This window comes from Coregonus clupeaformis, chromosome 5 (assembly GCF_020615455.1).
Source record: "Coregonus clupeaformis isolate EN_2021a chromosome 5, ASM2061545v1, whole genome shotgun sequence".
Classification (NCBI taxonomy): domain Eukaryota; kingdom Metazoa; phylum Chordata; class Actinopteri; order Salmoniformes; family Salmonidae; genus Coregonus; species Coregonus clupeaformis.
This window is the reverse complement of record NC_059196.1, coordinates 13,938,730-14,010,818: the sequence shown is the minus strand read 5'-3', so window position 1 is coordinate 14,010,818 and position 72,089 is coordinate 13,938,730. Positions and strand designations below refer to the sequence as shown.

The 72,089-nt window shown below is 41.8% G+C and overlaps 2 protein-coding genes across 4 annotated transcripts; one reads left to right on the top strand and one right to left on the bottom strand.

Moving 5' to 3' along the window:
* Positions 1-987: 987 nt before the first annotated feature.
* On the top strand, positions 988-9,814 carry LOC121562395 (protein YIF1B-like). Of its 3 annotated transcripts, none has more exons than XM_041874693.1 (8): positions 988-1,128; positions 7,112-7,338; positions 7,443-7,547; positions 7,723-7,801; positions 7,909-7,966; positions 8,080-8,235; positions 8,409-8,502; positions 8,631-9,814. In XM_041874693.1, exons 1-8 carry the CDS (start codon positions 1,086-1,088, stop codon positions 8,784-8,786), a joined length of 918 nt encoding a protein of 305 aa, XP_041730627.1. In that variant the 5' UTR covers positions 988-1,085; the 3' UTR covers positions 8,787-9,814. The 3 variants fall into 3 exon arrangements, with proteins under 3 accessions (XP_041730627.1, XP_041730625.1, XP_041730628.1); XM_041874691.1 differs by having other exon boundaries at positions 988-1,137; XM_041874694.1 differs by having other exon boundaries at positions 988-1,157.
* Positions 9,815-51,539: 41,725 nt separating this feature from the next.
* Positions 51,540-54,515, bottom strand: LOC121562386 (mRNA decay activator protein ZFP36L1). Its single transcript, XM_041874680.2, has 2 exons — positions 54,373-54,515; positions 51,540-53,998 (listed from the first exon to the last, which is right to left on the bottom strand). Exons 1-2 carry the CDS (start codon positions 54,424-54,426, stop codon positions 52,850-52,852), a joined length of 1,203 nt encoding a protein of 400 aa, XP_041730614.1. The 5' UTR covers positions 54,427-54,515; the 3' UTR covers positions 51,540-52,849.
* Between the last annotated feature and the right edge of the window lie 17,574 nt (positions 54,516-72,089).

Here is a 72,089-nt window from a genome sequence, read left to right as displayed (position 1 = left end):
ATTTTTAATTCACATTAACCCCTCCTACAGAATATGCTTCGGCTAGATTTTGAGTGATGAAAAAAACATATTTTGAGTGGCAAAGACTCCAGTGGTCATGCATTATTCATAGATTCACCAAACATCTTTTATTATTCTGTTTCATTATTCCTGGTAGATACTACTGGTTATAATTGCAGACAGACCCCAGAGAATGGGATGGTGCAATATTGAATTAGTCATATTTTGATAAGGTGCATGCATGGGGATGTCCACGTCACCCAGAGATATGCCCATGCTGTAGAGATACACCTAGCGGACTGAAACTTCACTGTTGTAGGCATAATACAGCTGGTGCTATCTAGACTTGCGCTGGCAAACAAATCCATTACATTACCTACCTAAATGTGAAGTAAACTAAACTGAGGAGTAATAGAGAATGGAGACTTTTAACTTGAAAACGTGCAGGATACCTCATTATGGTCTACATTACTTCTGGGTTTTTTTTTATACTGTGTTATGCTTGTTTGCGTAGCACTCATCACAGGCCGTTTGGTGTACGTTTTTTTGTTGGTGAGATGAAACTCAAGAAACTCTGAAAGGTATTATTGTAGCCTATAATGTTGGTCCTTAATCATAACATATGCTTGTATGTTCACAGATGAAATGTCACGTTTACGTTTCATGTCTCACACATGGCTTTTCTTAGGATCATAACAATTTATGTATGGATTTTTTATGATCCTAACAATATGTATGTTCAACCTTTTGGCAGGTATTTGGCTCCATATAGGAGCTTCCGATAACTCCGATGGCATATGAACTCTCAAGAGACAAGAACACCATTGCTCATTATAAACCGATTCACTTTCCCACTCTATATCAGAACCTGATTGGAATCTAAATATGCATTAATTAATTAATTATAGTGGATTATTTCGATTGGTCCACATTTGACCTGGAACGCCACGTCTTTTCTTTCTACGATACTATCATTGGCCAGTTGACTCATGGGTGTGGCTGTGTACTAATTTTGTAGGAAGCATATTAGATTGTTTCATGTCACCGTTTTTATAGACGATATCCCAAATTACCTGTAATAATTGATGGACATGGATTACACAGCAACCCAAAGTGGGTTCAGACAGCGTAAGTTACGTACGTTGATCAAAGTATTGGTAAGACGTCTTGCTTTTTTACCTAGAAATCTAGCTAACGTATGCTAACCGGCATGCTAATAGGTAGCTAGCAAGCTAACCCACTCCATGGCTGCTCTTCAAACCAAGGCTAACCTAACTACCTGGCAAATGTAGCTAGCTAACTTGTTTTCTGTCATATGCGGTGTTTTATCAATCATAACAGCTAACTTCTTGCTAATTTAGCTAGCTAACACCATGTTGCACAAGACTGAGCTAGCTAGCTCGCTGTTAGCCACATTAGATAACATCACCAGATAGCTTTTCATATTCCATGTAGACAGAGAACCTGAAACATGTCTGATCAGCAGCGGGCTACATTATTCAGGTTTACGTTAGAAGGTCGCACTATTCGCTCTTTAGAGTTAGTTACGTTTTTAAGCCTTTACGTACTGCCCGTATTGCATTGCTTCTAAATTGGGACATGGTACTGTGCCTCTGGTTATGTTAGCTAACGTTAGGTTCTTGTTGGTCTCTGCCCAGTGTCCAATCAGAACTTGTCCCCAAGACCGCGCTACAGAAAGTATTCATACATTACAATTTCCATTTGAGTAATTTAGCACCCCTTGATTTGTTCCACGTTTTGTTTTGTTACATACTGATTCCACTGAATTCAAAATGGATTAAAGATATTATTTTTGTTCCACCCATTTACACACAATACCCCATAATGACAAAGTGAAAACAGGTTTTTAGACATTTTTTCTAATTTATTGAAAATGAAGTACAGAAATATTTCATTGACGTAAGTATTCACACCCCTGAGTCAATACTTTGTAGAATCACATTTGGCTGTGATAACAACTGTGAGTCTTTTGGGGTAAGTCTCTAAGAGCTTTTCACATCTGGATTGTACAATATTTGCCCATTATTCTTTTTTTTTTATTCTTCAAACTCTGTCAAGTTGAAAGACATTTTCAGGTCTTGCAGTAGATTTTCAAGCCGATTCAAATCAAAACTATAACTAGGCCATTCAATGTCCTCTTGGTAAGCGACTCCAGAGTATATTTGGCCTTGTGTTTTAGGTTATTGTCCTGCTGAAAGGTGAATTTGTCTCCCAGTGTTTGTTGGAAAGCAGATTGAACCAGGTTTTCCTCTAGGATTTTGCCTGTGCTTATAGCTGTATTCCGTTACTTTTAATCCCCCAAAACTCCCTAGTCCTTGCCGATGACAAGCATACCAATAACATGATGCATCCACCAGTATGCTTGAAAATATGAAGAGTGGTACTCAGTGATGTGTTGTGTTGGATTTGCTCCAAACATAACGCTTTGGATTCAGGAAAAAAAGTTTTTTGCGGTATTACGTAAGTGCCCTGTTGCAAACAGGATGCATATTTTTAAATATTTTATTCTGTATAGGCTTCCTTCTTTTTATACTGTCATTTAGGATAGTATTGTGGACTAACTACAATGTTGTTGGTCCATCCTCAGTTTTCTCATATCACAACCATATAACTGTTGTGGTCCTCTGTAGCTCAATTGGTAGAGCATGGCGCTTGTAACGCCAGGGTAGTGGGTTCGATCCCCGGGACCACCCATACGTAAACATTTATGCACATATGACTGTAAGTCGCTTTGGATAAAAGCGTCTGCTAAATGGCTTATTATTATTATTATTATTATTATTATTATTATTATTATTATTATATTATTTTTAAATCACCATTGGCCTCATGGTGAAATCCCTGAGAAGTTTCCTTCCTCTCCGGAAACTGAGTTAGAAAGGATGCCTGTATCTTTGTAGTGACTGGATGTATTGATACATCATCCAAAGCCTAATTAATAACTTCACCATGCTCAAAGGGATATTCAGCGTCTGCTTTTGTCATTTTTACACATCTACCAATCTGCGCTCTTTTTTACAAGGCATTAACAAACCTCCCTGGTCTTTGTGGTTATATCTGTGCTTGAAATGCACTACTAGATTGAGGAACCTTACAGATAATTGTATGTGTTGGGTACAGAGATAGAATAGTTATTCAAAAATCATGTTAACCACTATTATTGAATAGGGAATGAGTCCATGCAACTTATGTGATTTGTTAAGCACCTTTTTACTCCTGAACTTATTTAGGCTTGCCGTAACAAAGGGGTTGAATGCTTATTGACTCTAGATATTTCATTTTTTTAAAAATAAATTTCTGAAAATGTCTACAAACAAATTTTCACTTTGACATTATGGGGTATTGTGTGTAGATCAGTGACACAAAATCACAATTTAATAAACGTTTAATTCAGGCTGTAACACAACAAAATGTGGGAATAGTAAAGGGGTGGGAATACTTTCTGAAGGCACTGTACTTGCTAAAATTACTGGCACCGCTGTGGTAAGCCCAACAATAGCCTACTACTGGGTGTCCCAATTTGGCAGCATCTTGTGCAATTAAACTTGGGATTTGTAGGACCTGATGGCTGACTTCCTGGACTAGGTAGTACTAGTGACTGAGTTGGCGATTCATTCTGCTCAATAATACTATATACAGTGGGGAAAAAAAGTATTTAGTCAGCCACCAATTGTGCAAGTTCTCCCACTTAAAAAGATGAGAGAGGCCTGTAATTTTCATCATAGGTACACGTCAACTATGACAGACAAATTGAGAAAAAAAAATCCAGAATATTACATTGTAGGATTTTTAATGAATTCATTTGCAAATTATGGTGGAAAATAAGTATTTGGTCACCTACAAACAAGTAAGATTTCTGGCTCTCACAGACCTGTAACTTCTTTAAGAGGCTCCTCTGTCCTCCACTCGTTACCTGTATTAATGGCACCTGTTTGAACTTGTTATCAGTATAAAAGACACCTGTCCACAACCTCAAACAGTCACACTCCAAACTCCACTATGGCCAAGACCAAAGAGCTGTCAAAGGACACCAGAAACAAAATTGTAGACCTGCACCAGACTGGGAAGACTGAATCTGCAATAGGTAAGCAGCTTGGTTTGAAGAAATCAACTGTGGGAGCAATTATTAGGAAATGGAAGACATACAAGACCACTGATAATCTCCCTCGATCTGGGGCTCCACACAAGATCTCACCCCGTGGGGTCAAAATGATCACAAGAACGGTGAGCAAAAATCCCAGAACCACACAGGGGGACCTAGTGAATTACCTGCAGAGAGCTGGGACCAAAGTAACAAAGCCTACCATCAGTAACACACTATGCCGCCAGGGACTCAAATCCTGCAGTGCCAGACGTGTCCCCCTGCTTAAGCCAGTACATGTCCAGGCCCGTCTGAAGTTTGCTAGAGTGCATTTGGATGATCCAGAAGAGGATTGGGAGAATGTCATATGGTCAGATGAAACCAAAATATAACTTTTTGGTAAAAACTCAACTTGTCGTGTTTGGAGGACAAAGAATGCTGAGTTGCATCCAAAGAACACCATACCTACTGTGAAGCATGGGGGTGGAAACATCATCACCAGGACGACTGATCCGTGTAAAGGAAAGAATGAATGGGGCCATGTATCGTGAGATTTTGAGTGAAAACCTCCTTCCATCAGCAAGGGCATTGAAGATGAAACGTGGCTGGGTCTTTCAGCATGACAATGATCCCAAACACACCGCCCGGGCAACGAAGGAGTGGCTTCGTAAGAAGCATTTCAAGGTCCTGGAGTGGCCTAGCCAGTCTCCAGATCTCAACCCCATAGAAAATCTTTGGAGGGAGTTGAAAGTCCGTGTTGCCCAGCGACAGCCCCAAAACATCACTGCTCTAGAGGAGATCTGCATGGAGGAATGGGCCAAAATACCAGCAACAGTGTGTGAAAACCTTGTGAAAACGTTTGACCTGTGTCATTGCCAACAAAGGGTATATAACAAAGTATTGAGAAACTTTTGTTATTGACCAAATACTTATTTTCTACCATAATTTGCAAATAAATTCATTAAAAATCCTACAATGTGATTTTCTGCATTTTTTTTTCTAATTTTGTCTGTCATAGTTGACGTGTACCTATGATGAAAATTACAGGCCTCTCTCATCTTTTTAAGTGGGAGAACTTGCACAATTGGTGGCTGACTAAATACTTTTTTTCCCCACTGTATAGCAAGTTGTTTGATGCAATGGAGATTAATGGGCATAGACTCTATGCTCTATGATAGAGCCCCCAATCTCTCAAGAATCCAAGGTAGCCATGAGCCAGGGGGATCGGTTGGGCTCACTTGGGCCGACGATGTCTCATAGTGATTTTCTTTGAAGGTCTATGTCCCTAGAGTTGGAAAATGTATGATACTAGTGCAGCAATGATAGCTTTCTGTATGTTATCACTCTCTTTCATCACTCCAGCCCATTCATTTTGCCCATAGGGATTTTACCCTATGACAAACAATGTCAGTATACAGCAAGTTGTTGTTCACTTATACCCTTTAATCATATATCATTGGAAAGCATAGATTCACAGCTATCCATCAGACACATTTTCGGAATGTTCAGGCCAACAGAACTTTGACCTTTGACATCTAGGGTACATATCAGAATTTCCTGTATAAATGGCTTTAAGAAGGTAACCCTGATACATTTTAAACTTTGTTTGGTACGTGCTTCTGAAAGGTCTTGAAATTACCTTTCAAATGATATACAATATAACCATCTTTAAAAGCACCAGCTACAACTCATTTTGTATATTGTCTCATTAACGTTAGAATGTTGGAAGCATAGCCATAAAATTCCATGTAATGGGAAAGATATGTTTTTGGATTGTAACTTTGGTGATAGAGGCACCAAATTGCGCAAACACACAGCTATAACAGGGGTTTACAAAGATTTGTAGATACAGGGCCATCATAGAATTCACACATTAACCCCACAGAAGCCTTTTTCCAATATGACCGCCAAACAACTCAATGAGGTCTTATTGGACAATTTCGCATGACCATACCCGTATGAAATATAATTGCAATATGACGAAAAATGTTCATAGTGATGTAGAATATGTCGCTCTGGATAAGAGCGTCTGCTAAATGACTAAAATGTAAATGTAGAATAAACAACCACATGAGCCAGGTGTGCCAGATACAGTATATAAAGATGTTCAATTATTCAAAGAATTGTGGTAAGAATGTCCCCAGAAAGCTTTGCAATATTTCATCTTCAAACATGTAAAATGGATATGTACATGTGAATAGTCATGGATATGAGCAGATTAAAATGAAATACAATGTTATCTAAGTACAGGGATCATCATCTAGATTCAGCATCATCTACATTTTCTTGAGCGGATGGTCAGGGTGCCTTTGGAACTAACTTTCATATAAGAGATAAATCCTTGGTTCGGTTAGTATCGATAATTTTCGGTTTATCGACCCAGCTCTACAGTAGACCACAAGTGAAGATCTATAAATGTGTCTTAGTGTGACTGTTGTTTGAAGTTTCATTGGTCCATTTTGAAATAGAGCCTACTTGTCCTGGCTGACTTCTAGCCAGATATCTCTCTCTGAGAAAGAGGTTCCTAATCTCAAGGGATCTCGTTGTTAAGTATTAATAATAAGATTAGTCTACAGTGCAGGCCAATGAATGTCTGTGAAAGAAGGACAAAGCATAAATTGATAAGAAGAGGCTGGGGTGCCTTAAGGGTGTCCTTCTGCTTAGTGCGTGATGATGTGACCATTCTGCCCTCGGGATAAAACACACCCAGAATTGATGACTGAGAGCAGGGTTTATCTTACACATGGAGTGAAGAGACCCCATTATTGGCACTGTCTGCTTAGGCCAGGCTATTTGTTGCTATGTGTCAATGTGCACTGCATAGCTCCTTCTTTTGCAGCTCAATTTTGTCTGTCCATCAAATGCTTTGGAAGATTGCCGTTTGTCACCTTACAACTTCACATAACATCACAGCTATTAACGATGCATGCATGTGTTACGCAGTACTTGCAGTCTGTATCCCCCACTCCACTGACCAGGATGTGGTTTCATCCTCCTCTTGCGTGACAGATCCCAAAATGAGGATGAGGAACACGTCAATGGACGGGACTGACCCCAGCCAGCTGTTTGACGACACCAGTGCAGCGCCGGGGGTGCAGCCCGCTGGTTTCCCGGGCCAGGGTGTTGGGGCGATAGGCTACCCCGGCCAGACCCTCCTCTCAGACCCCATGTCCAACTTGGCCATGGCCTACGGGAGCAGCCTGGCCAGCCAGGGCAAAGACTTGGTAGACAAAAATGTAAGACTCATGGTACTGATGGTAAATAGTTGTTAGTAAGTAGCAACATGAGTGCCATTTAAGTAGGGCTAAATCGTCTTGGTTTTGCTTCGTTTACTCTACAGCTGGATCGTTTCCTCCCCATCTCCAAGCTGAAGTATTACTTTGCTGTGGACACAGTTTACGTGGGCAAGAAACTCGGCCTGCTAGTCTTCCCCTACATGCACCAGGTACTGCTGACATGTCACCCTGTGTTACTATGGGAACCATCTGGTCACCATCTGTAGGTATTGCTTGTGTCCGTGTCGGACTCAGCTACCAAGCTGATACTGATCTTATGCCCTAGGATGACACTCATTGATTGTGGGACTAAAGAAGATGTATGTTTTTGTTTGTTTTGTTTAGAACTGGGAAGTGAACTACCAACAGGACACCCCAGTGGCTCCACGCTTTGATATCAACGCTCCTGACTTGTACATTCCAGGTAAAGGAGATTTGGTCAAGTCTACCACCCTGACTGAACCAAACTAATAAGACCTGTAACTAGCCTGTTATTGTTTTTGTATAACATTGTTTTATATTCTTTTGCAGCAATGGGTTTTATCACATACATCCTGGTGGCTGGGTTAGCACTCGGAACACAGAACAGGTAAAGGTGGCCAACTTCCACTCACTTTTTTGCACCTTTCGTCCCAGTTTTCTGTATAAAGAGTATCCTGAAACTTGTATCTACCCTAACCTCAACCTCCCCTCTGTCTCTAGGTTTACCCCTGAGATCCTGGGCATGCAGGCTAGCTCGGCCCTGGTGTGGCTCATCATGGAGGTGCTGGCTGTCCTCCTCAGTCTCTACCTGGTCACAGTCAACACAGACCTCACCACCATCGACCTTGTGGCCTTCTCCGGATACAAATATGTGGGGTACGGATGGTCTCTCGCTCTCTCTGACATGATTAGTATGACATTGCGGTTTGTGGTTCTGGATTTTCCTGTCTTTCAACATTGTTGTCGTCTGATTTTTTTTTACAAGTTGAAAGACATAATGGCACATCAACTACTCGGATGAATTGTGAAGGATTCCCTTGTGTGTGCAGGATGATTGTAGGGGTCGGGGCAGGGTTACTATTTGGTCGAACGGGGTATTACCTAACGCTGCTGTGGTGCTGTATATCCATCTTCGTCTTCATGGTGAGTAGCAGGAATAGCTGACTTTAGAATATCATTTACTCCGTTCAATGTCCCCTGCCAGTGCCTTGACTATGCTCATATGTTCACAAGCTTGATTTAGGCTCCCTCTGTCTTGGTCCTCTCTTCAGATCCGCACGTTGAGACTAAAGCTCCTGTCTGATGCAGCAGCCCAAGGCGTGTTGGTCCACGGGGCCAGGAACCAGCTGAGGATGTACCTGACCATGTCCATCGCAGCCGCCCAGCCCATATTCATGTACTGGTTGACCTATCACCTGGTCAGGTAAGACCACGAGCTGACCAGGAGTGTTTCATCTGACATGACACTACCTCTCTATGGAAAGATAAGACGGTTCACTGACCATCACCTCTCCCCACCATTTGCTGCGGAGGTGCGGCGGAGGTGCGGGACACTTGCACGGATCAATAAAAACACACAAATGGCATTGTAGAATCAGCATTGCCAAGTCTCACAGTACAAGTGGAACAGTAGTGTTGACCTGTTGACCTATAGTTTTTTATGTAATTGTCTAAAAAGGATAATTGAGTGCCTTGTCATGTTTTGTATACTGTAATTAGTTAGTTAATTATGTTTTCTAAACATTTGTGAACATATGGTTGTATATTTTGCAATCTAGCTTGGGTCCTCAATCTCAAAAGCTTTGACTAAGCCAAGGATGGAAGAACAGTTAAGGCTAATTTATAGCCTACATAAGTATGCAACGCAATAACGCAATTAGCTACACAAAATGGCTGTCCTGCAGAATTGCATTGCAGAATTTGCCATTTCGCGTGGCTAATTGCGTTCTTGCATTACATACTTACGTTGACTAAAAGGCTTTAGCATAATTTGCCTGTTCCGTCCAGTGAACACAAAAAAAGCACTCTCAATGTCCTTTATTCATAGGATGATGTATTTAAACAGATTTGTGGATGTGTGTTTGTAAATAGGAAAAATGCTTTTTGTACATGTCTGATCTCTTGGTGACACAAACTGAAGCCCAAACAAAGGCTTTCTATCATGTAACAAAGTCAGTAAATAATCTTAAATTACAGCTGATGCTTTTTTTTAAACAAGCTTGACAAAAATACATGAGCATATGACAATGTAATTGATATTCATGTTTCAAACTGGAAAAGGAAATATACAACGGTTTAGATGTTACAATTACTAGCTTCCATTTGAAATGTAGGCTAAAATGGTGTTGCTTTGCCATGCTTTAATTGCTTTTATGAATAATTGATATACAGAAATGGAATAACATGGATCCTCTTATGCTCTACAACCTGATAAATAAACTGAAACTGGAGTACACATTTGTTATGGCTTTTTTTATTTAACTGTTATGAAGCTGAATATGTCTCATGTCCAATATCATTAACACACACTCAAACTTTGATTTCCATTGATCCAACAATTATTTCCAACAGGAAATATGCGTTTATGGACTATGGTTAGTTTGTATCTATATAAGATTAACACCTTAGCCCTTTTCCCTCTCTGCCCCAAGTTAGGATGATATGATAATCAATAAGGACATCTTGACATTAGCAGATGTATTTTACAGATGTTCCTGTCAATCTTGATCCAACACTTGAGAGTCGGTATAAGAGTTGCAAAATTAGCATTCCAAACCAGATGCCTCCTACTCTGCCCCCACTGTCACATGGCACAATCAGATAACAGAAGCCATGGTTTACACCTTGCATTAACATGTGGTTGTTGTCGTGGATTGCTATCTGATCAAGATTTGTTTTGTCTACACATGGTAATAAAATGTGTATCTTATCTGCCACTGCGTACTTATTGTGCCCAGATGCCATGGTCTCTCCCTGTATGCAAATTAATTCAACCTGCCTTGGACCTCCCGTTATGACACAAGCTATATAAATTGACAGAAAACTGCAAACTTTTAGTTTTATACTCATCATTACAGCCTACTTTTGTTATCCAACGATTTAAGACTGGCTGTAATAGGCTACTATCCCAATAACCTCGACGTGTCCACAGCCGTACAAATAAATATTCAGAGAAACTCTCCCATCCCTAAAAAAGTCACTGCACAAACAAGCTGAATATCTGGATGTGTGTACAAAATACAATTATTTCACAGTATAAATAGAAATGACACTTAGACCCTAATGCATACAGTAAAAACCGAAACAAGTTAAGTTACAGAGTAGGCTACAAAGTGCATCTCAGAATGGCGTAACGCATTATCCAAACAGATCTGGACAGGGTTGTTCTTTACCATGGATGTTGTCTTTATGTTATTGTAATCTTGTATTGTAAATAACCTTTAGTATGGGCCTAAACAGCACCAAATGAAAAAAGTGACATGCTGGGAGTACATCTGTGGTTTAGTTTCTTCCTAATAATTGATCAGTGATAAATCGCTAATGAAACCTGAATATGATAACCTATAGAGGGGTGGTCAAATTATGAAAATGCTTGGATAAAAGCGGCAATCAATAAAAGGAGCACGCATGTAAAGCAAATGGCTTCATAAAGGAATAAAGTGTAAATCTAAGTAGCCTAAATAGTCATTTGTATCGAAACCTAGATTATATTGGACAGTGGCCTCGTTCATGCTTACAGAAAGCTATGCGCCTTTACGGAGTCAGTTTGGACATCTTCTTCACTTTATTGATAGCTGGAAAATGCTCAAAGATTCACAGAATATAATATGATAGAATATAATACAATTGAAAAGGATTGCATTATAATACCAATGTATTATTTTCATATATGATAGGCATATAGCAACTGAAATAGACTATTCACCACCCACCCACCGTTGATTCTAGCTAGATCTAAAGGTACAGGTGGAAAATTAGGCCTGTACATTACACTTTGCTATATACTTGTCAGGCACTGTGCTTTTCTGCTGCGACCCAAACATTGTCGTTGGAGTATTATTGTTTCGTATATATTGTATTTTTTAACATTGTGTTATATTTAAATGATTGTGCTACTTTAGGATAATAATCTATGATTGCAAATTGGTGTACAATTTAGTCTATGAACGCGAGAAACCAATAAAACCTACTACTACTACATGGGTTTCTGACCATGTTTTGAGAAAGACTAATCTACATATTTCAGGTGATCTCCGTATAAAACTATTATTTGGTATTATGTTTACTTTGCCATTCAACCACTCAATTCAAGCTGTAAAATGAGATCAGTTATGCCTCTCATAAAGATGGCTGTAGGTAGTCTGATTGGGTAGAGACAATATGGAAGAAAAACACAGTTGTGGTATTGCTTCTCCGATAAATATTATTCTCTACATGTCTGTATACAGAAACTCTCCATAGACAACCAAAGATAATTTATCCATTTGGTTTGATTCAAGTTTTTTTAATTTCAGAGTCCTCGATAGGTTTAAAAAAAAGACAAGTGGTGCAAAATATTGCAAGACAATGTATTTCCAGAGTCATAGTTCATATGTTCATATATTCATACACTACATGACCAAAAGTATGTGGACACCTGCTCATCGAACATCTCATTCCAAAATCATGGGCATTAATATAACAGCCTCCACTCTTTTGGGAAGGCTTTCCACTAGATGTTAGAACATTGCTGCGGGACTTGATTCCATTCAGCCACAAGAGCATTAGTGAGGTCGGGCACTGATTTTGGGATATTAGGCCTGGCTCGCAGTCGGCATTCCAATTCATCCCAAAGGTGTTCGATGGGGTTGAGGTCAGGGCTCTGTGCAGGCCAGTCAAGTTCTTCCTCACCGATCTCGGCAAACCATTTCTGTATGGACCTTGCTTTGTGCACGGGGGCATTGTCATGCTGAAACAGGAACGGGCCTTTCCCAAACTGTTGCCACAAAGTTGGAAGCACAGAATCGTGTAGAATGTAATTATATGCTGTAGCATGAAGGTTTCCCTTCATTGGAACTAATGGGCCTAGTCTGAACCATGAAAAACAGCCCCAGACTATTATTCCTCCTCCACCTAACTTTATAGTTGGCAATATGCATTGGGGCAGGTAGCATTCTCCTGGCATCCGCCAAACCCAGATTCGTCCATTGGACTACCAGATGGTGAAGCGTGATTCATCACTCCAGAGAGCGCATTTCCACTGCTCCAGAGTCCAATGGCGGCGAGCTTTACACCACTCCAGCCGACGCTTGGCATTGCGCATGGTGATCTTAGGCTTGTGTGCGGCTGCTCTGCCATGGAAATCCATTTCTTGAAGTACCCGGTGAACAGTTCTTGTGCTGACGTTGCTTCCAGAGGCAATTTGGAACTTGGTAGTGAGTGTTGCAACCGAGGACAGCCGATTTTTACGCGCTACGTACTCAGCATTCGGTGGTCCCGTTCTGTGAGCTTGTGTGGCCTAACACTTTGTGGGTGAGCTGTTGTTGCTCCTAGATATTTCCACTTCACAATAACAGCACTTACAGTTGACCAGGGCAGCTCTAGCAGGGCAGAAACTTGACAAACTGACTTGTTGGAAAGGTGGTATCCTATGACGGTGCCACGTTGAAAGTCACTGAGCTCTTCAGTAAGGCCATTCTACTGCCAATGTTTGTCTATGGAGATTGCATGGCTTTTTGTGTACTTACTTCAAGAGTGTGCAAAGCTGTCATCAAGGCAAAGGGTGGCTACTTTGAAGAATATAAAATATAAAATATATTTTGATTTGTTTAACACTTTTTTGGTTACTACATGATTCCATGTATGTTATTTCATAGTATTGATGTCTTCACTATTATTCTACAATGTAGAAAATAGTAAAAATAAAGAAAAAACGTGGAATGAGTAGGTGTTCTAAAACTGTTGACTGGTAATGTATGTATTCACACCCCTGAGTCAATAACTTTGGCAGTGATTACAGCTGTGAGTCTTTCTGGGTAAGTCTCTAAGAGCTTTGCACACCTTTATTGTGCAACATATACACATTATTATTTTCATAATTCTTCAAGCTCTGTCAAATTGGTTGTTGATCATTGCTAGACAACCATTTTCAGGTCTCGCCATACATTTTCAAGTAGATTCAAGTCAAAACTGTAACTCGGCCACTCAGGAACATTCACTGTCTTCTTGGTAAGCAACTCAAGTGTAGATTTGGCCTTGTGTTTTAGGTTATTGTCCTGCTGAAAGGTGAATTAATCTCCCAGTGTCTGGTGGAAAGAAGACTGAACCAGGTTTTCTTCTAGGATTTTGCCTGTGCTTAGCTCAATTCCATTTCTTTTTTATCCTGATAAACTCCCGGAGTGCAAATGTAAATTACTTTCCCACATTTATTTGTAGTATTACTTTTGTAGCAAACAGGATGCATGTTTTGGAATGTTTATGTTATGTACAGGCTTCCTTCTTTTCACTCTGTCAAATAGGTTCGTTTTGTGGAGTAACTACAATGTTGATGTTCCATCCTCAGTTATATCCTATAACAGCCATTAAACTGTTTTAGAACCACCATTGGCCTCATGGTGAAATCCCTGAGCGGTTTTCTTCCTCTCCAGCAACTGAGTTAGGAAGGACACCTGTATCTTTGTAGTGACTGGGTGTATTGATACACCATCCAAAGTGTAATTAATAACTTCACCATGCTCAAAGGGATGTGTACCCACCTACCAATAGGTGCCCTTCTTTGTGAGGCATTGGAAAACCTCCTTGCATGTTTGAAATTCACTGCTCGACTGAGGGACCTTACAGATAATTGTATATGTGGAGTAGTCATTCAGAAATCATGTTAAACACTATTATTGCACACAGAGTGAGTCCATGCAACTTATTATGTGACTTGTTCAGCACATTTTTACTCCTGAACGTATTTAGGCTTGCCATAAGAAAAGGGGTTGAATACTTACTGATTCAAGATATTTCAGCTTTTAATTTTTAATTAATGCGTGTTAAACAGATTTGAGAACTTTTGGTAACAGTTTATTTTACAGCCCGGTATTTACCATACACTGTAAAAAGTAATTAGTTCTGCTAAGTAAAAATGTTTATGGGAACCCGTTGCCTAGAACCATTTGAGTAAGTACTGTATGTCAGTGTTGAATACTTAAAGTAATAAAGTGACATCACCACAAATATGGTTGTTGTATTAAGTTCTAAATACTTAAAGGTGCACTATGCAGAAGTCGCGCTGCCATTTCCTGGTTGCTTAAATTCTAATAGTCCGCCTAATATCAGTTTATGTGTCATTAAAAGTTGTGCACATAACCTTGTTGATGGTGGGAATGGCTTGTCTCATTATTGAAGGTCAATTTGCTTGACGGTTTTGATATCCGTTCATCATGGTCAATTACACCTCATAGGACAACGATTACACCTCATAGCACAACAAACTGCTTAATTCTGTTTTAGAAATAGACTTTTCTTTCTTCAAACATGTATACAACATTTTGCAAAAGTATCATTAAGTGAAAAAAATGGCTTTACCCACAATTCTCTAAAAACAGAGCCACGTGGCACTATTACATTTTCATAACTTGCAAAAACTAAATTCTATATCAGCACAACACAGATAAATCAAGTGTTTTTACTCAAATATCAATGTCTGACTACTACTTTATTATTTTAAGTAAATAGTAAAACATAATAGAATCAAGAACAACTTATCTAATAAATGTTTGATTGACTTTAAAATATTGAATAATCATAACTTGTTAAAACTCAATAACTTTAGATTAGCAGAACACAGATGAATAAAGTTATATTTACTCAATAACCTAATATTTGTTAACAGTACTCAAAAACATTAAATGATAAGAACATTGATTGAGTACCACTTATATGATTTGAGTTCTATAGGCAGTTTGAGATGTTTGAGTAAGCATTACTTAATGGCGAACGTGCATAAAGATGGCAGAATCAGATATAATGTAATTGTTTTAGCACTACCCACCGAGTTTTTAAACTTCAGCGCGCAATATGGTTCAATGTGCCAAAACTGGCAATAAATCAGCACAATCTAGTTTTTTTCTAATTGCCAGCATCTTGAAGCTTAAATTGGGATCATGTATACTCTGCCAGTGATCATACAAAAAAATTGTAATGGATATCAATGTACAATATGGCGGAATTTGTGGTAAGTGCATGGGCACCACCATCTTTATGCACCTCCGCTATTGCTTTAATGAGTTAAGCAGTTACTTTATACAGTGCATAGTTAGAAACAACGACGTGTTAAAATGGTCATTAGCTAATTGAATAATAATTACACGTTGGTTTCTTTGAGATTCATTGACAGTGTCACTATGTACTATTTGGTAGCAAGTAGTTACCAATTGTGCTGAACTATTTGAGGTAGGTACCAGAAAGAAGCAATTTTTACCAAAGTTTCTAAAAAATAAGAAAAACTTAGAATGGGGAAACAATTGCTTGAATTAAGCAACACATTTTTTTCCCAATTTTACTTGACAAGATTTCTTGAAATAAGTACAAATATCTAATTGAGAAAGCACTAGTGATCTCAAAACTAGTAAAAAGGAATACAAATATAGCATTATTGACTTGATATAAGCAACAGAGATTCAGTTTCATTGTACAATAATAATAAGGCACAAGTACTTAATACTAGTGTATTTCTTGTCCAGAAATAAGATTATGTTGCTATTATTTGAAACCTTAAACTGATACATTAATACTTCAATCAAGTCATTAGAAATAAAATAGGTTAAAAAAAGATGCAAATGAATCAATTGATTTGACATTGTCTTTTATTATGACAGCTTAAGGTTACAGCATTCTAATTCGGCCTGAACACCAAAACATTGAAGAGATAAAAGTGCTCGACGTTGACTTTTGCACACCCCACCATACCATGAGACATCCATGTCTTCATCAGTGGAAAACATAAATGGTTGAGTTTGATATCATTTAAAAGCTTACAAACAGGGTTGTCAAACTGTTGTATAATTTATTGAAATTAATTTTTTAAATAACAAATGTAGTAATTGTTTTTTTTTACCCTTAAGGTAAATAATCTAAAAATGCATAAACTCCGATTATTTTCATTTTCGCATATGCTTTGGCTTAGACCCTATTTTACATCATCTGAGTTTTTGTGTTGTGCCCACCATCTGTTGAGACACACCATGTTCTTGAATACACGGTGGGTGTCATGTTTTGGCTGATAAATGTACTAAAATGGGAATACAACTGAAATGTAAACTTTCAAATGGTACCACAATGATGGTTGGAGGTCCAGACATCAGAGAATGTTGACTTGAATGGGAATATCTGTTGTCTTAAATTATACTGTCAGTCTTCCGTAGGTTGACATTGGACCAAGTTGACATTGGACCAGCGGCCATCTTTGTGGTACTAATTCTATCCTCCTGATTCCTGATAACAAGCAAAAACTAAAGCAGGAAGGGCCAGTGACTCGGTCAATAAAAAAGTGGTCAGATGAAGCAGATGCTAAGCTACAGGACTGTTTTGCTAGCACAGACTGAAATATGTTCCAGGATTCTTCCGATGGCATAGAGGAGTACACCACATCAGTCACTGGCTTCATCAATAAGTGCATCGATGACGTCGTCCCCACAGTGACTGTATGTACATACCCCAACCAGAAGCCATGGATTACAGGCAACATCCGCACTGAACTAAAGGGTAGAGCTGCCGCTTTCAAGGAGTAGGACTCTAACCCGGAAGCTTATAAGAAATCCTGCTATGCCCTCCGACGAACCATCAAACAGGCAAAGCGTCAATACAGGACTAAGATCGAATCGTACTACACCGGCTCCGACGCTCGTCGGATGTGGCAGGGCTTGCAAACTATTACAGACTACAAAGGGAAGCACAGCCGCGAGCTGCCCAGTGACACAAGCCTACCAGACGAGCTACATTTCTTCTATGCTCGCTTCGAGGCAAGTAACACTGAAACATGCATGAGAGCATCAGCTGTTCCAGATGACTGTGTGATCACGCTCTCCATAGCCGATGTGAGTAAGACCTTTAAACAGGTGAACATTCACAAGGCCGCAGGACCAGACGGATTACCAGGACGTGTACTCCAAATATGCGCTGACCAACTGGCAAGTGTCTTCACTGACATTTTCAACCTCTCCCTGTCTGAGTCTGTAATACCAACATGTTTCAAGCAGACCACCATAGTCCCTGTGCCCAAGAACACTAAGGTAACCTGCCTAAATGACTACTGACCCGTAGCACTCACGTCTGTAGCCATGAAAGGATGGTCATGGCTCACATCAACACCATTATCCCAGAAAACCTAGACCCACTCCAATTTGCATACTGCCCCAACATATCCACAGATGATGCAATCTCTATTGCACTCCACACTGCCCTTTCCCACCTGGACAAAAGGAACACCTACGTGAGAATGCTATTCATTGACTACAGGTCATGCATTCAACACCATAGTGCCCTCAAAAGCTCATCACCAAGCTAAGTACCCTGGGACTAAACACCTCCCTCTGCAACTGGATCCTGGACTTCCTGACGGGCAACCCCCAGGTGGTAAGGGTAGGTAACAACACATCCGCCACACTGATCCTCAACACGGGGGCTCCTCAGGGGTGTGTGCTCAGTCCCCTCCTGTACTCACTGTTCACTCATGGCTGCATGGCCAGGCACGACTCCAACACCATCATTAGGTTTGCTGATGACACAACAGTGGTAGGCCTGATCACCGACAACGATGAGACAGCCTATAGGGAGGAGGTCAGAGACTTGGCCGTGTGGTGCCAGGAATGGCTACCAAGACTATTTGCATTGCTCTCCCCCGCTGCTGCTACTCTCTGTTTATTATCTATGCATAGTCACTTTAATAACTCTACCTACAGTTGAAGTCGGAAGTTTACATACACCTTAGCCAAATACATTTAAACTCAGTTTTTCACAATTCCTGACATTTAATCCTAGTAAGAATTCCCTGTTTTAGGTCAGTTTGGATCACCACTTTATTTTAAGAATGTGAAATGTCAGAATAATTGTAGAGAGAATTATTTATTTCATCACATTCCCAGTGGGTCAGAAGTTTACATACACTCAATTAGTATTTGGTAGCATTGCCTTTAAATTGTTTAACTTGGGTCAAATGTTTTGGGTAGCCTTCCACAAGCTTCCCACATTAAGGTTTGTAGGCCTCCTTGCTCGCACACGCTTTTTCAGTTCTGCCCACAAATATTCTACAGGGCTTTGTGATGGCCACTCCAGTACCTTGACTTTGTTGTCCTTAAGCCATTTTGCCATAATTTTGGAAGTATGCTTGGGGTCATTGTTCATTTGGAAGACCCATTTGCGACCAAGCATTAACTTCCTGACTGATGTCTTGAGATGTTGCTTCAATATATCCACATACTTTTCCTTCCTCATGATGCCATCTATTTTGTGAAGTGCACCAGTCCCTCCTGCAGCAAAGCACCCCCACAGCATGATGCTGCCACCCCCGGGCTTCACGGTTGGGATGGTGTTCTTCGGCTTGCAAGCCGCCCCCGTTTTCCTCCAAACATAACGATGGTCATTATGGCCAAACAGTTCAATTTTTGTTTCATCAGATCAGGTATATTATGCGCCCCCTGCTGTATTAGTAGCAAAACTCTCAAGCTAATTCTGCAATGTTTCTTTCAGCACTTTAGATACATTATGTACCAAACTGTCGGCATAGTACAAGAGGCGTTGGTCCAGTATGAGCTCTCCCTGTGACAGGTCTGTTTTTACAGGCTTTCTGATATGGAATATCCGGGCAACGCTGCGGTCTACATGAACACTGCCCATCTTTGAGTGCAGAAGAGTGTGTACTGTGGTGCTAAACACGGCTCGGGGGTTCACAATGATCTTAAAGTTGTTGGACTCACTGGGGTTGTTGGGCTCCCGGTATACATGCTCCAGAATATTGACCCCTGGGACCCCTTGCCAGTCTGTCCAAGTGGATTGGTTACTCTGTTTTACTGTGGAGAGGAACACATTGTTTTCAAACTCAAAACCCACATCTGGGCCGTATGCCATCTCAAGCTGTGGCAGGAGTTCACCCCAGCTGTCCACGCTGAGCGGCAGGATGAGCTCGTCAATGTCCTGTAAGGCCACGTAGCAGCTCTGGTACATGTAGCGGTAGACGCAGTCGTTCAGTGCAGGGATCTGCCCATAGTAGTGCAGGTCTCCTGGGGAATGGGACCGTTGCCACCCCTTGGACACGTTGAGGTATGAAGTCACAGGCCAGTCGATGACCTCTACGAAGTCTCTCTTCACATAGTGGTCCAGGACTCTCTGAGCAGTTCTGCTGCAGCTGTTCCTGTAGATAGCCACCCGCTGCACGCCCAACAGTCGAAACATCTCCAGGGTCTGCACCATCTGCAGGACGTTGTCAAAGTCAAACATGGTGGAGATGCAGACAGTGAACTCGTAGGGGAACGACTCGTTCCGGGCCCTCAGGTTGAAGACTGGTATGAAAGGAGGCTCCTCGTCTGGCATGTCAATGTAAAGGGCTATGTGGTTGGGGACTTCACATCTATGAGGGACTGGGCACATGATGTCAGCTGTGCCGTAGTCAAATTTATAGTGGTCAGAGTGGATGCTGTAAACAGCTGATGAGTTGTATTTTTGTCCATCACAGCAGAAGAGGCACTGAAACACTACCTTCTCACTACGGAGTACGATGGCGATTATTCGAATCTCCGGTTTGCCACTTCGGTGCTCAAAGTATGCTGATACCATAAATGTATGTGTGCCGGCAATGGCCACTAGAGGGGCTTTCTTCACTGTTGAGCTGCACACTGCCAAAGGTTGGTGGGGGGCTGTTGTTGTCAATCTTCCAGGCCTGGTTGAGTTGACAGTTGATTTGAAGGGGACCAAGAGTTGGTTATATAAGTTGGGAAGTGTGAGGAACAGTATGCTGAGTATAAGGCTCAGGAGAAGGAAACTCAGCCAACTCCTCAGCTTTATCTTGTTTAGTAGAAACCTGCCTGACTTCTTCACACAGCTCCCCCAGAACCCCCTTCCTGAAATGAAGAAACAGGTGTAAGGACTGGGACACATTTACATTTTTAGTCATTTAGCAGACGCTCTTATCCAGAGCAACTTACAGTTAGTGAGTGCATACATTTTTCATACTGCCCCCCCATGGGAATTGAACCCACAACCCTGGCGTCGCAAATGCCATGCTCTACCAACTGAGCTACACATTACATAACATTTTATGATACAACATTGGCTTTGACATTTATCAAGAAAATGTAATGTGGGGAAATAATGTACAAACAAGTACATGAACACTCATTATTCAGGATTGTCTATTATTGTGTAAGCAGCCACAAAGAGATTGTAATATGCAATGTCTCAATGCAACATTTACACTGAGTATACCATGGGGGATCTCTTTTAAATGTTTTCAATATTGACTTCTTAGGGAATAGAAAGGCTGTCCATATAGAGAAAATCTCAGCTCATGGACTGTGTAGGCATGTGTCTGTCTTAGCAGAGGGAGCCTTGGGAGGTCTGTGGGTGGGTCTACAGCTCTGTACAGCAGATAACGCCATTTTGGTATTGCAGGAGATAAATATTTTGTGTTGAAAGAAACGGCATAGGGTAATAAGTCGTGGTGATGTCAAGAACACAGCAGAGTTGCATGAAAGATAAGTCTTCAACACACTAGATTTCACATTCTAATTGTTCAAATATATATGTGTTTGTGTGTTTGTGCGAGAAATAGAGAGACAAAAATGTAGGCTGAGGGAGAATGCATGGCATAGACAGGGGACTTGATGCCAATTCTTGAATGTGTTACTGGAGATACATTTTGAGAGGCCAACTTCTAGTCATTTTTAACCAGATATCCCCACACAAATAAGGAATCAAAAGGTCAAAACATGTATGAAGCCCAAGAAACAAAACCAAGATTATATAAAGACAAGCTGTATGAAAACATCCTCTAATCTCAAAGACAAACAGTCCCTCTTTCTGGAACATTCTGAAATCATTTGACATTTGTACAGTATTTTCCTTCTGTCTTCAATGCAATCTCATAAATGATCACCTTGAGACAGGGCCATGCACATACCCTTGATGGGGCAGGTGCTCAAAGGAAAAAAGCCATTAATATGTTTCTACTGCTCCTGTAGCCAAATTCACCATTCCTTTTTTAACATAGGCCTTTATTTTCTGCGCAAAGAAAACGGCTAAGCAAGCTAGAACCACAGATGAAAGGGAGTTAGAAAGAACCACAAATTCTTTGTTAGAACCAGGTGGAAGCGCATGCATGCGACGAGGACAAGCGCAGCAATGCACTGCCTCGCTCACGCTCGAGGCCGCAGAAGGGCAGGGGAGTGTACTTTTTTCAAGATTAATTAGTTAATTAAAAATGATCTAGTTTGATAGGCAATTTGTTGCATTTGAAGTTACAATATAGAAAAGAGACTAAAAATAAAATAAAAAGAAATTTGTTTTTAAAAAATGCCACCAATCAAAAGGGCAGGTACTCTATCTGTTCATGTGCCTGCTTTGAGAAGCAACACACTTTACTGCAATTGTGAATGAATGCAATGGCACATACTGTATCATGGTATGGTCCACATAGGTACTATTAAGACCGCCTCCTTCTGTTTGCACTAGCAATTGAACCACTTGCAGAAATAATTAGACAGGACTCAAACATAACAGGTATCAGTGTGGTAAACATGAATATAAACTAAACTTATTTGCAAATGATCTCCTGATATACCAAAATTGAAAACTCAATGACCCCCTTGCTAAAGATATTTTCAGAATACTCTAAAGTCTTAAGATACCGTGGGGGGGGAAAGTATTTAGTCAGCCACCAATTGTGCAAGTTCTCCCACTTAAAAAGATGAGAGAGGCCTGTAATTTCCATCATAGGTACACGTCAACTATGACAGACAAATTGAGAAAAAAAATCCAGAAAATCACATTGTAGGATTTTTTATGAATTTATTTGCAAATTATGGTGGAAAATAAGTATTTGGTCACGCACAAACAAGCAAGATTTCTGGCTCTCACAGACCTGTAACTTCTTCTTTAAGAGGCTCCTCTGTCCTCCACTCGTTACCTGTATTAATGGCACCTGTTTGAACTTGTTATCAGTATAAAAGACACCTGTCCACAACCTCAAACAGTCACACTCCAAACTCCACTATGGCCAAGACCAAAGAGCTGTCAAAGGACACCAGAAACAAAATTGTAGACCTGCACCAGGCTGGGAAGACTGAATCTGCAATAGGTAAGCAGCTTGGTTTGAAGAAATCAACTGTGGGAGCAATTATTAGGAAATGGAAGACATACAAGACCACTGATAATCTCCCTCGATCTGGGGCTCCACGCAAGATCTCACCCCGTGGGGTCAAAATGATCACAAGAACGGTGAGCAAAAATCCCAGAACCACACGGGGGGACCTAGTGAATGACCTGCAGAGAGCTGGGACCAAAGTAACAAAGCCTACCATCAGTAACACACTACGCCGCCAGGGACTCAAATCCTGCAGTGCCAGACGTGTCCCCCTGCTTAAGCCAGTACATGTCCAGGCCCGTCTGAAGTTTACTAGGCGACAGGTAGCTTAGTGGTTAAGAGCGTTGTACCAGTAACCGAAAGGTCGCTGGTTCTAATCCCCAAGCCGACTAGGTGAAAAATCTGTCGATGTGCCCTTGAGCAAGGCACTTAACCCTAGTCGCTCTGGATAAGAGCGTCTGCTAAATGACCAATTTATTTAATTTAAATTCTTACTAGAGTGCATTTGGATGATCCAGAAGAGGATTGGGAGAATGTCATATGGTCAGATGAAACCAAAATAGAACTTTTTGGTAAAAACTCAACTCGTCGTGTTTGGAGGACAAAGAATGCTGAGTTGCATCCAAAGAACACCATACCTACTGTGAAGCATGGGGGTGGAAACATCATGCTTTGGGGCTGTTTTTCTGCAAAGGGACCAGGACGACTGATCCGTGTAAAGGAAAGAATGAATGGGGCCATGTATCGTGAGATTTTGAGTGAAAACCTCCTTCCGTCAGCAAGGGCATTGAAGATGATACGTGGCTGGGTCTTTCAGCATGACAATGATCCCCAACACACCGCCCGGGCAACGAAGGAGTGGCTTCGTAAGAAGCATTTCAAGGTCCTGGAGTGGCCTAGCCAGTCTCCAGATCTCAACCCCATAGAAAATCTTTGGAGGGAGTTGAAAGTCCGTGTTGCCCAGCGACAGCCCCAAAACATCACTGCTCTAGAGGAGATCTGCATGGAGGAATGGGCCAAAATACCAGCAACAGTGTGTGAAAACCTTGTGAAGACTTACAGAAAACGTTTGACCTGTGTCATTGCCAACAAAGGGTATATAACAAAGTATTGAGAAACTTTTGTTATTGACCAAATACGTATTTTCCACCATAATTTGCAAATAAATTCATTACAAATCCTACAATGTGATTTTCTGGAATTTTTTTCCTCATTTTGTCTGTCATAGTTGACGTGTACCTATGATGAAAATTACAGGCCTCTCTCATCTTTTTAAGTGGGAGAACTTGCACAATTGGTGGCTGACTATACTTTTTTTCCCCACTGTAGTATTCGCCCCCCCTGAGACAAAACATGTTAGAAAAACCTTTGGCAGAGATTACAGCTGTGAGTCTATTTGGGTAACTCTCTAAGAGTTTTGCACACCTGGATTGTACAATATTTTCAGATTATTATTTTTAAAATTCTTCAAGCTCTGTCAAGTTGGTTGTTGATCATTGATCAAGTTGCCATAGATTTTCAAGCCGATGTAACCTCTACGGGATCGGTGTCCCATATACGGGACGGTTGAGCTAATGTAATTAGCATGACTGTTGTAAGTAACAGCGAACTTTCCAGGACAGAGACATGTCTAGCGGCAGGTAGCTTAGTGGTTAAGAGCGTTGTGCCAGTAACCGAAAGGTCGCTGGTTCTAATCCCCGAGCCGACTAGGTGAAAGATCTGTCGATGTGCCCTTGAGCAAGGCACTTAACCCTAATTGCTCCTGTAAGTCGCTCTGGATAAGAGTGTCTGCTAAATGACTAAAATGTAAATGTATGTCTTATATGGGCAGAAAGCTTAAATTCTTGTTAATCTAACTGCACTGTCCAATTTACAGTAGCTATTACAGTGAAAAAATACCATGCTATTGTTTGAGGAGAGTGCACAACAACAAAAAACGTATCGCGGCAACTGGTTTGGTACATTCACCTCTGAAGGTAAATCATGTACTTACATTCAGTCATCTTGCTCTGATTTGTCATCCTGAGTGTCCCAGAGATACAATGTAGCATAGTTTTGTTTGATAAAATCAATTTTTATATTCAAATGTAGGAACTGGGTTCTACAGTTTGAACCCTTGCTGTCTCTGGCTCCACACCCACCCCGCCCGGCCATCTAGATGTGTGAAAGTTAGTGTATAAGCTAATGATCCATCATGTATGACATTCCTGGGAGTGTGTAAACTTACATTTTGTATTACCATATCATTTTTGCATGTTCTCCATAGTTATGTACTTGAAAATGTATCAATTGACCAATTCGGCACATTTGGGCAGACTTGACACAAAATAGTCTGGTATTGCAATGCTTTACTGGATCAATCTGAAACGTTGCACACACCTTGCTGCCATCTAGTGGCCAAAATCGAAATTGCGCCTAAACTGCAATATTATATTGTGGCCTTTCTCTTGCACTTCAAAGATGATAAAACATATATATACACATGTTTTTTGTTTGTATTATCTTTTACCAGATCTAATGTGTTATATTTTCCTACATTAATTTCACATTTAGATAAATTCAGTTTATTTTTATCCTAAACAACTCCCTAGTCTTTGCTCATGACTAGCATACACATAACATGATGTATCCACCTCCATGTTTGAAAATATGAAGAGTGGTATCAGTGATGTGTTGTGTTGGATTTGTCCCAAACATAACACTTTGTATTCAGGACAAAAAGTTAATTTCTTTGCCAACTCTTTTGCAGTATTACTTAAGTGCCTTTTTGCAAACAGGATGCATGTTTAGGAATATTTTTATTCTGTACAGGCTTCCTTCTTTACACTCTGTCATTTAGGTTAGTATTGTGGAGTAACTACAATCTTGTTCATCCATCCTAATTTTTCTCATATCACAACCATTAAACTCTGTAACTGTTTTAAAATCACCATTGGCCTCATGGTGAAATCCTTGAGCAGTTTCCTCCCTCTCCGACAACTGAGTTAGGAAGGATGCCTGTATCTTTGTAGTGACTGGGTGTATTGATACACCATCCAAAGCCTGATTAATAGCTTCACCATGCTCAAAGGGATGTTCAGCATCTGCTTTCTTTGTTTTGTTGACACAAATTATACAAATTGGTTCCCTTCTTAGCAAGGCATTGAAAAACCTCCCTGGACTTTGTGGTTGAATCACTACTCGATTGAGGGACCTTATAGACAATTGTATGTGTGGAGTACAGAGATGGGGTAGTCATTAAAAAAAATAATGTTAACCACTATTATTGAACACGGAATGAGTCCCTGCAACTTATTATGTGATTTGTTAAGCACATTTTTACTCCTGAACTTATGTAGGCTTGCCATAACAAAGGGGTTGAATACTTATTGACTAAAGACTTCTCAGCTTACATTTTTAAAATTAATTTCTAAGATTTTTCTATGAACAAAATTCCACTTTGACATTATGGGGTATGGTGTATAGACCAGTGACACAACATTTAAATGTATTTAACTTTAAATTCAGGCTTTAACACAACAAAATGTGGAAAAAGTAAAGGGGTGTGTATACTTTCTGAAGTCACCATATACAGTGGGGTCTGAAATGATTGACACCCTTGATAAAGATAAGCTGCTCGTCAAACGTCTCATTCTAAAATCATGGGCATTAATATGGAGTTGGTCCCCCCTTTGCTGCTATAACAGCCTCCATTCTTCTGGGAAGGCTTTCCACTAGATGTTGGAATATTGCTGCGGGGACTTGCTTCTATTCAGCCACAAGCACATTAGTGAGGACGGGCACTGATGTTAGGCGATTAGGCCTGGCTCGCAGTCGGTGTTCCAATTAATCCCAAAGGTGTTCAATGGGGTTGAGATCAGGGCTCTGTGCAGGTCAGTCAAGATCTTCCACACCGATCTCGACAAACCATTTTTGTATGGACCTTGCTTTGTGCACGGAGGCAATGTCATGCTGAAACAGGAAAGGGCATTTCCCAAACTGTTGCCACAATGTTGGAAGCACATAATCGTCTAGAATGTAATTGTATGCTGTAGCGTTAAGATTTCCCTTCACTGGAACTAAGGGGCCTAGCATGAACCATGAAAAACAGCCCAAGATCATTATTCCTCCACCAAACTTTACAGTTGGCGATATGCATTCGGGCAGGTAGTGTTTTCTTGGCAGCTGCCAAACCCAGATTTGTCAGTCGGACTGCCAGATGGTGAAGCATGATTCATCAGTCCAGAGAACGTGTTTCCACTGCTCCAGCAGACGCTTGGCATTGCGCATGGTGATCTTAGGCTTGTATGCAGCTGCTCAGCCATGTAAACCCATTTCATGAAGCTCCCGGTGAACAGTTATTGTGCTGATGTTGCTTCCAGAGGAAGTTTCAAACTCGGTAATGAGTTTTGCAACTGAGGACAGACGATTTTTACGAGCTACGTGCTTCAGCACTGGGCGTTCCCGTTCTGTGAGCTTGTGTGGCCTACCACTTCGTGGCTGAGCCGTTGTTGCTCCTAGACGTTTCCACTTCACAATAACAGCACTTACAGTTGACCAGGGCAGCTCTAGCAGGGCAGAAATTTGACGAACTGACTTGTTGGAAAGGTGGCATCCTCTGACGGTGCCATGTTGAATGTCACTGAGCTCTTCAGTAATGTCATTCTACTGCCAATGTTTGTCTATGGAATTTGCATGGCTGTGTGCTCAATTTTATACACCTGTATAAAATACAAAGAATGAGGCTGAAATAGCCAAATCCACTAACTTGAAGGGGTGTCCACATACTTTTGTATATACAGTACCAGTCAAAAGTTTGGACACACCTACTCATTCAAGGGTTTTCTTAATTTTTAAAATGTTGTACATTGTGGAATAATAGTGAAGACATCAAAACTATGAAATAACACATATGGAATCATGTAGTAACCAAAAAAGTGTTAAACAAATTAAAATATATTTAATATTTTAGATTCTTCAAAATAGCCACCCTTTGCCTTGATGACAGCTTTGCACACTCTTGGCATTCTCTCAACCAGCTTCACCTGGAATGCTTTTCCAATAGTCTTGAAGGAGTTCCCACATATTCTGAGCACTTGTTGGCTGCTTTTCCTTCACTCTGCGGTCCAACTCATCCCAAACCATCTCAATTGGGTTGAGGTCGTGTGATTGTGGAGGACAGGTCATCTGATGCAGCACTCCATCACTCTCCTTTTTGGTCAAATAGCCCTCACACAGCCTGGAGGTGTGTTGGGTCATTGTCCTGTTGAAAAACAAATGATAGTCCCACTAAGTGCAAACCAGATGGGATGGCGTATTGCTGCAGAATGCTGTGGTAGCTATGCTGGTTAAGTGTGCCTTGAATTCAAAATAAATCACAGACAGTGTCACAAGCAAAGCACCCCCACACCATAACACCTCCTCCTCCATGCTTCACGGTGGGAACCACATATACGGAGATCATCCGTTCACCTACTCTGCATCTCACAAAGACACAGCGGTTGGAAACAAAAATCTCAAAATTGGACTCATCAGACCAAAGGACAGATTTCTACTGGTCTAATGTCCATTGCTCGTGTTTCTTGGCCCAAGCAAGTCTCTTCTTCTTATTGGAGACCTTTAGTAGTGGTTTCTTTGCAGCAATTCGACCATGAATGCCTGATTCACGCAGTCTCCTCTGAACTGTTGATTTTGAGATGTGTCTGTTACTTGAACTTGTGAAGCATTTATTTGGGCTGCAATTTCTGAGGCTGGTATCTCTAATTAGCTTATCCTCTGCAGCAGAGGTAACTCTGGGTCTTCCTTTCCTGTGGCGGTCCTCATGAGAGCCAGTTTCATTATAGCGCTTGATGGTTTTTGCGACTGCACTTGAAGAAACTTTAAAAGTTCTTGAAATGTTCTGGATTGACTGACCTTCATGTCTTAAAGTTATAATAATAATAATATGCCATTTAGCAGACGCTTTTATCCAAAGCGACTTACAGTCATGCGTGCATACATTTTTTGTGTATGGGTGGTCCCGGGGATCGAACCCACTACCTTGGCGTTACAAGCGCCGTGCTCTACCAGCTGAGCTACAGCTGGTAGAGCTGTCGTTTCTCTTTGGTAATTTGAGCTTTTCTTTCCATAATATGGACTTCCAGTGGAAGCTGGAAATCAAAAATCTACCTACTAAAAGATGTTTGATTTTATGGTTCTATTTAGCTTCCACTGGAAGGATATCAAGGATCTGGAAGGATTCTGTATGGAGGAATGGTCTAAGATCCCTCCCAATGTGTTCTCCAACTCATAAAACATTTTTAGAAGAAAGGCTCAGTGCCATTATCCTCGCATTGTGAGGTATTGAAATGTATTGTGAACTGAGGTGTCAATAATATTGACCCCTTCCTTTTTTAGAAAAAGAAATTGGTAACACTTGACACCCAGCATCATAACACGTTATGACACGGTCATAACCATGTTATAATATGTTATAATAGGTGACATAGCTTGTCATCACCTGTTATAATATGGTCATAACACTGTCATGACACATATATTTAGACCTGTTGTGACATATATTGCATTACTTTATGGATGGTTATGACACCTACATAAGAGTGTCAAAACCCACAAAACCTACCACACAAGGCAAAACATTGCCTACTTTGTCAACATTGTCAACAGCATGTTCATGTTCTATTACATTTTCTGAAATTGACCATATTCAATTATCATTGTAATTGCGCACACATTGATGTCAGACATGCACCTACCCCAATGCTCTGTTGATGATGACTGGGATGAATGCAGGAGCAGATTTCAGACACCCTCTTTTTGACTGATGATTGACGTAAGGGCATGTACATGATAGGACTATCTGGCTTACAGTGGTGCAGAGTACTTAAGTAAAAGTACTTTAAAGTACTACTTCAATTGTTTTTTTTGGGTATCTCTACTTTACTTTTCTATTGATATTTTTGACAACTTTCTTTTAGACTTTTACTCAAGTAGTATTTTACTGAGTGACTTTTACTTTTACTTTTACTTGAGTCATTTTTTATTAGGGTATCTTTACTTTTACTCAAGTATGACAATTTAGTACTTTTTCCACCACTGCTGGCTTATATGATTCTTGACAGTGTCATAAAGTGTATTTTATGGTTAAAGTTTGACGCCAGACAGAGCCGAGGGCACACTGATAATGTATCTGTGTCATTGGGTGATTCTGTAGCAGCTGATGTTGTGACTTCCTTCGGTGCTATGTGTTCGGTGCTCTTTGTTGTAACTTGTATTATGAAATTGGTTGTTTGGATCCTGGATGCTGAATAAATGAGTAGTGTTCCAAGCCGTGCTGTATTGGCCCTCACAGGGTAATTGCACATTATTTCCCTTTGCTTCTAGTGTAGAATTTAGTTTAGTACAGCGGGGGTTCATATAAGCCTCATTGTCTGCCTGGCTGACCTCAGAAGATTTGTTTCACTTTTGAAATTCAACTTTTTCTGAACCAGGCGAAATTATGCATCAATGTCATTATTATGGATGTATCCAAGTAAATGCCTATAGAAAAAAAGCTCAAACAAACTAACATGCAGCTATTGTACTGTCATTCCAGGTGCAATGTTTGACATGACTGAGTTAGCTGAAGTTGGCTAGCTAGCTAGCAAGTCACAAGAACATTAGTCAGCCTGCATACCAACCATTTTTGTTAGAACGAATGACCAGTCATTTTACATAGCAACTACGCAAAAAGAATGAACAATTGGAGCACATCTGTAACATGACCAAAATAACTAACGACCAGATTTCTGTCCGGACTATTTCCTCTGGTGCAAGAATTCAATTGTATGAATTTACTTATAATAAATATAGTTCTTAATAAAAATGTGTCATTTATTGTTGTTATATTGTATGTTATATTGCATATTGGTAAACTTTTTATAAAAGCAATAATGCACGAGAGGCAGTGCTAGATCATGAATACAGTCACAGGTAAATTGGTTTACTGGCCCTCCGCTTTAGCGTGGGGCCGAACAACGGTATTTGCCTGTGACTGTTGCTGCCTGTCACTGTTGCTAGTATTTCCTAGCTGTGGTCGGAAGTATGACTTTGTTCCATTCATGTGCTTTTTGGTCTGAATAATTCTTCAACCAATAAGATTTTAGCTAGCTTGATAAGCTAGCAAACGGTACTTATAATTAAGTTAGCTAGCTTGCTTAATATTGACAATATGATCAAAGTATAGCTACATTAGGCCTAACCCATATTGTAGTTGTCAAAAACGGATTTGTTGTCATCTTTTGTTTGAAAAGGTAAAAGGTCAGTGGTGAACTGTCAAAACTCGGCAATGCGGGCAACACATTCCCACTTGTAATTCTACACAATTTCTTTGAGTTTCCCATTTTTCTGACTTGAAGGGTCGTTCAAGTGAAACTTCCCAGTCGGAATTAGGAATAACTTCAATAGCACATGAACGCAGCAGTTATTCATGATACAGCAATTTATTGCTAAATATTTTGGATTTATATAATCAACAGCCGCTCTCCTTTTTGTTCACCTGAAAATCCCCTTTATACTGTATATTGGAATCTCCTTTGTTTCCTAATGTCATTGTGTTCAGGTATAATAAGTTATTTTAAATCAATCAGATTCGGTCCAGACTCCCCCAGACCCAACTCATCAGAATACCTCCACCCCATGACCTATCTGGCTATTTAGATCAGTCCGATGTGGTCCTGATGGCACACAGAACAAAGGGGCAGGGGGAGGACTCCTAAATATGTATTCTTTTGAGCTACGATTGGCCTGAAAATTCAAGCCTGATGCTACCTGAGCCCGATAAGCCTTACATCAAAGACATTTTATGGTCCCAAGCCTGAAAAAGCCCAAATGATTGTGCCATTATTCAATACATATAATAAGCTATACCGCACATTTTACTCGCAACAGAAAAATATAAAAGCCCATAGATGTATGCTTTCTTGGGTAAATAAATTAACAAGTTCTAGTAATCTTCTTCTTTGAGTGTGGACTGTATTACTGTACTGTATTGTATTATACTGTATTATATGGACTGGAATTACGCACCTCTTTCAAACCTTAAAGCTGGAAGAGAACATGTGATGCTGATGGTTCATTAATTTGTGCAGGCCTACAAAGTTAGAATTATATGCTAGTCGATTTGAATTATATTTTAAATAATAATTGTACTTTTTAATAATTAGTAGGCTGGCACATTACCTTTCATAGTGTTTCCCCAGATGCCGTACATATCTTCTCTCTCTATCGTTGCTTCATTCCTTTCTTGAGCTCTCACGGTTGAATGAAATTCGTTTTGTTGTCCTTCAATTTATTGTTGTAATAACATGCATGAATACCGGCTCCCGAGTGGCGCAGCGGTCTAAGGCACTGCATCTCAGTGCGTCACAACATACCCTGGTTCGATTGCAGGCTGTATCATAATCCGGCCGTGATTGGGAGTCCTGGGGTAGGCTGTCACTGTAATTAAGAATTTGTTCTTAACTGACTTGCCTAGTTAAATAAAGGTAAAAAATATACATGTATTTATAGGAGTATAGGGTCAGAGGGGTAGCACCGGCCCCACCTGAAATATGATTGGCACTCCCCATTCTCATTGGGTCGGAGTTATTAGGTTAGTGGAAAAATAGAGAGTGAACAAATGTTAATGATGATAAAGCACTGACACGTTGGATATGTGAAGACAGATGAAATCATCAAAATCTATCTTACTGTGTGAATTAAATTGTCATTTTTTGTTTCGTGAAGAGATACACATTTAGATATTTTTTATTGTACTGTAAGTGCTATGGATGTATTTTTTACAGGGAAACTGTGTTATTTTGTTAGTCAGAGAGTGGACGTAGACGTGCATTCCTATTATTTAGATAAGAGTTGGAATGATTAGATCCGAGAACGCGTGTGAATTTCTATGACTTTTTGTTCATTGTTTTGGCCAAACAAAGTGATGTTAATTAGAAGATGGGAGATACTGGGATTTGGCATTCTTGGAAGAATAAAAGATGGGTTGAAACTTTGTTCATGGATAACTTCGCCATATTCAAAGGGATATTCAATATGGCCTTCTTTGCGAGGCATTGGAAAACCACCCTGGTCTTTGTGGTTGAATCTGTGTTTGAAATTCACTGCTCGACTGAGGGACCTTACAGATAATTGTATGTGTGGAGTACAGAGATGAGGTAGCCAAAAATCATGTTAAACACTATTATTGCACACAGAGTCCATGCAACTTATTATGTAACTTGTTAAGCACATTTCTACTCCTGAACTTATTTAGGCTTTCCATAACAAAGGGGTTGAATACTTGTTTAATATTAATTGACTGAAGATATTTCAGCTTTTCATTTTTTATTAATTAGTAAAATATTCTAAATACATAATTCCACTTTGACATTTTGGGTTATTGTGTGACACAGGCTGTAAAACAACAAAATATGGGAAAAGTCAAGGGGTGTGAATACTTTCAGAAGGAACTGTAGGCATTGAGTCAAGAGCATATTTAAGTTCCTGCAAGGAGTGCCTCCATCCTTCTTTTTCATTATATATTCATTGCTGCCAGGTGTTCCGATTTCTTTAGTCTCAATGCCAACAGTCTACTAGCTCTCTCTGCATTTCCATACATTTTCTGCCTTGTTCTCAAGTGGAGAAATATTTTTCAGCACCTGTAACACTTTTGTATTCAGCTCTCATGATGGCTAAATTCCTCTGTCTGTCATCCGTTTAGTCATCTTCACATTAAGCTTTCAATTGATAGCAATCAAAACATCCTTAGTTTTGTTAGCAGCACATGAATAAGATATAACCACATAATGTTTATTTTGAAATCGATTAATATTTGATATCGTTAAGTGTGTCTTGAATGGTGAGCTAAAGAAATGTATGTCTAAGCAGCTCCAAACATATTATTATTTTAAATAAGTGAGTTAATGAGATAGGGTGCAGGCCAGGCAGCAGGCTGTTAGCCAGCCTGCCAGCTTAGTGGAGTCTGCCACTAGCACAGTCAGTGTAGTCAGCTCAACTATCCCCATTGAGACCGTGTCTGTGCCTCGATCTAGGTTGAGCAAAACTAAACATGGCGGGATTCGCCTTAGCAATCTCACTGGAATAAAGACCTCCTCCATTCCTGTCATTATTGAAAGAGATTGTGATATCTCACATCTCAAAATAGGGCAACTTAATGTTAGATCCCTCACTTCTAATGCAGTTATGGTCAATGAACTAATCACTGATCATAATCTTGATGTGATTGGCCTGACTGAAACATGGCTTAAGCCTGATGAATTGAATGTGTTAAATGAGGCCTCTCCTCCTGGTTACACTTGTGACCATATCCCCCACGCATCCCGCAAAGGCGGAGGAGTTGCTAACATTTACGATAGCAAATGTCAATTTACCCCCCCAAAAATGACTACTTTTTCGTCTTTTGAGCTTCTAGTCATGAAATCTATGCAGCCTACTCAATCACTTTTTATAGCTACTGTTTACAGGCCTCCTGGGCCGTATACAGAGTTGGTAGAGCAATTGGTAGAGCTCAATTGGTAGAGCATGGCGCTTGTAACGCCAGGGTAGTGGGTTCGATCCCCGGGACCACCCATACGTTAAAAGAAATTATGCACGCATGACTGTAAGTCGCTTTGGATAAAAGCGTCTGCTAAATGGCATATTATTATTATTATTATTATTATTATTATTATTAGTTCCTCACTGAGTTCCCTGAATTCCTATCGGACCTTGTAGTCATGGCAGATAATATTCCAATTTTTGGTGACTTTAATATTCACATGGAAAAGTCCAAAGACCCACTCCAAAAGGCTTTCGGAGCCATCATCGACTCAGTGGGTTTTGTCCAACATGTCTCTGATCCTACTCATTGCCACAGTCATACACTGGATCTAGTTTTATTGCGGATCTAAATATTTTTCCTCATAACCCTGGACTATCGGACCACCATCTTATTACGTTTGCAATCGCAACAAATAATCTGTTCAGACCCCAACCAAGGACCATCAAAAGCTGTGCTCTAAATTCTCGGACAACCCAAAGATTCCTAGAGGCCCTTCCAGACACCCTCCACCTGCTCAAGGACGTTGGAGTACAAAAATCAGATAATGACCTAACTGAGGATCTAAATTTAACCTTGCGTAATACCCTAGATGCAGTCGCACCCCTAAAAACAAAAAACTTTTCTCACAAGAAACGAGCTCCCTGGTATACAGAGAATACCCGAGCCCTGAAGCAAGCCTCCAGAAAATTGGAATGGAAATGGCGCTCCACCAAACTGGAAGTCTTCCTACTAGCTTGGAAAGAAAGTACAGAGCAATATCGAAGAGCCCTCACTGCTGCTCGATCATCCTATTTTTCCAACCTAATTGAGGATAATAAGAACAATCGAAAATGTACATTTGATACTGTCGCAAAGCTAATTAAAAAGCAGCATTCCCCAAGAGAGGATGCCTTTCACTTCAGCAGTGATGAATTCATGAACGTCTTCGACGAACAGATCATGATCATTAGAAAGTAAATTACGGACTCCTCTTTGGATCTGCGTATTTTTCCAAAGCTCAGCTGTCCTGAGTCTGCACAAAACTGCCAGGACCTAGGATCAATGGAGACACTCACGTTTTTTAATCCTATATCTCTTGACACATTCATGAAAATAGTCATGGCCTCTAAACTTTCAAGCTGCATACTGGACCCTATTCTAACTAAACTACTGAAAGAGCTACTACCTGTGCTTGGCCCTCCTATGTTGAACATAATAAATGGCTCCCTATCCACTGGATGTGTACCAACCTCACTAAAAGCGGCAGTAATAAAGCCTCTCTTGAAAAAGCCAAATCTTGACCCAGCAAATGTAAAAAACTATCGGCCTATATCGAATCTCCCATTCCTCTCAAACATTTTTGAAAAAGCTGTTGTGCAGCAACTCAATGCCTTCCTGAAGACAAAAAAATTATACAAAACGCTTCAGTCTGGTTTTAGACCACATCATAGCACTGAGACCGCACTCATGAAGGTGGTAAATTACCTTTTAATGGCGTCAGACCAAGGCTCTGCATCTGTCCTCATGCTCCTAGACCTTGGAGCTGTATTTTGACACCATCGATCACCACATTCTTTTGGAGAGATTGGAAATCTTAATTGGTCTACATGGACAAGTTCTTGCCTGGTTTAGATCTTATCTGTCAGAAAGATATCAGTTCGTCTCTGTGGATGGTTTGTCCTTGAACAAATCAATTGTACGTTTCGGTGTTCCTCAAGGTTCCATTTTAGGACCACTATTGTTTTCATTATATATTTTACCTCTTGGTGATGTCATTCGGAAACACAATGTTAACTTTTATTGCTATGTGGACAACACACAGCTCTACATTTCGATGAAACATGGTGAAGCCCCATAATTGCCTACCCTGGAAGCATGTGTTTCAGACATAAGGACGTGGATGGCGGCACATTTTCTACTTTTAAACTCAGACAAAACAGAGATGCTACTTCTAGGTCTCAAGAAAGAAAGAGATCTTCTGTTGGATCTGCCAATTAATCTTGATTGTTGTACAGTCGTCTAAAACAAAACTGTGAAGGACCTCAGCGTTACTCTGGACCCTGATCTCTCTTTTGACGAACATATCAAGAATATGTTAAGGACAGCTTTTTTCCATCTTTGTAACATTGCAAAAATCTGGAACTTTTTGTCCAAATATGATGCAGAAAAGCTAATCCATGCTTTTGTCACTTCTAGATTAAACTACTTCAATGCTCTACTCTCCGGCTACCCGGATAAAGCACTAAATACATTTCAGTTAGTGCTAACACGGCTGCTAGAATCTTGACTAGAACCAAAACATTTGATCATATTACTCCAGTGTTAGCCTCTCAACACTGGCTTCCTATTAAGGCTAGGGCTGATTTCAAGGTTTTACTGCTAATCTATAAAGCATTACATGGGCTTGCTCCTACCTATCTCTCCGATTTGGTCGTGCCGTACATACCTACATGTACGCTACGGTCACAAGACGCAGGCCTCCTTATTGTCCCTAGAATGTCTAAGCAAACAGCTGGAGGCAGGGCTTTCTCCTATAGAGCTCAATTTTTATGGAATAGTCTGCCTATCCATGTGAGAGACGCAGACTCGGTCTCGACCTTTAAGTCTTTACTGAAGACTCATCTCTTCAGTAGGTCCTATGATTGAGTGTAGTCTGGCCCAGGGGTTTGAAGGTGAACGGAAAGGCACTGGAGCAACAAACCGCCCTTGCTGTGTCTGCCTGGCCAGTTCCTGTCTCTCCATTGGGATTCTCTGCCTCTGACCCTATTACGGGGGCTAAGTCACTGGCTTACTGGTGCTTTCCATGCCGTCCCTAGGACGGGTGCATCACTTGAGTGGATTGAGTCACTGACGTGATCTTCCTGTCCGGTTTGTCGCCCCCTCGGGCTCGTGCAGTGGAGGAGATCTTTGTGGGCTATACTCAGCCTTGTCTCAGGGTAGTAGGTTGATGGTCTGTTGATATTCCTCTGGTGGTGTGGGGGCTGTGCTTTGGCAAAGTGGGTGGGGTTATAGCCTGCCTGTTTGGCCCTGTCCGGGGGTATCGTCGGACGGGGCCACAGTGTCTCCCGACCCCCTCCGTCTCAGCCTCCAGTATCTATGCTGCAATAGTCTATGTGCCGGGGGGCTAGGGTCAGTCTGGTATATCTGGTGTTATTCTCCTGTCTTATCCTCTGTGAATTTAAGTATGCTCCCTCTAATTCTCTCTCTCTCTCCCTCTCTCCCTCCCATCCCGGAGGACCTGAGCCCTAGGACCATGCCTCAGGACTACCTGGCCTGATGACTCCTTGCTGTCCCCAGTCCACCTGGTCGTGCTGCTGCTCCAGTTTCCACTCTTCTGCCTGCGGCTATGGAACCCTGACCTGTTCACTGGACGTGCTACCTTGTACCAGACCTGCTGTTTTCAACTCTCTCTCTTTACCGCACCTGCTATTTCAACCTCTAAATGCCTGGCTATGAAAAGCCAAGTGACATTTACTCCTGGTGTACTGACCTGTTGCAACCTCTACAACCACTGTGATTATTATTTGACCCTGCTGGTCATCTATGAAATATCTTTTATACCCACAGTCAACTATACATGCCCAAAAAAAACAGACTTGCCATGTCCCTGCGTACAGTCGTAACCGTTGGAGAGGTGTGGCCCTTTGCACAACGATGGATGGGCACAATATCTAGTCCTGGCTGATGGAACTCGGATACCTCCCCCCAATACACATGCACAATAATCCCCAATGGAGAACCTTCACCCCAGACACCTCTGTATAGTCAGTCTGTTGTGTTATGATATGCCGCCAAGACAATATTATGCCCCCTCTCTGCCTCCTCTCTGACCCCTCGTTTCACAAATAAAAGCTAATATAAGGTGGCAAAGTCTATGCTACATTGTAAAGCACTAGATGAAAATGCCTGTTATATCACTGCAACATTATTTCCAGGTGAATAAAAAGGAGAGCAGTAGTTGATTAAATCAATCAAAGACCAATCCAGTTTAATACAATAATTCAGGGAGACGTCTCTGAAACAGAAGCATAGACAATGTCTAACGGGCCTCTTGTTGACTGGCCCTTTTAAGACGGTACTAAATGTTCTGTAAACATCAACCGAGAGGCTTGTACAAAGTCAAAACAAAAGACAGTAACTTTGCCAGCTGCTACAGAATCACACAGTGTTCATAATGTCATCAATACAATAATAATCAGTGTGTCCTCGGTCCTTACACCTTCAGTAGCTCTGGCATCAAACACTATCAAATGATATGAGTACAATCCATGACTTTCAGTATCAGTAAGTCTAGTGACCATCAACCCGAACACAAATGAGTGTAACAAATAGAGCACTGGAAATCATGTGTGTTCCAGAAAGGGAAAACATAAATATAGTTATGATATGGGGGGTAGTTTAGTGTGAGGCACATATATATTTTTGTTTATTATAGATGGACAACATACTACACTTCCACACCTCATCCCCAGGTGGCAGCACCAGCCGGGTCAGGGGGTTAGCTCTGCCAGGAAGCCTTGATAATTACTTAGTTGTGGGTGTTCAGGTTTTATTGACGGTTCCAAAATGGCAGCATCCATGGAAATGTTGCTTGAATCTGAAAGGAATGGAAAATGGAAAATGATGAAATCAACGAATGGAACGAAACAAGCAAAGGTTGTAGTGGAAGACAAGGATCTGTCCAATACTGCATTTCTTGTTGGACTGCATTTTCTGGACAAGGAGGTTCATTTGGAAGATCCCATTTGTGCTATTGAAGACGGTGAAGAGAGCAGTGGGAAAGATTAATTAAATCAAGGTGACTAGAAGAGGCCTTGTTTTGGTTAATTGTGTAGATGAAGAACCGAAGAAGTGTGCACTGGATCTGGCAAAATTGCCCACGTCGGAAGTAACATGTATTATATATGAAGTGTCGTTAGATCTAGATGTCGAGTACCTCATTCAGAAAATCCCAGGAGTGGTCAGTGCACCTGACCCGTATGGTAAAAGGAAGGAAGGAGAAAAGCCTATCGATACTGTTGTTTGAGGAGACTCTACCTGCACAGTGTGGGAATTGCAAAAGATATGGCCACATGTCAAATGTTTGCAGATGGGAGAAGTACGTTATTGAAGAATCTGTGTGAATGGAAAATATTGCATATGTGGTAAGGATAATACTCCAGACTTTTTTGAGTGCTTTGTTAGGGTGAATGAGGTCGAGGTGTCAAGGATCAGAGCTGTACAGCAGATATCCTATGTGGAGGCGGTGAAGAGAGTTGAAGGGGTAAGAGGCCACAGTGCTGAAGAAGATATGGCGGTGGATGCACCACAACCAGTTGCAAATGTTTTAAGTCAATTAAATGATCTGGATACACTCATTGTGAAGAATGTGGATTTTGTAGCATTTATAGCCACAGTTATTAATTGTACTGTACAAGTGTCTAAGAAGTCCAATAAGCAGGACATCATTATAACTGCAGCTGAGACATTTTTGGGGCTCCCAAGACTTCACGGAAAAAGCACTGGAAGGACTACTGTCACCAAGAAAATGTCCCTCACAGGATCCTTCTGAGCCTGTGTAAGGACCTGATTAGAATGTTGGATTTTAACAGAGGAGCATTTCTTTTTGATAGTTTGTATGATTATTTTTTACCCCTAATTATCTCAGCCTCCAGTATCTATGCTGCAATAGTCTGTGTGCCGGGGGGCTAGGGTCAGTCTGTTATATCTGGTATTATTCTCCTGTCTTATCCTATGTGAATTTAAGTATGCTCCCTCTAATTCTCTCTCTCTCTCCCTCTCTCCCTCCCATCCCGGAGGACCTGAGCCCTAGGACCATGCCTCAGGACTACCTGGCCTGATGACTCCTTGCTGTCCCCAGTCCACCTGGTTGTGCTGCTGCTCCAGTTTCCACTCTTCTGCCTGCGGCTATGGAACCCTGACCTGTTCACCGGACATGCTACCTTGTCCCAGACCTGCTGTTTTCAACTCTCTCTCTTTACCGCACCTGCTATTTCAACCTCTAAATGCCTGGCTATGAAAAGCCAAGTGACATTTACTCCTGATGTACTGACCTGTTGCAACCTCTACAACCACTGTGATTATTATTTGACCCTGCTGGTCATCTATGAGACATTTTTTATACACACAGTCAACTATACATGCCCGAAAAAAACAGACTTGCCATGTGCCTGCGTACAGTCGTAAACCGTTGGAGAGGTGTGGCCCTTTGCACAACGATGGATGGGCACAATATCTAGTCCTGGCTGATGGAACTCGGATAACTCCCCCAATACACATGCACAATAATCCCCAATGGAGAACCTTCACCCCAGACACCTCTGTATAGTCAGTCTGTTGTGATATGATATGCCGCCAAGACAATATTATGGCCCCTCTCTGCCTCCTCTCTGACCCCACGTTTCACAAATAAAAGCTAATATAAGGTGGCAAAGTCTATGCTACATTGTAAAGCACTAGATGAAAATGCCTGTTATATCACCGCAACATAATTTCCAGGTGAATAAAAAGGAGAGCAGTAGTTGATCAAATCAATCAAAGACCAATCCAGTTTAATACAATAATTAAGGGAGACGTCTCTGAAACAGAAGCATAGACAATGTCTAACGGGCCTCTTATTGACTGGCCCTTTTAAGACGGTACTAAATGTTCTGTAAACATCAACCGAGAGGCTTGTACAAAGTCAAAACAAAAGACAGTATCTTTGCCAGCTGCTACAGAATCACACAGTGTTCATAATGTCATCAATACAATAATAATCAGTGTGTCCTCGGTCCTTACACCTTCAGTAGCTCTGGCATCAAACACTATCAAATGATATGAGTACAATCCATGACTTTCAGTATCAGTAAGTCTAGTGACCATCAACCCGAACACAAATGAGTGTAATTAATAGAGCACTGGAAATCATGTGTGTTCCAGAAAGGGAAAACATAAATATAGTTATGATATGGGGGGTAGTTTAGTGTGAGGCACATATATATTTTTGTTCAGTATAGATGGACAACATACTACACTTCCACACCTCATCCCCAGGTGGCAGCACCAGCCGGGTCAGGGGGTTAGCTCTGCCAGGAAGCCTTGATAATTACTTAGTTGTGGGTGTTCAGGTTTTATTGACGGTTCCAAAATGGCAGCATCCATAGAAATGTTGCTTGAATCTGAAAGGAATGGAAAATGGAAAATGATGAAATCAACGAATGGAACGAAACAAGCAAAGGTTGTAGTGGAAGACAAGGATCTGTCCAATACTGCATTTCTTGTTGGACTGCGTTTTCTGGACAAGGAGGTTCATTTGGAAGATCCCATTTGTGCTATTGAAGACGGTGAAGTGAGCAGTGGGAAAGATTAATTAAATCAAGGTGACTAGAAGAGGCCTTGTTTTGGTTAATTGTGTAGATGAAGAACCGAAGAAGTGTGCACTGGATCTGGCAAAATTGCCCACGTCGGAAGTAACATGTATTATATATGAAGTGTCGTTAGATCTAGATGTCGAGTACCTCATTCAGAAAATCCCAGGAGTGGTCAGTGCACCTGACCCGTATGGTAAAAAGAAGGAAGGAGAAAAGCCTATCGATACTGTTGTTTGAGGAGACTCTACCTGCACAGTGTGGGAATTGCAAAAGATATGGCCACATGTCAAATGTTTGCAGATGGGAGAAGTATGTTATTGAAGAATCTGTGAATGGAAAATATTCCATATGTGGTAAGGATAATACTCCAGACTTTTTTGAGTGCTTTGTTAGGGTGAATGAGGTCGAGGTGTCAAGGATCAGAGCTGTACAGCAGATATCCTATGTGGAGGCGGTGAAGAGAGTTGAAGGGGTAAGAGGCCACAGTGCTGAAGAAGATATGACGGTGGATGCACCACAACCAGTTGCAAATGTTTTAAGTCAATTAAATGATCTGGATACACTCATTGTGAAGAATGTGGATTTTGTAGCATTTATAGCCACAGTTATTAATTGTACTGTACAAGTGTCTAAGAAGTCCAATAAGCAGGACATCATTATAACTGCAGCTGAGACATTTTTGGGGCTCCCAAGACTTCACGGAGAAAGCACTGGAAGGACTACTGTCACCAAGAAAATGTCCCTCACAGGATCCTTCTGAGCCTGTGTAAGGACCTGATTAGAATGTTGGATTTTAACAGAGGAGCATTTCTTTTTGATAGTTTGTATGATTATTTTTTACCCCTAATTATCTCAGCCTCCAGTATCTATGCTGCAATAGTCTGTGTGCCGGGGGGCTAGGGTCAGTCTGTTATATCTGGTATTATTCTCCTGTCTTATCCTATGTGAATTTAAGTATGCTCCCTCTAATTCTCTCTCTCTCTCCCTCTCTCCCTCCCATCCCGGAGGACCTGAGCCCTAGGACCATGCCTCAGGACTACCTGGCCTGATGACTCCTTGCTGTCCCCAGTCCACCTGGTTGTGCTGCTGCTCCAGTTTCCACTCTTCTGCCTGCGGCTATGGAACCCCTGACCTGTTCACCGGACATGCTACCTTGTCCCAGACCTGCTGTTTTCAACTCTCTCTCTTTACCGCACCTGCTATTTCAACCTCTAAATGCCTGGCTATGAAAAGCCAAGTGACATTTACTCCTGATGTACTGACCTGTTGCAACCTCTACAACAACTGTGATTATTATTTGACCCTGCTGGTCATCTATGAGCCATTTTTTATACACACAGTCAACTATACATGCCCGAAAAAAACAGACTTGCCATGTGCCTGCGTACAGTCGTAAACCGTTGGAGAGGTGTGGCCCTTTGCACAACGATGGATGGGCACAATATCTAGTCCTGGCTGATGGAACTCGGATAACTCCCCCAATACACATGCACAATAATCCCCAATGGAGAACCTTCACCCCAGACACCTCTGTATAGTCAGTCTGTTGTGATATGATATGCCGCCAAGACAATATTATGGCCCCTCTCTGCCTCCTCTCTGACCCCACGTTTCACAAATAAAAGCTAATATAAGGTGGCAAAGTCTATGCTACATTGTAAAGCACTAGATGAAAATGCCTGTTATATCACCGCAACATAATTTCCAGGTGAATAAAAAGGAGAGCAGTAGTTGATCAAATCAATCAAAGACCAATCCAGTTTAATACAATAATTCAGGGAGACGTCTCTGAAACATAAGCATAGACAATGTCTAACGGGCCTCTTATTGACTGGCCCTTTTAAGACGGTACTAAATGTTCTGTAAACATCAACCGAGAGGCTTGTACAAAGTCAAAACAAAAGACAGTAACTTTGCCAGCTGCTACAGAATCACACAGTGTTCATAATGTCATCAATACAATAATAATCAGTGTGTCCTCGGTCCTTACACCTTCAGTAGCTCTGGCATCAAACACTATCAAATGATATGAGTACAATCCATAACATTCAGTATCAGTAAGTCTAGTGACCATCAACCCGAACACAAATGAGTGTAACAAATAGAGCACTGGAAATCATGTGTGTTCCAGAAAGGGAAAACATAAATATAGTTATGATATGGGGGGTAGTTTAGTGTGAGGCACATATATATTTTTGTTCAGTATAGATGGACAACATACTACACTTCCACACCTCATCCCCAGGTGGCAGCACCAGCCGGGTCAGGGGGTTAGCTCTGCCAGGAAGCCTTGATAATTACTTAGTTGTGGGTGTTCAGGTTTTATTGACGGTTCCAAAATGGCAGCATCCATGGAAATGTTGCTTGAATCTGAAAGGAATGGAAAATGGAAAATGATGAAATCAACGAATGGAACGAAACAAGCAAAGGTTGTAGTGGAAGACAAGGATCTGTCCAATACTGCATTTCTTGTTGGACTGCGTTTTCTGGACAAGGAGGTTCATTTGGAAGATCCCATTTGTGCTATTGAAGACGGTGAAGTGAGCAGTGGGAAAGATTAATTAAATCAAGGTGACTAGAAGAGGCCTTGTTTTGGTTAATTGTGTAGATGAAGAACCGAAGAAGTGTGCACTGGATCTGGCAAAATTGCCCACGTCGGAAGTAACATGTATTATATATGAAGTGTCGTTAGATCTAGATGTCGAGTACCTCATTCAGAAAATCCCAGGAGTGGTCAGTGCACCTGACCCGTATGGTAAAAGGAAGGAAGGAGAAAAGCCTATCGATACTGTTGTTTGAGGAGACTCTACCTGCACAGTGTGGGAATTGCAAAAGATATGGCCACATGTCAAATGTTTGCAGATGGGAGAAGTATGTTATTGAAGAATCTGTGAATGGAAAATATTCCATATGTGGTAAGGATAATACTCCAGACTTTTTTGAGTGCTTTGTTAGGGTGAATGAGGTCGAGGTGTCAAGGATCAGAGCTGTACAGCAGATATCCTATGTGGAGGCGGTGAAGAGAGTTGAAGGGGTAAGAGGCCACAGTGCTGAAGAAGATATGATGGTGGATGCACCACAACCAGTTGCAAATGTTTTAAGTCAATTAAATGATCTGGATACACTCATTGTGAAGAATGTGGATTTTGTAGCATTTATAGCCACAGTTATTAATTGTACTGTACAAGTGTCTAAGAAGTCCAATAAGCAGGACATCATTATAACTGCAGCTGAGACATTTTTGGGGCTCCCAAGACTTCACGGAGAAAGCACTGGAAGGACTACTGTCACCAAGAAAATGTCCCTCACAGGATCCTTCTGAGCCTGTGTAAGGACCTGATTAGAATGTTGGATTTTAACAGAGGAGCATTTCTTTTTGATAGTTTGTATGATTATTTTTACCCCTAATTATCTCAGCCTCCAGTATCTATGCTGCAATAGTCTGTGTGCCGGGGGCTAGGGTCAGTCTGTTATATCTGGTATTATTCTCCTGTCTTATCCTATGTGAATTTAAGTATGCTCCCTCTAATTCTCTCTCTCTCTCCCTCTCTCCCTCCCATCCCGGAGGACCTGAGCCCTAGGACCATGCCTCAGGACTACCTGGCCTGATGACTCCTTGCTGTCCCCAGTCCACCTGGTTGTGCTGCTGCTCCAGTTTCCACTCTTCTGCCTGCGGCTATGGAACCCCTGACCTGTTCACCGGACATGCTACCTTGTCCCAGACCTGCTGTTTTCAACTCTCTCTCTTTACCGCACCTGCTATTTCAACCTCTAAATGCCTGGCTATGAAAAGCCAAGTGACATTTACTCCTGATGTACTGACCTGTTGCAACCTCTACAACAACTGTGATTATTATTTGACCCTGCTGGTCATCTATGAGCCATTTTTTATACACACAGTCAACTATACATGCCCGAAAAAAACAGACTTGCCATGTGCCTGCGTACAGTCGTAAACCGTTGGAGAGGTGTGGCCCTTTGCACAACGATGGATGGGCACAATATCTAGTCCTGGCTGATGGAACTCGGATAACTCCCCCAATACACATGCACAATAATCCCCAATGGAGAACCTTCACCCCAGACACCTCTGTATAGTCAGTCTGTTGTGATATGATATGCCGCCAAGACAATATTATGGCCCCTCTCTGCCTCCTCTCTGACCCCACGTTTCACAAATAAAAGCTAATATAAGGTGGCAAAGTCTATGCTACATTGTAAAGCACTAGATGAAAATGCCTGTTATATCACCGCAACATAATTTCCAGGTGAATAAAAAGGAGAGCAGTAGTTGATCAAATCAATCAAAGACCAATCCAGTTTAATACAATAATTCAGGGAGACGTCTCTGAAACAGAAGCATAGACAATGTCTAACGGGCCTCTTGTTGACTGGCCCTTTTAAGACGGTACTAAATGTTCTGTAAACATCAACCGAGAGGCTTGTACAAAGTCAAAACAAAAGACAGTAACTTTGCCAGCTGCTACAGAATCACACAGTGTTCATAATGTCATCAATACAATAATAATCAGTGTGTCCTCGGTCCTTACACCTTCAGTAGCTCTGGCATCAAACACTATCAAATGATATGAGTACAATCCATAACATTCAGTATCAGTAAGTCTAGTGACCATCAACCCGAACACAAATGAGTGTAACAAATAGAGCACTGGAAATCATGTGTGTTCCAGAAAGGGAAAACATAAATATAGTTATGATATGGGGGTAGTTTAGTGTGAGGCACATATATATTTTTGTTCAGTATAGATGGACAACATACTACACTTCCACACCTCATCCCCAGGTGGCAGCACCAGCCGGGTCAGGGGGTTAGCTCTGCCAGGAAGCCTTGATAATTACTTAGTTGTGGGTGTTCAGGTTTTATTGACGTTTCCAAAATGGCAGCATCCATGGAAATGTTGCTTGAATCTGAAAGGAATGGAAAATGGAAAATGATGAAATCAACGAATGGAACGAAACAAGCAAAAGTTGTAGTGGAAGACAAGGATCTGTCCAATACTGCATTTCTTGTTGGACTGCGTTTTCTGGACAAGGAGGTTCATTTGGAAGATCCCATTTGTGCTATTGAAGACGGTGAAGAGAGCAGTGGGAAAGATTAATTAAATCAAGGTGACTAGAAGAGGCCTTGTTTTGGTTAATTGTGTAGATGAAGAACCGAAGAAGTGTGCACTGGATCTGGCAAAATTGCCCACGTCGGAAGTAACATGTATTATATATGAAGTGTCGTTAGATCTAGATGTCGAGTACCTCATTCAGAAAATCCCAGGAGTGGTCAGTGCACCTGACCCGTATGGTAAAAGGAAGGAAGGAGAAAAGCCTATCGATACTGTTGTTTGAGGAGACTCTACCTGCACAGTGTGGGAATTGCAAAAGATATGGCCACATGTCAAATGTTTGCAGATGGGAGAAGTATGTTATTGAAGAATGGAAAATATTCCATATGTGGTAAGGATAATACTCCAGACTTTTTTGAGTGCTTTGTTAGGGTGAATGAGGTCGAGGTGTCAAGGATCAGAGCTGTACATCAGATATCCTATGTGGAGGCGGTGAAGAGAGTTGAAGGGGTAAGAGGCCACAGTGCTGAAGAAGATATGGCGGTGGATGCACCACAACCAGTTGCAAATGTTTTAAGTCAATTAAATGATCTGGATACACTCATTGTGAAGAATGTGGATTTTGTAGCATTTATAGCCACAGTTATTAATTGTACTGTACAAGTGTCTAAGAAGTCCAATAAGCAGGACATCATTATAACTGCAGCTGAGACATTTTTGGGGCTCCCAAGACTTCACGGAGAAAGCACTGGAAGGACTACTGTCACCAAGAAAATGTCCCTCACAGGATCCTTCTGAGCCTGTGTAAGGACCTGATTAGAATGTTGGATTTTAACAGAGGAGCATTTCTTTTTGATAGTTTGTATGATTATTTTTTTACCCCTAATTATCTCAGCCTCCAGTATCTATGCTGCAATAGTCTGTGTGCCGGGGGCTAGGGTCAGTCTGTTATATCTGGTATTATTCTCCCTGTCTTATCCTATGTGAATTTAAGTATGCTCCCTCTAATTCTCTCTCTCTCTCCCTCTCTCCCTCCCATCCCGGAGGACCTGAGCCCTAGGACCATGCCTCAGGACTACCTGGCCTGATGACTCCTTGCTGTCCCCAGTCCACCTGGTTGTGCTGCTGCTCCAGTTTCCACTCTTCTGCCTGCGGCTATGGAACCCTGACCTGTTCACCGGACATGCTACCTTGTCCCAGACCTGCTGTTTTCAACTCTCTCTCTTTACCGCACCTGCTATTTCAACCTCTAAATGCCTGGCTATGAAAAGCCAAGTGACATTTACTCCTGATGTACTGACCTGTTGCAACCTCTACAACAACTGTGATTATTATTTGACCCTGCTGGTCATCTATGAGCCATTTTTTATACACACAGTCAACTATACATGCCCGAAAAAAACAGACTTGCCATGTGCCTGCGTACAGTCGTAAACCGTTGGAGAGGTGTGGCCCTTTGCACAACGATGGATGGGCACAATATCTAGTCCTGGCTGATGGAACTCGGATAACTCCCCCCAATACACATGCACAATAATCCCCAATGGAGAACCTTCACCCCAGACACCTCTGTATAGTCAGTCTGTTGTGATATGATATGCCGCCAAGACAATATTATGGCCCCTCTCTGCCTCCTCTCTGACCCCACGTTTCACAAATAAAAGCTAATATAAGGTGGCAAAGTCTATGCTACATTGTAAAGCACTAGATGAAAATGCCTGTTATATCACCGCAACATAATTTCCAGGTGAATAAAAAGGAGAGCAGTAGTTGATCAAATCAATCAAAGACCAATCCAGTTTAATACAATAATTCAGGGAGACGTCTCTGAAACAGAAGCATAGACAATGTCTAACGGGCCTCTTGTTGACTGGCCCTTTTAAGACGGTACTAAATGTTCTGTAAACATCAACCGAGAGGCTTGTACAAAGTCAAAACAAAAGACAGTATCTTTGCCAGCTGCTACAGAATCACACAGTGTTCATAATGTCATCAATACAATAATAATCAGTGTGTCCTCGGTCCTTACACCTTCAGTAGCTCTGGCATCAAACACTATCAAATGATATGAGTACAATCCATGACTTTCAGTATCAGTAAGTCTAGTGACCATCAACCCGAACACAAATGAGTGTAATTAATAGAGCACTGGAAATCATGTGTGTTCCAGAAAGGAAAACATAAATATAGTTATGATATGGGGGGTAGTTTAGTGTGAGGCACATATATATTTTTGTTCAGTATAGATGGACAACATACTACACTTCCACACCTCATCCCCAGGTGGCAGCACCAGCCGGGTCAGGGGGTTAGCTCTGCCAGGAAGCCTTGATAATTACTTAGTTGTGGGTGTTCAGGTTTTATTGACGGTTCCAAAATGGCAGCATCCATGGAAATGTTGCTTGAATCTGAAAGGAATGGAAAATGGAAAATGATGAAATCAACGAATGGAACGAAACAAGCAAAAGTTGTAGTGGAAGACAAGGATCTGTCCAATACTGCATTTCTTGTTGGACTGCGTTTTCTGGACAAGGAGGTTCATTTGGAAGATCCCATTTGTGCTATTGAAGACGGTGAAGAGAGCAGTGGGAAAGATTAATTAAATCAAGGTGACTAGAAGAGGCCTTGTTTTGGTTAATTGTGTAGATGAAGAACCGAAGAAGTGTGCACTGGATCTGGCAAAATTGCCCACGTCGGAAGTAACATGTATTATATATGAAGTGTTGTTAGATCTAGATGTCGAGTACCTTATTCAGAAAATCCCAGGAGTGGTCAGTGCACCTGACCCGTATGGTAAAAGGAAGGAAGGAGAAAAGCCTATCGATACTGTTGTTTGAGGAGACTCTACCTGCACAGTGTGGGAATTGCAAAAGATATGGCCACATGTAAAATGTTTGCAGATGGGAGAAGTATGTTATTGAAGAATATGTGTGAATGGAAAATATTGCATATGTGGTAAGGATAATACTCCAGACTTTTTTGAGTGCTTTGTTAGGGTGAAAGAGGTCGAGGTGTCAAGGATCAGAGCTGTACAGCAGATATCCTATGTGGAGGCGGTGAAGAGAGTTGAAGGGATAAGAGGCCACAGTGCTGAAGAAGATATGGCGGTGGATGCACCACAACCAGTTGCAAATGTTTTAAGTCAATTAAATGATCTGGATACACTCATTGTGAAGAATGTGGATTTTGTAGCATTTATAGCCACAGTTATTAATTGTACTGTACAAGTGTCTAAGAAGTCCAATAAGCAGGACATCATTATAACTGCAGCTGAGACATTTTTGGGGCTCCCAAGACTTCACGGAAAAAGCACTGGAAGGACTACTGTCACCAAGAAAATGTCCCTCACAGGATCCTTCTGAGCCTGTGTAAGGACCTGATTAGAATGTTGGATTTTAACAGAGGAGCATTTCTTTTTGATAGTTTGTATGATTCTTTTTTACCCCTAATTATTTTGTTTTTGGGATCTTTATTATCCTCCCGCACAGTAGGTGGCGGAATGCACATCCAATTGTTGCTAATGCCATTTTACTGCTAATGCAGTTCTAATTATTTCTCCATGGTTCTGACTTTACCTGCTCGTTGCGCATTGGCTTGTATCAGTCACTTCGCTCGACAATCCGGGCACTACTTCTATGACGATTGACGACGACCATTCAAACATTAATGCATTTTTGACACCAGCTGCTTTTGAGGTTATTAGCCATAATTGTGCAATTCTAAATACTATTTAGTCAGGGGGCCCCCTCGAATGATGAATACAGAGTCTTAATATTTTACAATTATGACTTGAATAAACGTATCAATGTCAGTTTAAGTCACTAATGAAGAATCGCTTAACAATGCAAATCTTATTTATTACCAAAGGTAAATGCTTTATTATCTTCACCACTAGAGGGCAGCACCTCTGCAATAAACCAGGGGATTGTAGTACAAGTAAGTTGCACTTCAGCATAAACCTCATATACGCTAACATCCCTTTGAAAATGTCATAATACTATAAGAACTATTGGTAACTACATCACTTCCACAGTTAGCCATATGCAAATAGATCAAAGGATTATCACAGAACGTGAATACATGTATGGATATGTCTAGGTCTATATATTTATAATGCATATTATCACAAAGTGTATTGGTGAAAGTAGTGCATAAGAATCCTCTTATGGATTACAGTTGGGATATTTTGCATTGGTTTTTCAGTCAGTCTCTTGGATGTCTCCAAAGCTTTGCTTATAACTCTCGGATGAACATGCACACACACCTCCTGGTAAACAGTTGGGACATTCAACTGAAAGACTCTACACCCCTCCCCCTTCTCATAGTCCCCAATAAATCTGCTCCCTGGACCTATGACTCCTCAATGGACTTGCAAATCGCCCTCCCCTGCTTCAGCCCATTTCCATGGGCTAGCATTAGCATACAGATGTTAGTAAGAAAGAGAGAGCAATCTCACAAAGGGCTGCACTCCGAGGAGAGCCCCATGCCTTTTCATGTCTTGCAGTAACCCCCTCCACCCCAACTTTTCAATATAATGGCCAATCACTATTGTCTGGGATTATTCAGCAGTGTGCTAGCACCAGAATGCCAGAACAAACCCAAACAATAAACACACAAAACCCAACTTCTGTTCCCTTCTGTATTTGTTTGTCCAAATAAAATAAAATGTTTGTATCATGTTCTCATTTTGTGCAGAGACAAATTCTTGTTCAATTTTCATCACAAACATTTGATCCTACTATTTTTCCTCTTAGAAAGCATAGGCCTAAAGAATTATAAAACAAGTTATTGTCTGTTATCACTTTTTCTAAAATGAGTAATAATATCACTGTATTGTATAACAGTGATGGGATGAAGTGCAGTGTGCCTCTAAGTATAACAAGTCAGTGAGACAGTGATTTCCAAAAGTTTTATTTTGAACCAAACAGGTAAAAATATATTAAGATAGAAACCGGGATTCATATCCCATGGAATGTAAACAATACACTTAAATTATATAGAAACCAACATAATATAAAACCGACACTATCATTTTTGCTTTGAAAAACAAAATAAATATGTTTTAATTTAACAAATGCAAAGCCTTGTTTGTTTTTCCACCACAGTTAAGGCTAAAAGTAAAGACAATCGCAGTCCTTTCTTGCTGAAGATGAGCTACAAAATAAACTCTTGGCTCACAAAATGCAAGTTCATTATAAGATAAAATACACACAATAATTCATGCCACTTTGACTAATAACAGATGGTGTGCAAGAGACCAAGATGTTGATGTAACCCATATTACTCATACATTGTGGCAACATTGTTTGCCTATTTTATTACCTCACATAACACCACAAATCATGTTTTAATATGATGTAAACAGTCACAAAATTGTGTATGAGAATCCTGTCTCACTGAGTAAGCAAAACTGGATGAATGTTTCAGGGGCTTTGAAACTTGAACTTGAATGTTGAAACGCTGAACCAAAACGAAATGCTGAAATGCACTTGTTGGGTTAGAACATATGAAAGACCTAACACATTCTCTGTAGTATCTTATTATTACCAGTGAGGGCAATACGTGTATTTACTGATTGAACAAGGTAACTTGTAACACAAGTATTGCCTTCATGGGCATAATGACATGGTGGTGGACATGGTCCTGGCAGTGTCTACACTCAAGCAATTCAAAGTTCTAAAGCTACATTATAGCTCAAACAAAGCGAATAGTAAAGCATATTCTTCTGCATCATATACAAATGCATAACACAATCATAAACAAACGGCAAAACATACAAAATAAATACATCTCCAAAAATCCCTATGGTTAGACTACCTGATAATACTGTCAATTATTTGCCTTTACTAAAGGCTACATTTTGTTTACAGTAGGCCTAGCTACATTTTGGGATACATTTCAACATTTACAAGACAAGATATTATGTTCAGCTTTGGTTACACACTAAAGGGTAAGGCTATAAGGAGATAGGTTTGTCCTTATACCATATCCCAAAAATATAATTACTGACCATGTTTTTTTCCCCGAAATGGGTACAGAAAATTCCTCAACAGAACTCTCTCAGCAAAGGCACCCATAGTAGCTAAAACGTGTATACAACAGTATACATTGACGTCATGATATTTAAAAAATATATGTTGCCTAGCTTCACAACATTGAGCAAGAATTCCTCTGCTTGGATGAGAATGCAATGTGCAGTTAAAGTTTAGTCATCTGAGACAGAGAGGCGGCTAAAGATGGGGAGACGTCTGCCCTCAAGACCAGGGGACTCACAACCACTCAGGCTACTGGAGCTGGTGTAGCCTTCCTGGTCGGAGAGAGAGTCCGGTGAAGCACACCGCTGCATGGCAGGTAGGCCGGTGAATGAGAAGGCATTGCGGTGAGAGTTCTGTGCAGCTGACTTTTGCACACCGACAGTTTGGCACTTAGAGTCAGTGATGGCATAAAAGTGAGGGTTGTTGTTAATCTGATCGTTTTCGAAGTCAGATGAGAATGGATAGTTGTGCTTCAGTGTAGCAGGTTCTGGAAACAATGGGGACAGCAGTTCTGGGCTACCTGTGGAGGGCGGGGATGATACCGAGGAAGCCCTGGAGAACAGCATGGGCTCTGGAACCGGTTGGAATCCGGTCAGCGCTTGGGGAGAGGAGAAGCCAGCGAAACTGATGCTGTGACGTAGCAGCTGTGGGCGTTCTCTCATCTTCTGTCGCTGAGGTGGCACTCCGCCATCCGGCCCGAGCTGCTCGTCCGCATTATGGATGAAGTGACAGCGCGCGCCATAGGGGCAGAAGCCAATGGTGTGGAACGTGCGGCAAGGCTCGGTTTTGTACTTCGGGTGCCTGCTCAAGCCACGCTGCTCATCCATGCCATGGGCAAACTGACACTTGGCTCCGTATTTGCAGGTGCCACTCTCCTCATAAGTGCGGCACATTTCGGTTTTGTACCGGGTGGAGATGGGAGGGGAGGGGGCGAGTGACTTTGGAGATGACAGGGAGCTGGTGCTGATACTTAGGCCAGGTGGGGGCATCAGAGGAGGGGTGGTGGGGAGCTGCTGCTCGCTGGACCCGAGGCTGCCAACATGGGCCTCTATCATGCTGACCGAACGGTCCACACGGAATGGGATGTGATTGAGAGAGGAGCGGGGCAACTGTTGCTGGTGTTTCAGGCTCCACTGCTGGTTAGCAGTGTTAGTAAAGGCCCAGTAGGCTGGCTCGCCGATTGGGTCCACACTGCCGCTGTTGAACTTTGAGTTGGGCAGGGTGACTGGGCATAGTGAGTGTCTGCGCTGAAATCCCACAACGCGCTGCATCTGCGTGGTGGCTGGTGCGCCATCTGGCATGTCCAGACCACATAAATTCTATCACACAAGAGAGGAATAAAGTCACATTCCAAGACCGGGGATTCAAACCATGGTCAAGCTAATAAAATGTCAATATATGCTGAACCAAATAAACAGTAAACTGCTAGCAAACACATTAGCCCATGTCAAGTTCCAAAAATTGGCTATAGTGCGCTTGGTTTGGCAAGGAATAAACGACAGATGGAAACCGTTACGCACGTGAATCAGAATGTTTGAAGCCTTTTCTTTTGATAAACTTTGATAAAAAGGCACACATACAAATCCAAGTTTAAATGATTAAATGTTATATTTGATAGTGTATTATTTACCATATAAAATCAAAAGTATAACGTGCTATATAGCCTGATGAACATTTAAAAACGTATTCTTACCTTGCAGAACTCGTCCTCCAGTTCCAAAAACGGCGTTAGGAAGTCGGATGGCATTGTGCTGATGCCTCAGGCAGGTTATCCCACTTCACAGTAGGGTGTGTTCTGTGTTGGTGCAGGAATACGCTTTAATCAAGCACTTCTGAAGTTTCTCAGCCATCTGTTGGAATCCCAATAAATAGTTGAGGAGCCTAGCTCCACCCACATTTTGGTGACAAGGCGTGTCTTACGTGGAGGGGATGCCTTTTGAGTTGTAGTAGTAGGCTTCTCTCCCCCGATTCCCTTTGATATTCTCATGCTGAAACAAATATGTGGAAGTTCATATACAAAACTTTAACATATAGGCCTCCTAAAGCCTATACCTCGTAGTTTAAATATAACTCCAAACAGTCACAGATTAACACTAGGGGTCTATTAGTGGGATTAGTTATGTTGGTCTAAATATTTGTCTAATTACATTTACATTTGAGTCATTTAGCAGACGCTCTTATCCAGAGCAACTTACAGGAGCAATTAGGGTTAAGTGCCTTGCTCAAAGGCACATCGACAGATTTTTCACCTAGTCGGCTCGGGGATTAGAACCAGCGACCTTTCGGTTACTGGCACAACGCTCTTAACCACTAAGCTACCTGCCGCCCCAATTGGCATATTAAATGGACTATATATGCCAATTATGAATTCATTATATGCCACTCTCTTGTGGTTGTAAGTCATGGGAAAGTGAAGCGTCATTATAATTGCACTCATTTTCTTTTATATTTAATTGCACTCATTTGTTTGTTTTTATTGGATATGGCTGCTGCAGCATGGTCTAATATAATATGGGGATGTATTTTGTGGCATGTTTGGCATGTCAAAGGCCCAGATTTGGATATGAAACCATGTCTGCAGGAGAGAGGAAATCTACAATGCCCTTCAACTATGATGTTATTTCAGGTATTCAGTTGTAAATGATACCTTAACACAAGCACAAACCACAACAAGTTCACCACCCTTAAATCAAAGGTCCTGCTGTCAATATGTATTATGTATACGTCTCCTGAGTGGCGCAGTGGTCTAAGGCACTGCATCGCAGTGCTAACTGTGCCACTAGATCCTGGTTCGAATCCAGGCTCTGTCGTTAGCCGGCCGTGACCGGGAGACTCATGGGCGGCGCACAATTGGCCCAGCGTCGTCCATGGTAGGGGAGGGAATGGCCGGCAGGGATGTAGCTCAGTTAAAAGAGCATGGCGTTTGCAACGCCAGGGTTGTGGGTTCGATTCCCACGGGGGGCCAGTATATAAAAAAAAAATGTATTCAGTAACTGTAAGTCGCTCTGGATAAGAGCGTCTGCTAAATGACATAAATGTAAAATGTATTGCATTTTGAGTAAAGTGGGGAGGGGTGGGGTGGGGGAGAGGAAGCAGTTGAACTTTTGGGATTTTTGGACATAAGGTGATGGGAGTACTGTTTTGAATGTTTACAGGAAAGTAGAGGGCAGATGACACACACACATTCACATGTCTGGCAGATAACAGAGGTGGTTATATGAAATGCAACATGCTCCATAACTAACCCTGCTGATTGACTACATGCTATAGGCTTATGTGCTCTTTTTCTAAACCTTATGCACAGAACAGAACACATTCTACCAGAGACCTTGGAGAAAAGTACAACTAGATAGGTTTATTATGTTCACAGTGGGTGCGAGAGCATACTCAAACATTTGGAAGATAGTGTAGGCAAATCCAAGAAGGGCAAATGCTTTCAAAGGATGGGAAAAGCTTCCAAACCCCAACACTTTGAACTGAAACTTAATTTATTTGGCGTTTAGTTCACTACAGATGTAGGATCTTAATTTGATCACCCTGTTCCTGCAATGCAGGAGTCGCATTTATACTTGTACTGTACTTGAGGTTTAAAAGGCCACTTTGAAATTTCAGACTTGATTCTTCCTTACAAAATGTTTTATCAAACCCTACAAAAATATTCATTAATTCAAATCCACATAATTTCCTGTTGCTGCAGGATTATTTTTCCTGCTCTAGCAAACTGGCTCAAATTAAGATCCTACATCTGTATGTCTCCTGATCTGTCTATGCATGAATGTAGGCCTCGTTCTGACTCTTTCCCTCCCTACCTGACATTTGGTGATGCGGACCAAAAACAACCCTAAAACCTACATCATTGTCCGTAGTGCCTGGGTAAACACTCTGTAAACATTTATGTAGAAACTTTCAGTCAACAGAAAGCACTGTCCCTTTAAACCACTATGATTCCTTGTCATCAACGGTAGAGTCAACACTTACCATTCTGTAAGAACGGAGATAGGGCCCAGCAAACAGTCTACTATCCCGGGATGACACTTGTTGTTTTGAAGCAGATAAGGAGGAGGGTTGTTTAATTAGGGCATGAAAAGACAAGCAACTGAAACCAGGGTTGCTGTTTGTCGAGTCACTGTGTCAGTAAACCAGATTAAAGTCTACCTACACAATGACAAGAGACAGTGTCAATTGTCTTTAGTGACAACAGTGAGAACAAACTCACTATACTGCCGGGTGACAGTATATTGCTGTTTTAGGGACTGTCTCATGCAGGAGTCTGATTCATAGTAATAGAGGCTCATTTTAAATGCTCTTTTATAGCTTTATCTCATGTTGGTATCTGTCTATTAGACTTTGTGCATTCTACCACTCTCCTGACACAGTTTATTTTATCACATGTTGTTTTTTGTGAGGCTGTGGAGGTGGAGGGAAAGATGGAGGGGCCTCCACAGCCATAGCCTCTGACAAAGAGAGAGAAGAGACAGGGATGGCCCAACTCCGAAAAGAGACTATTATCAGGGCACAATCAATGTCCTCCCGGAGGCATGGTATGGTTCCACCAATTATACTTGAGCGATGGTGCTCACTGGGGTAACAATGGGATTATGCAGATGCCGGCCTGGGCCTTCTCCATCTGATTGGCCCTGCTGTATGTGAGCCATACCAGAAGGCCTCTATCACAGATTCCTGTGCATGGATCTATAGTGGTGGATGGAGGGAAAGGGCCTTGTTAATGATTAGACAATCAGGTCACAATGGCAGAGCCATCACACAAGAGGGGGTGTAATGGCTGTTATAGTAAGCATCACACAAATGTCTCGCATTTGCTTTTGAACCTCAATGGGTATGTCGCAGCTTCTTTATGGTGTCTGACTCCTAGGACCTTTTTTTGTCTTCGTAAAGCAGCCCACCGATGCATCTCCGAGCTGCTATACAATAGGCATAGTCTAATTCAAAGCCGCAGCAACATTTTGCCAGTTAAATGTTGTTTTCTCTACAAATTATTTATGACTTTTATGACCACAATGACTGTTTCATGAGAATTACAGTGTGGGCACGGTTAAATAACTGTGATGCTCAATGGTTTCCCTACAGCATTTGTGGTCAGTTGCTGTAAAAGTCTGGTGTTAGCCCTTATCTGCCTATAATAATCATGACTGGTAGATGTATTGTTTTTCTTGCAGGAAGGAATGACTTAGTAACTGATTCCGTTGTGCGGTGGCTGTTACATAATCCATGATAACTGCCTGGCTATCAGGGCTGAGAGAGGTAAACGGTAGCAGTGAGGTTTTGGTCCTGACCAGGCCCCACTCCCCACAGGAGAGGAAAACAAGTGAGCAAAGCCTGATGGGTAGTTTTTATACAGGCAATACAGTTAACTGATTCTGTGAATTGATGTTCAAATTTTAGCGGTTGCGGGCGACGGAGAACAGTCGCATTGCAAAAGGGAAACTGTTGGAACTATAAATAAAATGTTTAGGGAGAGACGTATGTCGTCTTGCCATGCTGCTTCTCATTACACATAATCTTAATGTTTTGATTTTGTAATTTAAAACATATTTAAATAACATCACTGTATAATGATAATGAAGAAATAGTTAAAGTAGCTCATAAATTGTCATTACATGATTATCCCAAGCCATAATGGCACTAGCATTACTAGCTAGCTTTCTTGTTGTTACAAAGGGAAGCCTTTTGCTGCTTCTGTTTGAGATTCACAGAGCCTATGTTGGAGCTCCAAACCCCGCCCCCACAGCCTTCACCCCCCAAACGATCCGGGCCTGCCCTCATTGTGCGACCCTCACAAGAGGCCCTTTGTTGTGGCCCTACATATGCCAGGCCAGAAATATGCTCTGCGGCTCAGATAAACATGGCCTGGCTGTAAACACTTCTGGAGCTCTGGAGGGCCAGGTAGGATGGGGAAGGAGGACCATGCCAGGGCCCAGATGCAGGCAGGCCGAGGGATAGCTCACCTTCTCAGCACAGTCAATAGCTACAGGAACAGACATATATACCTGTAGGGTGAGGGCTCTTTCCTGTGTGTAAAGTCCTCAGAGTCTTGTCCCTGTCTGTGTTTTTCTGGGGGACAGGGCAACGTGAGGTTCCCACAGACATCCGCTCAGGGACAAACAAGCCCCTCATTTTAACGCGGGGCTACAGTTTCACAGCAAACATTTGTACATTCACACACAGGTGAAGGATTAGATCATACAAACAACGTCAACAGAGCGGCAACATTGTAAAACAGCCTCACATTGCTGCAGGTTCCCTATTTAACACATAGACCGACAGGAACTTCCCTTGCATTGACTTCCCTGTCTGGGTACTTATTCGGTTCTGTGTACATACATAAGTGTGTTTGTTTTCTGGATGCACTAGGGTTGGTATGATACACGTTACATTTGAAAGGGAAACCAATGGCAACATTGAGGTTAGGTCAGAGAGAGCATCAGGTGGTACGTTAAATGTCTTGTTAGGGTATGAATAAGAACTTAAATCCTTTAATGTCAGAGAGATACCCCTGTCTACTGCATGTGTCGATGTTACATTTTAAGCTTAGCCAATATGGGTTAGTATATGTCCCAACATGTTGACTTTGAGAAGACCCAAACAAACCAGTGATAAACTTGAGAGTTGGGAGAGTATTTCTGCAACACAAGTTATGTATTACTCCCTCTACTGGTATTGATAACCACTTATCAATATCATCTTATGTGTGCCAAGCATCCCTTTAGATGGAAGCCTCCATTAAATTATTGGATGTAATAAGTGTATGAGACTCAGAATGGCAAGTCCCTGTTAGGAAGACACTGCATTAGGTAAAAATGCACCAACCCAAAACAATACGGAGATATTGGTAAGGGAGTAGGGGTTTGCATGACACCTCACATATGCAAATTATTAGGCAATAGATGGGCCACACTGACAATTTAGCTTAGCACACGCTTCCTGAGCCTTCCCTACCTGGCCTTTCTCATGGATTCTGTGTCAATTAGAGCATTTCCATATGCAGGTGGACTTGAATGAATGTGAATGGCTCTGTTTGCATAGGTAGTGCCTATTGTTGTCGCCCAGTGTCTGTATGTGGTCCCAGTAGGGATCACAGAAGGCTATCTCACTCTATGGACTGTGATGTAAGCATGTTCCTATTTGCTATTTCACAGCAATGCGTAACAGTTAAATTGTGAAAGAATTAGTGTTATCCCTACACTGCAAAATAAACTTGTACAAGTATTTCCTGGCTCAATAGCCTAGAATTAAGCAACACATGTTACTACATTATTGTAAATTAAAGTTTAAAAAAATTACTAAACATACAAATAGTTTATTTTGCGGTTTCAGATGGTGGTCGTCCTCGAATCAGTGTTTTAATGGTGTGTTAAAAATGACAAAGGCACTGAACTTTGATGATCAGCAAATGGGGTGACAATCATGTGCCAATGGTAGGTGTGAGCAAGTCATCATGCTACCCATTGCTTCACATTTCTATTCAAAGTCCTGCGCTTTGTGGCATGTTGTCAATTTGAAATCTGCCCTCTGGATACATGAAAAATGTTTTACTGATGTGCATAAATCAGGTCTGTCTATCCCTTTTATATATACAGTGGGGAGAACAAGTATTTGATACACTGCCGATTTTGCAGGTTTTCCTACTTACAAAGCATGTAGAGGTCTGTACTTTTTTATCATAGGTACACTTCAACTGTGAGAGACGGAATCTAAAACAAAAATCCAGAAAATCACATTGTATGATTTTTAAGTAATTAATTTGCATTTTATTGCAAGACATAAGTGTTTGAAACATCAGAAAAGCAGAACTTAATATTTGGTACAGAAACCTTTGTTTGCAATTACAGAGATCATACGTTTCCTGTAAGTCTTGACCAGGTTTGCACACACAGCAGCAGGGATTTTGACCCACTCCTCCATACAGACCTTCTCCAGATCCTTCAGGTTTCAGGGCTGTCGCTGGGCAATACGGACTTTCAGCTCCCTCCAAAGATTTTCTATTTGGTTCAGGTCTGGAGACTGGCTAGGCCACTCCAGGACCTTGAGATGCTTCTTACGGAGCCACTCCTTAGTTGCCCTGGCTGTGTGTTTCGGGTCGTTGTCATGCTGGAAGACCCAGCCACGACCCATTTTCAATGCTCTTACTGAGGGAAGGAGGTTGTTGGCCAAGATCTCGCGATACATGGCCCCATCTATCCTCCCCTCAATACGGTGCAGTCGTCCTGTCCCCTTTGCAGAAAAGCATCCCCAAAGAATGATGTTTCCACCTCCATGCTTCATGGTTGGGATGGTGTTCTTTGGGTTGTACTCATCCTTCTTCTTCCTCCAAACACGGCGAGTGGAGTTTAGACCAAAAAGCTCTATTTTTGTCTCATCAGACCACATGACCTTCTCCCATTCCTCCTCTGGATCATTCAGATGGTCATTGGCAAACTTCAGACGGGCCTGGACATGCGCTGGCTTGAGCATGGGGACCTTGCGTGCGCTGCAGGATTTTAATCCATGACGGTGTAGTGTGTTACTAATGGTTTTCTTTGAGACTGTGGTCCCAGCTCTCTTCAGGTCATTGACCAGGTCCTGCCGTGTAGTTCTGGGCTGATCCCTCACCTTCCTCATGATCATTGATGCCCACGAGGTGAGATCTTGCATGGAGCCCCAGACCGAGGGTGATTGACCGTCATCTTGAACTTCTTCCATTTTCTAATAATTGCGCCAACAGTTGTTGCCTTCTCACCAAGCTGCTTGCCTATTGTCCTGTAGCCCATCCCAGCCTTGTGCAGGTCTACAATTTTATCCCTGATGTCCTTACACAGCTCTCTGGTCTTGGCCATTGTGGAGAGGTTGGAGTCTGTTTGATTGAGTGTGTGGACAGGTGTCTTTTATACAGGTAACGAGTTCAAACAGGTGCAGTTAATACAGGTAATGAGTGGAGAACAGGAGGGCTTCTTAAAAAAAACTAACAGGTCTGTGAGAGCCGGAATTCTTACTGGTTGGTAGGTGATAAAACATGTTGGTCTGTAATACCAACATGTTTCAAGCAGACCACCATAGTCCCCGTGCCCAAGAACTCTAAGATAACCTGCCTAAATGACTACCGACCCGTAGCACTGACGTCTGTAGCCATGAAGTGCTTTGAAAGACTGGTCATGGCTCACATCAACAGCATAATCCCAGAAACCCTAGACCCACTCCAATTTGCATACCGCCCCAACAGATCCACAGATGATGCAATCTCTATCGCACTCCACACTGCCCTTTCCCACCTGGACAAGAGGAACACCTACGTGAGAATGCTATTCATTGACTACAGCTCAGCATTCAACACCATAGTGCCCTCTAAGCTCATCACTAAGCTAAGGATCCTGGGACTAAACACCTCCCTCTGCAACTGGATCCTGGACTTCCTGACGGGCCGCCCCCCAGGTGGTAAGGGTAGGTAACAACACATCTGCCACACTGATCCTCAACACGGGGGCCCCTCAGGGTGCGTGCTCAGTCCCCTCCTGTACTCTCTGTTCACCCATGACTGCATGGCCAGGCACGACTCCAACACCATCATTAAGTTTGCCGACGACACAACAGTGGTAGGCCTGATCACCGACAACGATGAGACAGCCTATAGGGAGGAGGTCAGAGATCTGGCCGTGTGGTGCCAGGACAACAACCTCTCCCTCAACGTGACCAAGACAAAGGAGATGATTGTGGACTACAGGAAAAAAAAAGAGGACTGAGCACGCCCCCATTCTCATCGACGGGCTGTAGTGGAACAGGTTGAGAGCTTCAAGTTCCTTGGTGTCCACATCACCAACGAACTATCATGGTCCAAACACACCAAGACAGTCGTGAAGAGGGCACGACAAAGCCTATTCCCCCTCAGGAGACTAAAAAGATTTGGCATGGGTCCTCAGATCCTCAAAAAATTCTACAGCTGCACCATCGAGAGCATCCTGACTGGTTGCATCACCGCCTGGTATGGCAACTGCTTGGCCTCTGACCGCAAGGCACTACAGAGGGTAGTGCGTACGGCCCAGTACATCACTGGGGCAAAGCTCCCTGCCATCCAGGACCTCTATACCAGGCGGTGTCAGAGGAAGGCCCTCAAAATTGTCAAAGACTCCAGCCACCCTAGTCATAGACTGTTCTCTCTGCTACCGCACGGCAAGCGGTACCGGAGTGCCAAGTCTAGGTCCAAAAGACTTCTCAACAGCTTCTACCCCCAAGCCATAAGACTCCTGAACAGCTAATCATGGCTACCCGGACTATTTGCACTGCCCCCCACCCCATCCTTTTTACGCTGCTGCTACTCTGTTAAGTATTTATGCATAGTCACTTTAACTCTACCCACATGTACATATTACCTCAACTACCTCAACTAGCCGGTGCCCCCGCACATTGACTCTGCAACGGTACCCCCCTGTATATATAGCCTCCCTACTGTCACTTTATTTTACTGTATATATAGCCTCCCTACTGTCACTTTATTTTACTTCTGCTCTTTTTTTCTCAACACTTTTTTGTTGTTGTTGTTTTATTCTTACTTTTTTTGTTTAAAATAAATGCACTGTTGGTTAAGGGCTGTAAGTAAGCATTTCACTGCAATGTCTGCACCTGTTGTATTCGGCGCATGTGACCAATAAAATTTGATTTGATTTGATTTGATTTGATCAAATACTTATGTCATGCAATAAAATGCAAATTAATTACTTAAAAATCATACAATGTGATTTTCTGGATTTTTGTTTTAGATTCTGTCTCTCACAGTTGAAGTGTACCTATGATAAAAATTACAGACCTCTACATGCTTTGTAAGTAGGAAAACCTGCAAAATCGGCAGTGTATCAAATACTTGTTCTCCCCACTGTATATATTTTTACACATTTATAACTGGCTCAATGGATTTATTAAATTGTCCACTCAGTCTTAGAACTGTGTCAAACTTTTCACACCACAAACATACAGCAGGTTGACGTTTATTGTCATGAGACTGAGTGATTTCCCCTTAGATAGGCCAGCTACAAAGTCAAAATTGGCTATATTGTAAAAATTCATGAAAACAAAAATGTGCTTTTTGGTCTTAATTTAAGATTAGACTTAGGCATTATGGTTAGCAGTGTGGTTAAGGTTAGGTTTAAAATCTGATTTTATGACTTTGTGACTGTGCCAGCTATTGACCGCTCTGCAGAGCTGCCTCCAGAAAATGATTCACGATGAAAAACACTCACCTGAAAACATACACTGACCTCCTCTGGCTTTTATTATACAACTCTACCCTCTTCCATCTCTCTCTCCCTTTTCTCATCTGTTCACCAGGCCTTGTTTCATGGTTCCCCAGATTCTTTACTTTCAGCCCCCCTTCTTACACTCCACTTCCTAAAGTGTTTTCCAAAACCCCCTCCCCCACATCAGGAAAAATAACAGCCTTTTCTTGGTAAGGGAAGTCCCTCCCCACACAGTAGCTCTAGCGTCCCCTATTTCCAGTAAAAGTGTGACAAGGCACTGTGGAATGTGTTTGGACAAGAGCCGAAGAGGCGGCTGGACACACACACACACGCACACACGCACACATGCAAACACACACACCCTACATACTGCTTTCGCAGAAGAGTATAGACACCAAAGTGCCACCCCCTCATCCCCTCTCTTCTCTTTCCCGCCAGACCCTTTCCCGATTCCAGGAAACAGCTCCAGCCTTGCTGGATATAGTTTGTGGGTCCTCCCTGCCATATGCTGCCAACTGCTGCCTGCTGTGATGCAACACTGCTGACCATGGAGGACCGAGACGACTCTGGTTGGTTTACAATGTGCTTGTTAAGGTGGTGGAATTGCAGATTTGATTGAATAAAAACAATATTTTTAAATAAGCAATTGCTTTCCCTATGTCTGCATTATTGAGACAAACAGTTGACTATGCAGGATTTTTTGGCTGACAATTCTGTAACATCAAAGTTAGCAATGGAAACGCGCTCTGTAAACAACGACACAAGGGAAATGCAAGACATCAGCCACACGATTGGCAATTGTATTATTTATTCATGCCCCTAAACCAGCAAATGTCCATCTGCACAGGGACCTTAGTTCAAACCTCCAAGCAATTGCTTTCCACAACTGGTGTACTTTAGTTGAGGCACTCTGTGCTCGCGCCATTATTGACGACTGATGCTGTCTGGAGCACACACAAGGACGCACACAGAGTCTGGTTCCCTGGGTGTGAGAATCAGTGAGGTGTAGTTTGGTGTTAAAGGAAACCAGTCTTCTTCTCCTGAGCAGCTGTTGCTGTTATTTTAACGGGGGCCTGTCTCTGTCTGCGCCAGTCTGCGCTTTCATCGCCCTCAGCTGTTGATAGCACGTTCCCTTTCCTGTTAAGGCCCCAAGGTGACAGGTCAAGTTTGATGGCCATGCAATGTGCTTTTGGGAGTTGGACACTGTGACTTCAGAGTCATATTGTAGACTGCCCACATGTCGCAAATGAGACAGATTTCAGTTAGCCTTTTAACACCATTGAGGATTTGTTATGATGTTGATAAAGGTTACTCAGTATTCTATTTGGCTGTTATACATTCATGAACAGATGCAAGAGTAGTACAGCATAATTTGGGTCTGACTATTTGGGACATAGCAATGACTGTAAGTAAAATATAGAAAGAAAACAGAATAAGATACAACTTGCTGTCAGAGCAGTCCCCTGTGGTTTCGAAGTGACTGTGTTGCAGCAGTGGCAGTTATGAATCTTCTAGAACTACTGGAGGAAACGCCTCATCTCAGGAACAGTGCACATCTAAAATAGCAGGTGGGAGTGTTTGACTGTGTCCCCTAGAGCAGGGGTTCTTAAACTTTTTCAGCTTGATACCCAAATGAGAAATTTACCGTCTCCCGTGACTCAAATTGTCCTCCATTGACCCAAATTAAGAAGACATAGTGTGTGATTATAGATGGACTCTAATAACTCGCGACCCACCTCTAACATGCCCAGGGCCCACTTTGGGTCCCGACCCTTAGTGTAAGAAACCCTGCCCTAAAGAGATGCTGTTCTTTACCTTTGGATGATGTCTGAACACAGGCTACAGACCATGTGAGTATTTAGTTAGTGTAACTGTAGGCATTTAGTTGAAGAACACTAACAAGCCAACCATAACTGTCAAAATGATGGAGTAGTGAACATTCATCATATTCACCCTAAATTACATTGATATATATGCATTGTTGTATTGTTATATTGTATGTGAATTCCCGACCCTTTTTCCCTGTGTGCAAAGCATGAATCGTTTATGTAGTTAGGCTGGTTAGGCTGATCCAGCATTCCAGAGCATTGTTCTTCTTCCAATCTATTGTTCTTACTCTGTTTTCGTCATACTAATCTTTCATGCCTCCCCTTGTCCACACAGCGCCTTACTAGAAAGTGGGTTTAACATATGTGAACGATGAAACCGAATAGTACTGAATAACTGAATAATACTGAATTCCTTTTAATATTACATTCGGAAAGTTTAGAGAAAACTCAATCATCATTCATATACAAAATAGAACATTTGACGGTCTTGAAGACTTGTTTCGTCTTCAAGTCGGACAAGTCAGTCAAGGCCTAAGTGCATGAGAGGGGACATGGTTGAAAGTTATAAATTGAGGGGATTTTACTCCTGGATATGGAGGCTTTATTATTATCCTATATGAAACTAATGAGAGTGCACCTGGACATATTACATTATCAAAGTACTTTATGAAAACAAACAGTATCTGCACTGTTGATATTATTTTCTCTGGCTTCAGCCGAGGTGACTTCATATTTGGTTTAAAATATAACCTCCAATATGTATTTTCTTTGAAAGTCCCCGGCCGCCTGGCCCATTGCTTGGTACTTGTTCCGAATGTTTGGAATGTCAACATTACAACCAAAGTTAGAAAACACTGGATAAAACGTGTGGGGTTAGTAAACGCAGGATCTCGACATGTGCCAGACATTTACTCTAAATAGCTGTCCTTTTAAACGCTGTTTATAACCCCCCCCCCCAGGTGGGGTTGGGAATATATTTGACTTTGGGCCTCTCTCTTTCTCTCCTAGAAGCCTGTGTGTGCAGGCAGCGCTAGCTGAGGCCAAGGTCAACATATGCCCTCATAGCCTTCACTGGTCCTGCCCTATAGGGCTCTGAAGGGGGCCGTACAGTGAAAAGTCAACACAGGCCTTTTTACTGTTAATGTTGTCATTACTGTCCCAAAGCGGAGGGGTAGGGGGGCACCTCGTAACTCAACACCAGTTGCAGTGCAGGGACTTTAAAGTAGGGTGGTGTGAGCTCAGCACTTAAGATTAATAGGCTAGTAAAATGATGGAGCGCCTGGCTGTGGGGTAGTTTGTGAGGATGAGTGGTTTGGGGTGTATAGGGGATGGTAGTCTGTACAGTCACACGTGCCTCCTGTCAGCAGGTCCCCAGCCACAAGCACCTGGTGACATAATTGCTGGGTGGTAGACTGGGGGCAAGACCGGGGTGGTGGTGCGGTATCAGGGCTGGAGCACTGATCTGGTCTGGTTGCTCCGGTTCACCCCCATGGCAGCCCAGACACACACACAGACATGCAGACAAACATGGCATTCTTTCAGAAAACACAAGCACTTCTGTCCTTTTCGCAATTTTCTCAGATTGTGTGAATGACGATTTATAACCTGGCTTTGTGGACACGTTGAGAGTCGACATACTGGTAGGAGTAGCGTTTTACACAAACACATACACTACCGGTCAAAAGTTTTAGAACACCTACTCATTCGAGGGTTTTTCTTTATTTTTACTATTTTCTACATTGTAGAATAATAGTGAGGACATCAAAACTATGAAATAACACATATGGAATCATGTAGTAACCAAAGAAGGGTTAAACAAATCAAAATATATTTTTATATTTGAGATTCTTCAAATAGCCACTCTTTGCCTTGATGACAGCTTTGCACACTCTTGGCATTCTCTCAACCAGCTTCATGAGGTAGTCACCTGGAATGCATTTCAATTAACAGGTCTTAAAAGTTAATTTGTGGAATTTCTTTCCTTCTTAATGCGTTTGAGCCAATCCGTTGTGTTGTGACAAGGAAGGGTGGGTATACAGAAGATAGTAAAAGACCAAGTCCATATTATGGCAAGAACAGCTCAAATACGCAGATATAAATGACAGTCCATCATTACTTTAATACATGAAGGTCAATCAATACAGAACATTTCAAGAACTTTGAAAGTTTCCTCAAGTGCAGTCTCAAAAACCATCAAGTGCTATAATGAAACTGGCTCTCATGAGGACCACCACAGGAATGGAAGACCTGCTGCAGAGGACAAGTTCATTAGAGTTACCAGCCTCAGAAATTGCAGCCCAAAAAAATGCTTCACAGAGTTCAAGTAACAGATACATCTCAACATCAACTGTTCAGAGGAGACTGTGTGAATCAGGCCTTCATGGTCAAATTGCTGCAAAGAAACCACTGCTAAAGGACACCAATAAGAAGAAGAGACTTGCTTGGGCCAAGAAACACGAGCAATGGACATTAGACCGGTGGAAAGTTGTCCTTTGGTCTGGAGTCCAAATTGGAGATTTATGGTTCCAACCACCCAAAAAAATGCTTCACAGAGTTCAAGTAACAGATACATCGCAACATCAACTGTTCAGAGGAGACTGTGTGAATCAGGCCTTCATGGTTGAATTGCTGCAAAGAAACCACTGCTAAAGGACACCAATAAGAAGAAGAGACTTGCTTGGGCCAAGAAACACGAGCAATGGACATTAGACCGGTGGAAATTTGTCCTTTGGTCTGGAGTCCAAATTTGAGATTTATAGTTCCAACCGCCGTGTCTTTGTGAGACGCGGTGTGGGTGAACGGATGATCTCCGCATGTGTATTTCCCACCGTAAAGCATGGAGGAGGAGGTGTTATGGTGTGGGGGTGCTTTGCTGGTGACACTGTCTGTGATTTATTTAGAATTCAAGGCACACTTAACCAGCATGGCTACCACAGCATTCTGCAGCAATACGCCATCCCATCTGGTTTGGGCTTAGTGGGACTATCACATGTTTTTCAACAGGACAATGATCCAACACACCTCCAGGCTGTGTAAGAATATTTTACCAAGAAGGAAAGTGATGGAGTGCTGCATCAGATTACCTGGCCTCCACAATCCCCCGACCTCAACCAAATTGAGATGGTTTGGGATGAGTCGGAACGAAGAGTGAAGGAAAAGCAGCCAACAAGTGCTCAGCATATGTGGGAACTCCTTCAAGACTGTTGGAAAAGCATTCCAGGTGAAGCTGGTTGAGAGAATGCCAAGAATGTGCAAAGCTGTCATCAAGGCAAAGGGTGGCTATTTGAAGAATCTCAAATATAAAGTATATTTTGATTTGTTTAACACTTTTTTGGTTGCTACATGATTCCATATGTGTTATTTCATAGTTTTGATGTCTTCACTATTATTCTACAATGTAGAAAATACTAAAAAATTAAGAAAAGCCCTTGAATGAGTAGGTGTTCTAAAACTTTTGACCGGTAGTGTACATGCAAATAGAGAAAAGTTTAAGGCACAAAGATACACACACACACACACACACATACACGCACACACACACACACACACACACACACACACACACACACACACACACACACACACACAGTCTAGTACAACTAATCTTGTGGGGGCACACAATTCAGTCCAATTCAAAATCCTATTTTCCCTAACCCCTAACCCTAAACCTAACCCGTATCCTCACTCGTATCCTTACCCTTACCCTAACCCTAACCCTAACCTTAACCTTAACCTTAACCTTAACCTTAACCTTAACCCTAACCCTAACCCTAACCCTAAACCAAAAACCTAACCTTAACCCTAACCCTAGCTTCTAACCCTAACCCTAAAACTAACCCTAGTTCTTAACCGTAACAGTAAATCTAATTCTAACCCTAAACCCCCTAGAAATAGCATTTGACCTTGTGGGGACTAACAAAATGTCCCCAGTTGGTCAAATCTATGTTCGTTTACCATGCTTGTGGGGACTTCTGGTCCACACACACACACACACACACACACACACACACACACACACACACACACACACACACACACACACACACACACACACACACACACACACACACACACACACACACACACACACACACACACACACACACACACACACACACACACATGCTCTCTGTTGTCTAATGACATATTACCATTAACCTGTCATCTTCTGAATTGTGCCGTCTGGATGTGGTGGCATGTTGGAGTAGAGGGGTTACAGAGTGTGTAGGCTTGTAGTGCTGATAACGGGTTCCCCTCTATGCCCACTTCCATTCGCTCAAATTGATAACCACTGTGCAAGATGTTGTGGTTAACCCAGCCGTAACGGGTGATACCTCGGGGCTAACGGCTCCAACCACTGTCAGTTAGCTCTACAACAACATCGCTGCGAGTGGTTAACCTCTATGTTTGTGTACACTAGAGAGGGTTGAACACATCAAAGTCAAGTCACATAAGCTGTTTGAGGTGATTCCAAATTAACATAAAGATGTCCTGTTACAACTACTCATAACATAATCATTTATTTTGATCAGACACACAGGATAATTGTCTTTTGATGATATCTACAAAAAAGACTCACCAAACATTCTTAAAATATAATTATGCATGACAGAACAATGCTTGCCATAACAGAAACAGGCTTGAGATGTTTGAAACAGATAACAGGAATGAAGAAAATGGGACCAACACAAGGACAGTACAAAAGAGTGTAACTTCTAAACAGATAATTCGCTGAATGATTACTGTGGAAGGTGGCTGTGGATACATTGGCCTACTGAATGACGTCTGTTGTAGAGAGGAATACATCTGTCTCTTTCACAGCGGGAGCTGCAGCAAAGCATGGTTTTGTTCTGACACTCAACATGCCTCCAGCCAAGTTCACAGCCCTCATCCTAATCACGTTATGGTACGAGCCGCGTGATCTGGGTTCGACTCAGACCTTCCCTTCCCACAGTTGCCTAAGGAGATCTGCTTTTATTAGTGTCATGTTGCACCAACTTCCTCTATGTGCGGTCTGTGTGTAACTGCCTGTTAACTGTAGCGCGCCAAACTCAGCTCCCCCTCCTCACCTACCTCCGGAGTGGAGTGGACAGCTGTTGCCAGTTTTTGCGAGCTTTCCCAAGGCTGTCAGTAGACATGGGAGTCACTCCATGAGAAAAGGAGGGATAATCAATGTTAACACTGGGCATTGATAGGATTACAGTCTTCTATAAGAGGGGGTTTTAGAAACAGGGATTCCATTTGCAATTAGATGAGATATGAACAAGCTTTTGTCTGTGGTACAGAAAATAATATAATTGTATTTCTGGTACTAGAATATATTCTGGCATACAGTGAAGGGAAAAAAGTATTTGATCCCGTGCTGATTTTGTACGTTTGCCCACTGACAAAGAAATTATCAGTCTATAATTTTAATGGTAGGTTTATTTGAACAGTGAGAGACAGAATAACAACAAAAAAATCCAGAAAAACGCATGTCAAAAATGTTATAAATGTATTTGCATTTTAATGAGGGAAATAATTATTTGACCCCCTCTCAATCATAGAGGCTCCCAGGTGTCTTTTATACAGGTAACGAGCTGAGATTAGGAGCACACTCTTAAAGGGAGTGCTCCTAATCTCAGCTTGTTACCTGTATAAAAGACATCTGTCCACAGAAGCAATCAATCAATCAATCAGATTCCAAACTCTCCACCATGGCCAAGACCAAAGAGCTCTCCAAGGATGTCAGGGAAAAGATTGTAGACCTACTCAAGGCTGGAATGGGCTACAAGACCATCGCCAAGCAGCTTGGTGAGAAGGTGACAACAGTTGGTGCGATTATTCGCAAATGGAAGAAACACAAAAGAACTGTCAATCTCCCTCGGCCTGGGGCTCCATGCAAGATCTCACCTCGTGGAGTTGCAATGATCATGAGAATGGTGAGGAATCAGCCCAGAACTACACGGGAGGATCTTGTCAATGATCTCAAGGCAGCTGGGACCATAGTCACCCAGAAAACAATTGGTTACACTCTACGCCGTGAAGGACTGAAATCCTGCAGCGGACAACTTCACTGCATCAAAGGGATGATGGACGGGCCATGTACCATCAAATATTGGGTGAGAACCTCCTTCCCTCAGCCAGGGCATTGAAAATGGGTTGTGGATGGGTATTCCAGCATGACAATGACCCAAAACACACGGCCAAGGCAACAAAGGAGTGGCTCAAGAAGAAGCACATTAAGGTCCTGGAGTGGCCTAGCCAGTCTCCAGACCTTAATCCCATAGAAAATCTGTGGAGAGAGCTGAAGGTTCGAGTTACCAAACGTCAGCCTCGAAACCTTAATGACTTGGAGAATATCTGCAAAGAGGAGTGGG

Coding starts and splice junctions, on each gene's coding strand:
- LOC121562395 (XM_041874691.1), top strand. CDS start 1,086: ATGGACATGGATTACACAGCAACCCAAAGTGGGTTCAGACAGCGTAAG. Junction 7,339..7,442: donor AAGACTTGGTAGACAAAAAT/GTAAGACTCATG, acceptor TTTACTCTACAG/CTGGATCGTTTCCTCCCCAT. Junction 7,967..8,079: donor GCACTCGGAACACAGAACAG/GTAAAGGTGGCC, acceptor CTCTGTCTCTAG/GTTTACCCCTGAGATCCTGG.
- LOC121562386 (XM_041874680.2), bottom strand. CDS start 54,426: ATGCCATCCGACTTCCTAACGCCGTTTTTGGAACTGGAGGACGAGTTC. Junction 53,999..54,372: donor TGGAGGACGAGTTCTGCAAG/GTAAGAATACGT, acceptor CTTGTGTGATAG/AATTTATGTGGTCTGGACAT.